Source organism: Ailuropoda melanoleuca, chromosome 1 (genome assembly GCF_002007445.2).
Source record: "Ailuropoda melanoleuca isolate Jingjing chromosome 1, ASM200744v2, whole genome shotgun sequence".
Taxonomy (NCBI): Eukaryota; Metazoa; Chordata; class Mammalia; order Carnivora; family Ursidae; genus Ailuropoda; species Ailuropoda melanoleuca.
Genome location: NC_048218.1, coordinates 206,252,160 through 206,313,692, shown reverse-complemented (window position 1 = coordinate 206,313,692; position 61,533 = coordinate 206,252,160). Strand labels below are relative to the sequence as shown.

Here is a 61,533-nt window from a genome sequence, read left to right as displayed (position 1 = left end):
CTGCTTGTGTTCCTTCTCTCTCTGGCTGTCTCTCTCTGTCAAATAAATAAATAAAATCTTAAAAAAAAAAAAAAAGAAGGTCAAGGTTTAAACCTGGATTCGGAAGGCCAAAGAAGGGTAGGGCAGGGAGATGGGGTGGAGGGCAGCCAGGCGAGCGCAGCGCAGGACTGAAGGTAGATGATCTTGATAAGATCAAGGGGTGAGGCTGAATTGCAGAGGGACCCAGGTCAGGGGGCAGGAAGAGAGGCTCCGGGCAGATGGGTGGCAGTGGCAAATAGGGAACAGCTAATGAGGCCAAAGTCTCAGACGCCTGCTTCTGAGCTGACCCTTGCTGGCTCCAGTTCATTCCCTTTACTGCTTTGCTCTTTTTGCCCCATTCTCCCTACACGACTCCCCATTTGCTGAAGCAAGGGGTGCCAGGCTAGCAATCACCCACTTGCAAAGTTCCGGCCTGTGAGTCTGGAGGGGACGGAAGGAGTGAGGGCAAAGATGCTGAGCCCACCGCATGGCAGAAGGCAGCAGCTGGGCAGGAAGCCCTGGGGCGACCTGAGACCCCACATTCCAGTCTGCGACCAGCACCACGCAAGGCCGGAGGGCTTGTCAGGCTCCTCGGCCACTGAACTTGTGCCCCTGGTGCTTCCTCTCCAGCTTAGAGACTTCTTTTGTTATCATGACTACTGCCCCTGTTATTATTGGCTTTTTGCTAAGGGCGGAAAAAAGATATATTATCATACATTTCCACGTCAGTACGGGCTGGATGAGGCCCAGGCAAGCAGCTCAGACCGACAACCAGACTGCTCAGCAAGATCTTGGGGGTGGGGAGGGGGTGGTGGTGGTGCTGGGCTCAGAGAGAACAGAATGGGAGGGGCTCCATGGGCTCTGGCTCCGCAGGACCGGCGCCCACGCTCTGCATGCCAGGTTCTGTCCCCTGTCCTCCATGGAGAAGAGCTGGGGCCCGCTAGCATGCCCACCCCTCGTGGAGGCCCAGGCACCGCTGTGGCCGGAACTCCATGTGCATTGGCCTTACATCGCGAGACACAGCTTGGTTTCACTTGGGTCTCTCTGTCTCTGGAACCTGCAGTTGTCCCTGAGGGACATTTCTTCCTATGACAAAGTGGCGTTAAGCATATGAAGGGCAATTGGGCACCGTCCTGTACTACAGTCCTATCCTGAGCCTGCTTCGACAGCATGAGTAGCCCTTCCAAGTTGGTTTCTGGAAAGAAGCTTTTGTGTCTATGTCAGGGTGAGCGTGAGCAAACAGACCCACTGTGCCCGTTAGCATGCTCCTGCCTTTGCTTATGCATACTTAAAAATTCTTCAAATATTGGAGTGTATCATTTATTCAAGTATATCTCTTACTATCTCAATGGCATTATAATTCTTCCTAGAAGGCGGGGCCCAAGTCTGAAAAATTAGCTCTTTTGGGTAAGGGTTAGACACTCTGACACCTAAATAGGTACTTTATCTCTGATTTTAAGCCACTGGAATCTGTCCCGGACAAATCCAGATTCCATCCATGGGAGGCCTCCTTTTCAAGCTCCTGGTCTCCATTCTGGACCAGGCAGCTGAAGGCCCCTCCACAGTAGGGTACCAGCAGGGTCGCCTGGTGGGCCTGTGTGGGACAAGGGTCCTCACTCGCGCCAGGTGCCTGGAGCTCCAGTGCGTTCCCCTGGGGAACGGCACTGACTTCCCGGTGCCCGAGCTGAATGGTCTGCCCAATGTGGGCGTTCAGGTCTGTCATCAGGCTGCCTTTGCTTTGGACACAATTCAAGGCTTTACCAGAATTGTAAGGGCTGATAAGCCAGAGTTTTCCGTAAGCCTCCGTGACTTTGGAGAGTTGCGAGCGCTCAGGGTAGAAAAGGCTTCTCTGCCGTGGGGCTCTGATACTTGCCCAAAGAGGCAAGGTCTTGGCTACGTTGTGCCTTTTGGTTATCAGGTCGGCTAATCCCCTTATGGGTTCCCATGCCAAGAATATCTCCCTGAGTTTCTCTAATCACTGGATTTTTCTGTTGCTCAGGAAATGGACCACAATTCGGCTTTTTCCTGGGTTTACCCTCAGGCTGTCACTGACAAGGGCACAAGAAGCTGAGAGGGTCCTCCTGTTCAAGGGGCGTGAGCTCCACCGTGCCCCCCTGTCTCACGAGAGACTGTCCAACCTGCTTTGTCCTTGAGAATCCCTCCCTGTGTCCCTGTTCTTTAGGGTTTTGGTTTCCAAACAAGGCAGCCACAGCCTGGAACCCTGCTCTGGACAGTCATTGACTGGGAAAACAGTGACCAAAGGCCATCACGCAGATCTAAGGCATAGTTCCATGTGCAGATAGGAACGCCCCGACTCCTGCTCTTGGGGATGTGGTCCTCAGTGAGGACAGAGGGGCCCGTAGACAAGTAAGTATCCTGTACATCTCGTGTACATGTACACGGCCAGATGCTGAGACCGAAGTGTGCCCAGGGTACAGAGGAGGGACGCTGGGCTGGGGGTGGGGCAGGGGTTTACCAAACGCTCCTGAGGTGGGAGTCTTTTATGCTGGGCCTTGAAAGAGGACAGTCTTGGCAAGGCCAACGAATGTGGGGCTGATTTCATGTGAGAGGAGCCGATGCTACGGGCCGAAGGAGCAAGGTCAGCAGCTGGTCTGAAAGTACAGGCAGACAAAAAAAGTGGAAACAGTTCGAAGTCCATCAACAGGTGAATGGATAAGCCGATGGTGGTCGATTCATATGACAGGTGATTGCTCGGTAATAAAAAGGAACAGACTGGTATTGACCCCTTCGACGTGGGTAAATCTCAGTGACGTTCGTGTGAAAGAAGCCAGATACAAAAGGACAAAATACTGTACCATTGCATTCCTAGGAGGTTCTAAAAGGGGCAAAACATCTGAACATTGGTTGCCTCTGGCACTGGCTAAGAGGGGAATGAGAGAACTTGGGGGGGGTTGGTGGGACCGCTCCATGTCTCGACAGGGGGTTGGCTTACACAGGTGTATGTGTTTGGAAAAACACATTAAATGGTGCATGTGCTAGGCTGAAAAATGGCTCTCTGAGAAGACCACACCCTAATCCTCAGAATCTGTGAATAAATAACTTTATGGAGCAAAAGGAACAGCACAGGTGTGATTCAATTAAGGACAACAAAATGGGAGGATTTTCCTGGATCATCCAGGTGTAACCACGGAGTCCTCAGAAGAGGGAGGTAGGAGGTCAGGGGACAGGGGACTCCGAGAGCAAGCAGTTGGAGCTATTGGAGGAAGGGGTTCACGAGCCAAGGAATGATCTAGAAGATGAAGATGGGAAGGAAGTAGATTGTCTGCTCACAGCCTATAGAAGGAACGAACTGCTCACACCTCAACTTTGGTCCAGTCTGATTTTGGACTTCTAACCCCCAGGATTCTCTATAGGAGAATACCTTTGTTTTGTTTTAAGACACTAAGTGTGTGAGGATTTGTTCCAGCAACAAGAAAACCAATACACACAGCTCTGATTTGTACATTTCCCTCTATGTTAATTCCATCTCAAGGGGGAAAAACAAAGAACCAAACAAATATGGAACTCTACTTAATAAGATGTGTACATGTCTACAATTTACGTTGAAATGCACAAAAAACAAAATGGAAAAAGGGATGGATAGGTATGTGAGAAGATCTCATAAAATGTTCATTGTAGAGTCTAAGTGGCTGATAGATGAGTTTGTGCTGTAAATTCCCCTCCAACTTTCTGTATGTTTGACAGTTTTCACAGTAAAAGACAGGGGGTGGGACGGGGGGGGAGGCAGAAGCTTGACCCTTGCCGGAAGGTCCCGGAATGGCGAGCAGTTCTGCACAGCTAGGTTGACTGCTTTGCGGAGGGAGTGGTGGACGCAGCTGGAGAGGCAGACGGGGGCCAGATGTGGAGGAGACATGGACTTCATCCTGGAGGCAGCGAGGAGCCGGTGCAGTGCTGTAAACAGGGAGTAGCGGACAGGTAGCCTGTACCTCTCATGGCACAAGTCACACCCCATTTGGATTTTCTGCACAGCTGTTTCCTTGACTTGAAATGCCAGTTAGGAGAAAAGTCAGCACTAGCCGAAGGGCTCCTCCCCTGTGTTTGCCTCAGCATTAGTGGGGGTGGTGAAGCGAGGACAGAGCAGTTTGGAGAGCTCGCAGTCTGTAGAAAGAGGGTAGTTAATTCTAGCCTTATCTTTATGACCTCCCTGTTCTTGGAGGTAAACAACACGAAGAAAGAAAAAGAAAATTAAAGTATGGACTGAGCAACGGAGGTGTTCATTCAGTAAAATGATGAAGAAAAAGCCCAGGGTCAGGCATCAGACTCTCCGGATTCAACCATCGGATTCAACCACCGGTTACGACATTTCCTAGCTGTGTGGCCTTGGGCAGGTCACTTAACTTCTCTGAGGTCAGTTTCCCATTTGTAAAATGGGAATCACACAGTCAGCGCTTCCTAGGGTTGCTGGGAGGATTACTACAAGTGAGGGAAAGGGACTTGCCATGAAGTACTTGGTATGGTGCCTGGCACGTAGCCCGTGCAGGAGAAACGTCCAGCATTGTAGTTATCGTTCACTATCTACTTTCTTTCTTTCTTCTTTCTTTCTTTGCCCTTCCTTCCTTCCTTCCTTCCTTCCTTCCTTCCTTCCTTTCTTTCTTTCTTTCTTTTTCTTTCTTTCTTTTTTATTAGTGAGGTCCATGACCAGAGTGGAGCCCAACGTGGGGCTTGAACTCACAACCCCGAGATCAAGACCTGAGCCGAAGTCAGGAGTCAGATGCTTAACCAACTGAACCACCCAGGTGCCCCTCTCCAATGTCTTTAAAAAGGATTATTAAGTGCCTAACTGTGGTCTAGACTATTCAGAGCTTCAGACCTATATCCCGTTTGCTCACGGGCATTTTCATTTGCTTATCCCATTGGTATCTCAAACTCAACAAACTCCAAGCAGAAGACACTGGCCATCCAGGTTTCTTGCCTCCTTTATCACGGGAATGCCAGCGCCGTCCACCTAGATGGTGCGGCCTGAACTCTGACAGTCCTGGCAGACCAGGACTTCTTTCTCTGGCCGTCCCGGTCCCTGCCCACACCAGCGAGTCCCCTTCCAGAGAGGCTGCTGCTTCTCTCACCTGCACTCCACTCCCCCTGCTGTGGTCATTATGGTTCCCCCCAATTCCTGCAGGAGACCCTTACCGACCGCCTGCTCCCAAACTTGCCTCCTCCAATCTGTTGTTCTCTGCCAGAATGACCTTTCCGCCATGGAGATCGGACCGTTCCCTGTCCTGTCCCAGTCCACCAGGAGGGCTCCCACAGGTTGGCTCCCGTTACATCTGCGGTGACCGCAGTGGTACCTGGGACTCCCATCGCTCCTTGGGATGCGGCTCCCTCCCACGTCTCTGCATGCTGCTTCTGCTTGGAACCATTCCGGGCCAGTCCCCCCATCTTTGCCTCACTGCCTTTGACTCTGTGGTGCCCCCTTAACCATTTCCCTCCCAGGCATGTCCCTGACCGGCACCGACCTCCAATGCAGCCGTCATCATCCCTGATGTTGATTGACTGTAACCTCTGTCTTTCGTCCCTGCGTCCCTGGTGCATGGCTCAGACCTGGCATGGTGTAGATACTGTATTTGTATAGTGAGTGAGGTTGACTCCAGGGTAAAGTTGAAGTAAAAGAAAACGCAGCATGCCAACCAGGGGCCTGTTAGGAAACAGCTGGCGTTCTCACAGGGGGAATGAAGAGGGTTTAAAGAAGGGACTGTTTTCAAAGGTGATCTCATCTACCTGTCAGGGCCACCATGGCACGAGGCATCCCGTGAATGCAGTCCATAAAGGCCAGCCCACCAGGACACGGGGCAGGGTGGAAAGGATGGGAAGCACGTCTGCAGGAGAAAGAACACGCAGCACGCTCAGGAACCCTGGTGTCCTGTCCATAGGTCTAGGGCCCCGAGTCTGTGGAAGGAAAGTGCTCGCATCTATAAGAACATGGGCACGTCCTTTCTTCTTCCAGCTTCACCTTTTTCTTTCTTTTTTTTTTTTTTAAAGATTTTATTTATTTATTTGACAGAGATAGAGACAGCCAGCGAGAGAGGGGACACAAGCAGGGGGAGTGGGAGAGGAAGAAGCAGGCTCATAGCAGAGGAGCCTGATGTGGGGCTCGATCCCAGAACGCCGGGATCACGCCCTGAGCTGAAGGCAGACGCTTAACTGCTGTGCCGCCCAGGCACCCCCAGCTTCACCTTTTTCAACCAGAAAAGCCACAGTGGCAAGTAAAGAAGCCTGGAGCCATTCCAGGTCCTGGCATGGCAGTCACCGGAGCCCTGCGACACAGACACTTGATATCCAGGCTCTCCTGGATATTCCCATGTATTCCTTGGTGGCCTTCCTACGGCGAGCCGGGGTTCTCTTCTGGAACCATAAGAAACCTGGGGCGAGTTTCCGTTGCTCACAGTGGTCACGAGTGAGTCCAGCTTCTACTGCAAACTCAGCGCAAAAGTACCTCGCTTTTATTTTTGTCTTCAGGTCTGGCCCCGCGCTGTGGAAGGAACAATACTCCCAAACCAAGTCTCTAGGACAGAACCTAACTGGTTTCCACATCTTCTATTTTGAGCGCCCACATTTAGCCTCTGTGCCTCAGGCGGACTCCAGCCATGTGTCCTCAGGCAGAGACCACCACGGTGGCGATCAGGGACAAGACTAATCTGAAGTATTTGGAACCCCAAAGTAATTCTGTACCACCTGCCACCCAGTTTTCTTTCCCAGGTAAGGGAGTGACAGGAAAGCTTCATTCTATTTCCATCAGGGAACCAGCATCATCCTAGGAGATAGGCTGAGCTGGGTAATGTTTAAAGAGACCCTTTTCCTGGGACATCCCCTGTAAGGACTGTGGGGCAGATGGAAACGCGCCGGAGCCAGTCCTGACTTCAGGGTTTACGCTCTAGTTGGGGAGGCCAGGCGGCTACAAAGAACGCGCAGGGTAGAAGCGTCGGATGGGGGATTCCTGAGCGAGGGGAGGTCGCTTTTTGAGAAGGGGCTGCAGACGTAGATGGGGGCAAGTCTGTCGAGGTGGGGCTGGCGTGATCGCATATACCCCCGGGCCGTGCAGCAGGGGCTGTCCCTTCTCTCGCCTGACCCCAGGACTCCCAGGACGGGTGGGTGCTCCCGGGGCAGCCCTTGGAGGTTCCATCCAGCGGGGCGCCGCCGGTCAGGCCGGGCGGCGGGGGATGGGACTCGGGAGCGGGGGCTCCCTGCAAGGCCACATCCCTCGGCGCCGGAAGGCGCCGGCCTCGGCTAGGGTAGAGGTTCCCAAGCTCTCGGGGTCGGAATAAAAGCCCAGGAGTGTCGGGGCGTGTCCTCTCCGTCGGCCAGACCACCTCTCCCTGCTCATTGGCTGTTAGAGAGTGAGCAGCAGGTAGGTTGCCCATTGGCTACGAGGATGTGGCCACACCCGCGCTCTAAGTCCCGCCTTCCCACCCCGCTGAGGTTGCGAACAGCGCCACCTCGTGTCGGGGTAGCGCGGCTTCGTGGAGTTTGGAAACCCCCGTGTGCTGGTTTTGAACGCGCTCAGCAAATGTTGCATGCGTGCCCATCGTGGGCAGGGACTATGCCCGGGGCTGATTTCCTCTGCAGGGCAGGGACAGGCTTGTTTTTCCTGGGGGAATAGCACCACGCTTCTAAATTCCTCTCATCTCATCCAAACCACGGGACCCTTTAGGAATTCAGCGATGGAGTGGGAAGTTCATACTCTCAGGGAGTGGGAGTGGGGGGCGGGCGGTTTCTAGCTACTGTGGCATTTCTTCATTTCATTCAGTCCTTACGTCTAGCTTCAGCCTTTTTCACTGCGTTTCCTGCTATTTCTGGTTTCAGACGTTTTGGAGAGTAAGGACATCCCCGATGTTAGTTTTATTTTTTTCTCCGTGAAAGTGCTACTCGGCGTATGAATTCGTCTTTTAGATTGTGGTCCTCGATTTTGGGGAGTGTGTTTCCAGTTTGCTGAGACTTTTTAACAACTAAAGTACCTGATTGAGATGTGTCTGCATCCATGTCTGTCTCAGTAATGGGACACCCTGAGCCCTAGGATCTAAAATGGGGATTTTATAACTTAAAGGAGATGGTCATTGAGCGTTCCCTCTCAGAGTTGGGTTATACCATTTCTGATTTTCAAGTCAGATTAGAATCTATAAATTCCTACCCAGGTCACTATACCACTTCAATAAATTGTGTATTCTTGTTAAGATTTGGTTTAAAAGATTATTTATTTATTTATTTGGCAGAGAGAGAGACAGCCAGTGAGAGAGGGAACACAAGCGGGGGACTGGGAAAGGAAGAAGCAGGCTCCCACTGGAGCAGGGAGCCCGATATGGGGCTCGATCCCAGGACTCTGGGATCAGGCCCTGAGCCGAAAAGGCAGACACTTAATGACTGAGCCACCCAGGCACCCTTCTGTTAAGATTTTTTTAAAGAGTTTTGAATTTGGCAGAATTTTGAGTTCTTTATCTCCCTTTTTAATTGTAAGATATAGCACATATACAAATGAACATTAAACATATAAGTATGGTTGTATGAGTAATTATAAAGCAAACTCACATACCTCTAAATCAAGTAATAGCTCACTGCCCCAGCAGCACCTCCAATCCCCTCCCAACGACCCCTCCCTCTCTCCCTCATTCCACAAGTGACCTGTGTGATGGCACTTGTGAAACCACTTCTTTTCTCTAGACCAGTGTTTCGCCATCTGTGTGGTACACCTAAAGGATATCGATTGGTTTTGCCTGTTTTGAATTTTATATAAACAGAATCTTACTGAAAACATTTTTTTGGTACTTTGCATAAATATTTTGCTCAATTTCATACAGCTGTGGGTTGTTCATTGCTATCTGGTTTGCTGCTTTGGGAATTTGCAGCAATTTATTATCTCCATTCTGCTGAGGCTAGATACTAGGCTTATTTGCAGTTTCGGGATGTTATGAACAATGTTTCTATAAACTTTTTTGTACATATGTGCTGGTGAATGTGTACCTGAGTGTTTACCTTGGAGCAATGGTAGAGCCATACGCCATATATCTCAATTTTACGAACCCACGCATGTTTTTCAAAGTAGTCGGACCAGTTTATTTTCCTGCCAGCAGTATGTATGAGACCGTCCACTGCTTTACATCATCCCCAATACCTGACATTGTAGGACTTTAACATTTTTTGCCAAATATGGGTGATTAGCTTTGTTATCTTATCGTGGCTTTAACTTCGCGTTTCTCCGAATACTGATGGAGTTCAGCATGTTTTGTAAGCTTCTTGGCCATTTGGATTTCCTCTTATGTAGTGTGTCTGCTCAAATCTTTGATCCTTCTTAAAATTGAGTTGTCTGCCTTATGATTTGTAAGAATTCTTTATGTTAGATTGAACCATATGAAATTGCTGGTATTTGACCATTTTGACCTACAAAAAATGGCAGTTTCATATGGTTCAACTTAACGTATTCTCGATATACTTTGTTAACTATATGTATTGAGAAGTATTTTATCCTGTTTTATGGCTTATCTTTTTGTTTTCTTCATTCATTTCTTGAGGGTCAGAAGTTCCTGATTTTAATGTGGTTGGATTTATCAGTCTTTTCCATTACGGCTAATGCTTTTCGTGTCCCATTTAAGAAATCCTTCTTGTCTTTTGAGCTGATGGTGACCAGATTGTGGGGGCTTAGAGCTATGTTCTCAGGGCGTTCTGCCTTGGGGCCTGGGTCACCCTGCTTCCACTGTGGGGCAGACAGATTCCTTTGTCACTGAAGACTTGGCTGGGTGGGAGAGGGAGAGGCCACTCCTGGGGTCCTTCTACCATGGATCCCGATTTTCCAAGAAGAGCCTTCCCAAAGATTGCTTCCTCACCATTCTTGTGAGTGTGGAAGATCTTTCAGTGAGTCGGCAGAACAGCGTGTCACTGGGCCAGGGTGCGGCAGGACCGAGCTAACATCTCTGGTTGCTTGGGCAGGGTGGGCTGTGATGGGGTGGGCCCAGTTTAGGACTGGGATATCTGGGTCCTGAACTGTGTCCCCGGAGCAGATGAGGTGAGGCAGGGAGAGAACTGACTGGAGACAGTGGAGCTGTAGAAGTGCCCCACCCACCCTCCACTTTTGCAGTTTGGGGGCTAGGATGACATGATTCTGACCAATCGGCTCAAGCAGAGCAGGTGACGTCAGAGCATGCCTGATGGAGGAGGGGCAATGTCAGGATTTATTGGCTCTTACTCCTCAGTGTCACCTGGGTTAGGCAAGGCAGGGAACTGTCCAACCTGTTCACGGTTTCATTTCCAACACCCACAGTGCCTGCCACATGGGGCTATTAGTAGATATTTGTTCAAAAATGCGTTAATCGTTTTCAAAGCCTTGTCATGAAGAAGTTATTTTTTTCTCTTCTAGTTTCTCCGGAAGAAAACTTTTAGTAGCCACTAGGTGGCGAGGTTAATCACATCTACGTGGCTTATAAGGGGGAATTCAGTTACGGAATTGGGCATTTGAATTTAAATTGAATATTGCTTTCATTTTGTTTTTGAACTCAATCATTAAGTTTAGAAAACGTACAGTCATAAGAAATGTTTGCAAAGTTAAAATAAAGACGCTGGTGAATTACTTCCTCAAGCTAAAGATGGTATGGATTTCTCTTCCGTCTTGTTTCTAAATCAGTCTTTTTATGGCTTGACTGGGTGTAAATTCTTTCCATTTTTCATTCAGATAAACGAATGTCAACTCAGTTCACCCTTCTGCTCAGAAGTGGTGTTTACTGTCAGAATCCGGCAACCTCCGTTGTTTATTACATCTGGCGGGTCAGAGTCTTGGAGAAAACCTGGCCCCTTTACAAGCCACACCCACAGCTCCCCTGACCCCCCTAACTTCCCTTCCCTCCCTCCTTCCCAGCAGCCTCACGAAGTCTCTAGTCTTTGGTTTTCTCTTCTGCAGGAAATCAGATGTCACGCCATCCCGGCTTTTTGTTAAAAAACAAACAACCCCCCCCAACTCCCTCAAAAACAATTTGTTTATTTGAAAATACAGCTAAGATCACCATCCTGATGTATCTGTTTTGATGGGGAAAACGAAGATATGTATATGGAAATGACTGAAATTTTGAGACAGAGATAGGCAAATAATCCCAAATTTATCTCTGTATCATTATAGTGAAACTGACCTTTTTGTTTGTTCTGTGAACACTTCTTTGAGTTTTAATACATGCATAGATTCACATAAACAACACCATGGTCAGGATAAAGAACAGTACCACTGCCCCCAAAACTCCCTCGTGCTACACCTTGTTCAGTCACACTAAGATGTTTCTGTAACACATTGTGGCTGTACTTAACAATTACAAAAAATATTGTGCCACTTTCTCACGGTTTCTGATGAGAAACCACAGAAATTTGGATCATTCTTCTCTACAGGTAACAGATCATTTTTGTTTGATTGTTTTCAAGTTTGTCTTTTTTTTTTTTGTCTTTAGTTTTTAGCAGTTTCATCCTGATATGTCTGTGCTTGTACTTCTTTGAGTTCGTTCTGTGTAGGGTTTATTGTGCTTCCTGAATTTTGAGGTTTATGGCTTTCACCAAATTTCAGAAGTTTTCAACCATACTTCTTTTTTTTTTTTTAAAGATTTTATTTATTTATTTGACAGAGATAGAGACAGCCAGCGAGAGAGGGAACACAAGCAGGGGGAGTGGGAGAGGAAGAAGCAGGCTCATAGCAGAGGAGCCTGATGTGGCTCGATCCCATAACGCCGGGATCACGCCCTGAGCCGAAGGCAGACGCTTAACCGCTGTGCCACCCAGGCGCCCCTCAACCATACTTCTTCACACAAACAAAAGTCATTCTTCTGGATAGCTTTCACTTGCTTCTCCAGAGAGCCTTTCTGTCTTTCTCTGGCCTTCTCTGTGCCCCCAAAGAGAGTCTTATATTGATCATATCAGTAAGCTCTCATGTGCTAAGATGTTGGGTTTGGTCAACAGGGAACACTAGCAAGAGATCAGAGTGGGGTAGCTTGGGTCCTTATTCCCTAGGATCCCTCCCTGAAAGGTCATCTCAGGCTGCCTGTGTTTCTCTGGGAAGGTGACAGCTCAAATCAAGCACCATCTCCATCAGATTTCTCAGCCTCTGCCTGAAACACAGTGCTCCCTTTCCTCATCTTTGGGGCTGAAGGATAATGACATCCTTTCTGATCCCCGCCACCCCCCCCCCACTGCCCTTGGTTACAAACCCCAGGACGGCACTGTCACCTATAGCTTCCTACACTTTGCTGGCCCCCTTGTACATAGCCCCTTTCCCAAACACCTCTGGACCCTGACAGATAGAGTGGTTTTGGGGGATCATGATCAGCCTTACTCTGTCACTCTCACCATTCCTGAGGACTCCTGATTCCTGAACAGGCAGCTGTCTCCCATTGTTTCTTTGCCCAATTTTGATCCTTTTCTGAATTGGGCATCCTGAAGAAAAAAAAGGTCTATTTGATTATCACTGATAGGTTTTATACCAATTGATAGAATTAATGACTTTTCCACTAGTCATTGTTTTATATTGCTTTGCAATTAACTCAAGCAAAGGAAGTCCTGATGTATACTTTTTATTGCGATTATATCATTCATACAGAAGAGGGTAGAAAATGGATATGTGCGGTTTTCATAATCATAATGTGTCCACCATCTAGGTTAAGAAGAAACTGTGATCATTACTATAGACCTCTATGGAATTCTCTGTAGACACACCTTCCCCCTCCCCCTTCACCCCTGCTGGGAGGAAACTGCTATCCGATTTTCCTGTTATCCATCTCCCTGCTTTTCATTTTAGTTTTGAGATAGGTAGGTATAAATAACACAGTCTTTGATTTTGAAGAACCCAGGAGCAAGCACAAAGCTAGGTGTGTAGGGAATGGTCAAGATGGCCATCCCTGCATGAAGATCAAGACTGGATTGTCCTCCTGCAGGTTTTGGGAACCCTAGCTGGTGGAATTTGGTGCAGGGTCAGGAGCACTGGAAAGGCTGTATTATGGGACAGAAGGAATATGGTCAGTGGGTCACTGTGGCTGAACTCCCACTCACTGGACTCAAACAGAGCAAAGCAGAACCTTTCTGTGAGTTATATATAGATAGATAGGATCATCCTAGGCATACGCAGGTGGTAGGATTATGAGGGGACATGCGCAGGGTCCAGATAATTCAAGTAAAATAAGAGACCCACTGTCTCACTCTTTGGTCGGATGCTGGTTGATCATACCCCAATTTTCCTCCTCTGACTCTTATTTTATTCACATACGCCCAAGTGATGCTTCTTCTTTAAAATAATCCACATTTGTTTGACAAATTTATACTGTGAGGTGACCAATTTTTAGACAGTTTGATTTATATTTATCACTCAATCCTTCCATTAGCCATGGGTTTTAGGTATAATTGCCCCCATTTTTAAAGTGCAAAGACTATTGCTCAAGAGATATTTGTAACTGACCCAAGGTTGAGGGGCTAGTAAGTGGCAGTGCTGAGATTTGCACCTGGTCTTCTGACTTCAGACTCAGAACTTGTCTAGAGCACCATGGCTGCTTCATTCTCCCTGTTACCTCTGGTTTGGCTCTGCCAGCTGGGGAGCTGCCTGGTCTGAATGTCTGCCTTGTCCAACTCCGTATTTAGGTTTCATGGGACAGTGAGATTGTCTGTGCTCTTCTTGGTCTTTTGATCTGTAGCAACTGGAGAATTGGATAAGCAAGTACTAAGGAAGTTTGTTGAGAATCTGATTGGAATTGCATTGAATTTATGCATCCTTTTGGAGCAAGACACCATCTTTACAGAATTGAGTCCTCCCTTCTATGGACAGGGTATACATATTTCTACTTATTTAGGTATTCATAAACATTTCCCAATAATTTTATTAATGTCTTGAATATATAGATTTGATCATAAGTAAGTTACAGTTTCATTGTTATTGTAAATGGCTTCTTTAAGAAGTTATTTTCTCTTTTTTTTAATCAGTAAGGAATTAATTTTTCTCATATATACATATTAAAAAGGTGAGCAATCCAGGGCTGGTTTGGCTCATGCAGTTATGTTGCAGAAGGCACAGTCTCCTTGGGGCCTCCTTTGCACCATCTCCAGCCCATGGATGGTACCCTTCTGGCTACAAGATGGCTTCTGCAGGTGAAAGTACAGGTTCCTGCTTCCAGGAGGGAATGGATGAAACAGGAGAAAGAAAGAGAGAGTGTTTTCTGGATCAACCACAGTGGCTTCTTCATCTGTAAGAATGCTCTCTGCCTTAAATTCTGATTTTATTTTATTTTTTATTTTTTTAAAAGATTTTATTTATTTATTTGACAGAGAAGACAGCCAGCGAGAGAGGGAACACAAGCAGGGGGAGTGGGAGAGGAAGAAGCAGGCTCATAGCGGAGGAGCCTGATGTGGGGCTCGATCCCATAATGCCAGGATCACGCCCTGAGCCGAAGGCAGACGCTTAACTGCTGTGCCACCCAGGCGCCCCAAATTCTGATTTTAATGAGCTGTAGCAACTTGATTGGTATATAACAAAAATATTTGTATTATATATAAAATATGTAATTGTTATATCCTCTTACTGTCAAAATCTTTCTGTACCCTTGTTTTAGATGTGCTTCTTATAAACAGTATATGGATGAATTTTAGAAAAATGCAGTCTATCTTTGCATTTTAAGAGGATTATTTAGTCCATTTGTACTTATTGCAAATACTCATCTAACTTAATTTATACCCATCTTCTATTGTCTGCTTTCTATTTGTTTTGCCTTTTTTTTCCCCCTTAAGTAGTCTCCATTCCCAGTTTGGAGCCCAGTGCAGAGCTTGAACTCATGACCCTGACATCAAGACCTGAGCTGAGATCAAGAGTCAGTTAGCCAACTGAGCCATCCAGGTGCCCCCGTTTTGCTTTTTAAAATGTTTCTTTTCATCTTTTCTCTGTTTTTATTTTGCATTAATTGAATTTTTTCTCATTCTATATTTTTCTCCAAACTGAAATTAAAAGTTTTATGATTTTTTCCTATTCTTTTAGTAATTACTATTAAGGTACAGAAGCACTTAAATTTAGGTGTTAGATGAATGAACACATAAATGAATGAGCTGACAAATGCTAAATATAATTAACATCTTTAGTTCTTTTCCAAACAACACAAGGACCTCATACACCTTTAATCTTTGCTAAGAGGGATGTGATATAATACTGCCATGGACTGCTTTTAATACATTCTCTCATAGTCTGAAATTTTACTCTGATGTGTTTAAAGATTTTATTTATATATTTTATTTGAGAGAGAGAGTGAGCAGGAGGAGGGGCAGAGAGAGAGGGAAAGATTCTCAAGCCGACTCTGGGCTGAGCAAGGAGCTCCACATGGGGCTTGATCTCATGACTCTGAGATCACAACCTTGAGATTGTGACCCTAAGATCATAGCCCTGAGATCATGACCTGAGCTGAAGCAAGAGTCAGACGCTTAACCGACTGAACCACACATGTGTCCCTTACTCTGATGTGTTAAGTTGAGGATTTCTTTTTATTTATCCTGTTTGGTGTTTGTTTTGCTTCTTCTCTCTAAGAATTCTTGTGTTTTATTAATTCAGAAAATCCCTCAGCCGTTATGTCTGATATTCCTTTTCTACTACTCTATTTCTTCCTTTTGGAATTCCATCTATACCTCAGCTCGAAGTGCCTCTTAAATTGTTATTTCCCATCTCTGTTTTCTGTCTGAACTACATTTCAGACAACTCCTTCAGACCTATCTTCCTGTTTAGTATTTCTCTCTGCAGCTGTGTCTAATCTGTTTACTGGGGGTTTTATTTTAATTACTGTAATTTTCATTTCTTGAGGTTCTCTTTGGGATTAAAACATCCATCTGATAATTTTTGCTAAGCTCTTATTTTTGCCAATACTTTAATTGCTTTTAAAAATTTCTTTAAATATGCCGAACATGCTAATTTTATATCATATAAAAAAGAGCAATGACTAAAGGATTTGTGCTCCTGATTTGTTGTTTGTAATTTATGTTGAATTTCAGTTTTGTTTTCTTTCTTTCTTTCTTTCTTTCTTTCTTTCTTTCTTTCTTTCTTTCTTTCTTTCTTTCTTTCTTTCCTTCTTTCCTTTCAGTGTGAAACAGTGTTTTAAGGAATTATTGGAGGTCTGTGGTGTAAGTGAATTTCTCCTGACAGAATTTTGGTTTCTGACAGGTGTCTAGGGTCACTGCCATCTTAAAGACTTTAAATTCTTTTCTCAGGGTCTCAGGTCACCTAAGTAGTAGGAGTCCTATACACAAGTCTATGTTAGAATCAACTTGCATTCATGGCTTTTCATGTCACTTCTTTCACCAAGAGTTTGCTCATTACATCCTTAGGGTGGATTTTTCCCCCCCAATTGTTCCCTGAAATTGCAGATTTATCTACAGGTTTCTTCCCTTTGACTTCCTGATTTAAGTGGTTCTCAGATCTGTTGGCAGGCTTCAGCATGGTTATTAAGTGCAATTTTGGGTTACAGAGTTTGACAGATGCCTCTAGAACAGTGAGCAGGAAAGCATTAACACAGAGGCTGCTCTTTACCAGGCCGTACTTGGAGGCCTGGCTCTTGGCTGCCTTCTCAGAATTTGGCTTTTGGAATGTTCCTATGCTGATACGGTTGCTTTGTGTGCTTACAGGGCTGAATTGCACCAAATCCGCTTGCCTAGACTTACAAACAATGTGATTTCAGGTGGACACCTGCTTTTCTTCTGAGAATCTGTGGTAGTTGTGCAGGTGGAGAAAGTGCCTATGTGACCATCCTCTAGTAAAAACCCTGGGCTCTGAGTCTTCAGTGGGATTCCCTGAGCAGAAACACTGCATATGTGTTTGTAGGAGTGCTGACAATACTGGCTTCTTCCTTGGCCCCCCATCTTGCTCATGCTTTGCTAGATTAGAAATGCTGGCCAAGGTCGGGGTGACGGGAGGCTTGTTTTAGCACCCTCTCAATCTGTTAGCGATAACATGGTCTTTCCCTTTCCTGATGCATGGGAGTGCCGCAAGGTCTAAATAAAGGGTTGCTGTCAATCAGGAGCATGCATGCTGTCTGATGTGCACGTGAACCATTTGATCTCAAGGCAGTGCCCTTCTTCATGTGTGGTCACCCTACAAAATCTGTGGACTAAGGTCTGAACTTTGTGCAGAGTAACCGTGCAGCTGCTGTAGACCCCCCGTCAGTACGTGAGGCTGAATACAACTGTGTCAACTCTACGGAGTGGCCTCTTTGTTTTCCAGTCTCAAAGTGCCTTCTCAGTTTGGGGAAACTTTACCGTCTTTCCTCCACCTTTGAACAGCGTTACTGTGCGGCCTCAGTGGTGGGAGGACGTAGGACACCTGAACCCAGATTCCTCCAGAGTCCACCTGATATGCCTTTGTCCCTTGTGGATACTGCTGTGGCTAAAACTTAGCCATGAGTACAACCCCGTGTGGAGTCCCAGGGATCCTGCCGTGGAGCACTGAGTGCGTGCATGCTTGCGGGACCCCCAAACAGGCGGGTCCAATTTCAACACTCAGCACTCTGAATTCATGCTCCTACTTCTACGGGGGCCTATTCAAGTTAGCCATGAACTTAAACATACATGATTCATGGCGTGTCTGGCAGTCATGGGTACTTTTTCATGGGACAAATTCAGGGTTTCTATGTCATCGTCCGTCTTCAACAAAATGATTTCCAAAGTGACTGCATCTTTGCATTATGTTATCTACCTCTTACTATTTCCAAACAGCCAAAAAAAAAAAAATCCAATTCTCGGTTTGCCCAGGGTTCACTCTCTTAAATCTGAATTGTAAGGAGAGGGGCTCAGAGTCCCTGTTCCCTTCACCCTTTGTGCACAGACATTTGGACCGCCAGTTCCAGAACCAGCGTCTGAGAGAGTTTGCTTTCAAGGGCAGCAATTCCAGACCCAGATGGGAGGTTGGGAGATGGAGAGCATCGTAGGTTTGCATTGGCCCATCCTCCTCTGCCTTGCCCAGCAAAGAGAAATTCCCTGGAATAACTAAGCAAGAAGCTGGGAGAAACAACAAGATAGTTTATTGTCATCACTGCTCAGGAGGGGCCGTGAAGCAGGGTGGGATGGTGAAAGTGAGCCAGAAATGGGCACGAGTGGTGTGATGATTGGTGGAGAGGGCCGTGACTGTGGGAGTGGCAGGGGCGGTGCGGGGCGGAGAGGGAAGGATAACTTTTCCCCAGCCTGGTCTTTCTCCCAGGAGCCAGAGGCAGGGACACCCAGTCCAGAGAGAGTCCAGGCATGAGCACTCAGGAGAAGCAGAGCTAGATTTCAGTCACTTTCAGCAGTTTCTTCTGGTCTGTTTCCTAAGGGAGGCAGATGGGCAAGATAGTGTGGGGAAAGGAGGTGCAAATTCCTTCCTCCAGGGCAGCTTTGTTCTGGAGCCAACCAGATCCAGCACTGGCCTCATGGTACCTGAAACCAAGAGCCCCAGCGTCCCAGCATGGATACGGACTTTCCTGGCTTCCTGAGGTCTTTGTCCTGGGGGCCACTTGGTCAGGGACAGGGGCTCTCTGGGCTGGGCCCCCACTGGGGTAGAAAAACAGGCACGATGCCCCTTGGGACTCACTGTAAGAGTCCTTTTGCCTCCCAAGCCAAGCTTTCTCCATCTCTGCTCCTCTGGACCCCCTGCCGCCCAAACACACAGACACACACTTTAGGGGCTTACCTTCTTACTTTGGGACCTTCTCCAGCAGTACAGACCCAGGGGGATGAGAGATGCCAGAAGCAGCAGAACCCAGACCCCCAACAGCATGACCTGAATGCTTATGAACAGGGCCTGGGGACAGAGGACCAAAGCTGTTGGCACCAGAGTGACCGCACCAGCTGCTCTGTGCTCACCCTCATTTCCAACACAGGGCCTCTCTCCCCCCCTTCATCCTCACATCCGTAGCTTCTGGAAGTGCTAAGGAAGGAGCCCTGCATGAAGGCGGGGGTGTTAACGAGTCTAGCATGTGGAGAGCAGCCAGAAAGCCCTCTCATCAGGCCTCAGTGTCCTCATCCGAACAGTGATGGGCTTGGGCTATGATTCAGCGCCCCCGGCAGTCCCGAGGCTGGAAAGGATCCAGGGAGAACTCGCCTTTAATCCCCCTGCAGCACTTTGCACCCTTACAACGTTGGTTCATTGATGATCATTTCAGTGTTTGTGTTTCCCACGAGTCTGGAACACCCCCCATCACAGGCATTGCTTCTAGTCTGTTCAGTGGCACAGCTGTGGTGACAGTAGTCTAGCTGGGTGCAGAACAGGTGACACGGCCTTGCTCTTTTTTTTTTTTTTTTTTAGGATTTTATTTATTTATTTGACAGAGAGAGAGACAGCCAGCAAGAGAGGGAACACAAGCAGGGGGAGTGGGAGAGGAAGAAGCAGGCTCCCATCGGAGGAGTCCGATGTGGGGCTTGATCCCAGAACGCCGGGATCACGCCCTGAGCTGAAGGCAGACGCTTAATGACTGCGCCACCCAGATGCCCGGACACGGCCTTACCCTTGTCTACCATCCTGGCCCTCCCTCCCCAGCACCTGCTGCGTCCTTTCCTCTGCACACCGCCCCCGCCCAGCCTACCTTCAGCATGCTCAGGTAGGAGAGGCACAGGTCCAGCCTTCTGGCTTCTTCCGGACTTCGAGTGCTAGGGGGCCTGGTGGCCCAGGACCAGGACATCGAGGAGACATGACAGACATAGTCGCTAATATAATCGTTGTACTTATGGAAATTAAGAGCCCCAATGACGATGGCGGCAACGGCCGTGGAGAAAGCTGCCAGGGAGAGCAGGGTCCTCAGCAAGGCCTGGTGAGGAGAGGAGGCAGAGTGAGACCTTGGAGACTCAGCCTCTCCGGGAGCCCGGCCGGGGAGAGATGGGTGGTCTCCGGGAAGGAGGCTTGGCCGGGGTGGCCTCCAGCTTCTGGACCTGGCGTCGCACCCCTGCCTTTCCCCAAACTCACCCAGTAGATGCCACCCCGTTTCTCATAAATGAAGGCGACAGCTCCAGCCAGCACAGCCTGGGGAGAGATGGAAGCAGGACCGGGGCTAGCACAGGAGACGCAAGCCTTCCAGCTGCCTGCCTCTGTTTCCCTCTGTAAGCCCCACGGACAGAGCCAACCATCGGCCGGTCCTTCCTTGGAACACTCCACGTGGACCTGAGGTTTTGAGCTAAGCTTTGTTGTCTGTAGTTAGGCCTGGGTCACACTCCTGAGGCGGCAGGACCCTCTGTTTTAGTGACATCGAAGAGCCCTCCTTCCCTTCTCCAAAACCTTCCTTTTAAAGCAATGGTGCTTTATGCATGTTCCAGATGGGGGCGTGGAAGCCCTAGGCTGTTGGAGAAGCTCTCAGCAGGATGGGTCTGTGGGTGGCCTCTGGTCCAGGCACCTGTCCCAGCAGTGCCCAGCGACCCTGCCACCTGGGCTGATGAAACAGGAAGTCTGGTGCACCCCGGGGGACAGATGGATTCAGATCCCGCTGGTGATGCTGTAACTAATCGTAGTGTTTTGCCTTTGGGTGGATGCGGTTGGTTACTTTTGGCTCTTCTTGCAGTAAATATTCGCAGGGCCCCTCAGGGCTACCACGACCTGCCCCCGAGCCCCTACTGCAGATTGCACACACCCATCCGTGGACATTCCCCACTGTCCTTCCGTGGCACCCACTGGCTTCCCACTGTGTGCAGGACCCGCAGAGGGCTATGGGAAATGACCAGGAGTTGACCTTATCTTGTAGAGTACACGCTCTCTGGTATGTCCTGCCTCCCCATCTCAGGGCAAGTGTCTGGAAATGAGCTGGGTCCTAGGTCTCTGGTTGATGTTTGCTGCTGAACATGGAGGGAGGGGGCCAGGCTGGCGGGAAACCACGACAGCGGCCAGGGGACTTTGATCAGACCACCGCTTCCCTCAGCTGTTTCCTCATCTGTAGAAACAGGGAATCGGCCTCGATAACTTCGGGACTTTTCGACTGCTGGCATTTTACAGCATCGTGGTAATGATGGTGATGGCGGTCGTGATGGTCTATGACCTCTGACAGGAGGCGACTCTGCCCCTTCTTGGCCCGCCCCCCCTCCTGCTGCCCGACTCACCACAGCCCCTGTCCAGATGGCAGCTTCCGAGTCACGCAAGCCGCCGTAGTAGAAAATGTAGAGGAAGCCTCCCAGAACCCCACTCAACGCCCCCAGCACCATCTGCAGCACCTGAAGGAAGCAGAAATCCCTAAGGAGCGGGCTCCCAGGTTCCTGGGCCCAGGAGCCGCTCTCTGCCCCCACGCCTCAGGCAGCTTTGTGGCCCTGCCATTCCAGGTGCCGCCAGCGGGAACCACGAACCACGTGAAAGAGAAAGAGGGAGGGGGGAAGGAGGAGGGTGAGCCAGCCCACGCTGGGTCTGGCTGGGGAGAGGGTGGCTCAGGGCTCCACTGCCGAAGACTTTAAACGGCCATGGCTCCCTGCACCCTTTTAGCCGCAAGCCTACCCTCTTTCAGCTTTTATCGAGAAGGCCAGTAAGTGCGTAAAGAAGTCAGAAATGGAGCAGAGGAGGCCTGGATTTCCAATAAGAAGATAAAACTGGCTGTGCTTCCAGTTCAGAGAGGCTGGCCAGGAGGGTGCACAGCAAAAGGAAGGTCTTCTTTTCCTGACACGGGGGGCCTGGGAGCCCCTCTGGGCCCCTACTCACCCAGGAGGCCACCAGCAGCCGTCTCCTGCCCCAGGTCTGGGAGGTGGAGCCAGGGGTGAGGGACCGGAGCAGGGAGCACCCACGTATCAGGAGCGTGGCCAGAGATGACTCCTGGTGGATGTGCACGTCGATGCGGGTGGGCTGTGGGGTCCCAGGGGCCACCGCACCACTGTCTACTGTCCCCATGCCTGCGGACATCTGTCTGGAAGAGAGGAAGAGAGGGTCAGCAAGGAAGAGTTGGCAGGACGTGTTCAAAGATCCCATTGGCCATTGGGACTGGTGGAGGTCCCTGGTCACAGAGCAACATCCCTGGCCCTTTCTCGAGGGTGTCGTGTCAGGACAGCCTGACTCTGCTGGTGCTGTGGGGACCGCTGACCCTGCTGGAACCTCCCCCTTCACCCAACATCTGTGGTCCCCTCATCCTCCCACGGTGGCAGGGCCTGGACCAAGCAGTGGCCCGCAGTCCTCAGCTCTCCACCCTCTTTCGCCAGCCTGCCATCACAACCCACACCCTGAGCCCTCGGGCTACGGGGCAGAGCCCCAGGCCCCGCTGCCTGCGAGCTCCAGCAGCTGCAGCTACTCCACAGATGGGCCTGGGGACACCCCTCAGCCCCTGAATACCCCCCTCTCCACCAACAGTCCCTCTGCTCCACCTGACCTGTTCAAGCTGCTGTCGCCACCCAACAATGAAGGAACGAGTTGCAGGCGAAGGTGGAGGTCAAGGCAAGACTGACTTGGGATCAAACGGGGACACACTGGGCCTCTGCTCCTGCCACCTTCCCGGAGTCCATTCTCCGCTGGTGGTTGGTCCCTCCCATCCCCCATCCCCAGCAAGCTCTGGGCCAGGCTTTGGAGACCGAAATCCAGTGGGGAGGGGTCCTGGGACAGGGCTGCCTGGCTGTCGCCCAGCCTCACCTGCTCTCCTTAGGGTCCCTGGGGCTGGGTGTGCCAGGATGGGCTAAGCTGGAGTGGGAACAGGGCGGGTGGAGAAGGAGGTTGGTGAAGCACCAGAAGGGCAGGGTGGAGGAGGGGCTTGCTGAGGTAGCCTGGCAGAGGGGCCCCTGTGTGGGGGGTTTCCAGCTGCCAGCCCATCTCTGGGCTCCTGCCTGGAGTGTGGACGTGGAGTGGGTGGCCTGGGAGCCCATGAAGCTGATGAGCCCTGGGAAAGCCCCGGGAAGCTGTCCTCTCCCCCATGACCACTTGGGCAGGTGCTTTCTGAACACAGGTCTGTGGGTGCTGGGAGTGTGGGCTCCATCTGTGTTGTAAGAGTCGGTAGGAGTGTGTGTGTGTGTGTGTGTGTGTGTGTGTGTGTGTGTGTGCGCGCTCTGCCTTTCTCACCATCCTGGTTATCTACTCAAGACCGAATCCCCCTAGAGGGGCCCCTTTGTCCCAGCTGTTTTCTGGGAAGTTGCAAAGCTGAAGGTCAGACCCTCCTCCCTCCACCCCTTCCTTCAGCTCTTCTCTTTCCCAACTACTGATCCTCAGCTGAGGCTTGACCCTCCCAGCGCCGCTCTGCTGAGGCTCCCAGAGGACAGCAGGTGAGCAGGGCCCTCACCCTCACAGGCCAGGTGGCCCCTTCCCAGGAGACTCTCACCATAGGACCTTGCTCTCTTGAGGAGTCTCTCCAAGGCTGGTCCCCAAAGCCCCCATCCTATTTCACAGGATGCTGCTCTCTCCCCATTCCCAGTTCCCATAGGACTTGCTAGGGGTGCAGAGGGATGCCCTAGACAGGGTGTGACTTGGGGAGGGGGAGGGGTATGGGTCTGGCTGCAGCAGCCTCACCAGGCCTCACCCCTCCTTTATTCCTGGTGGGGTGGCTGAAGCTCAGGCAGTTTGGTGGTGAGAGGTCCTTCAGAGTGAAGCCGGAAGTTGGAGGGCCCAGGATGTAGCACAGGTCCTCTCTGCTCCTCTCTCCCCAACTCCAGGAACACTGGGAAGAGCTGGGCTGAGAGAGTAGCCAGGGGAGCAGGGACGAGCCTCACACCCTGGAATCAGGGGGACGTGGGAGGAGAGTCCTTATGGGACCGGCCTGGTCCAGAAGTAGAGCAAGGGGCTGAGCTGAGCTGGGGTTGGAGTGTGCTGGGGGACGTGGTGGTACCCAGGGGCTCAGAGGAAGCTGGAGCCCAAGGCACGTTCAAGCCTGCCCCATGATGCTGGCTCCTGGGACCCAAGGGGGAGATCTGGCCGGAATCCGGGCTGGACTTCCTTGCGTGTGTCTGTGAAGAAGTCTGAACCTACTTGTGCGTCTGCAGAATTGTCCAACACCTGTCCTTTATAACTCCAAGGAGACCAGGTGGGCACAAGAACGACACTGCTCTGCAAAGGACATAGAATACAAGGGAAGACTTTAGGGTCGCCATCTTGCTGATGTTTAGAATCGTTATTAATACTGTTGTGATTTCCATCAGTGATGCCGAAGTAGGATGCCCATGAGAATTACTATGGAGGATTGCTTTTGGGGCTGGGCAAGTTGATTCCAAAGTGCATATGGAGAAGTAACCCAGCAAAAAAGGCGATGAAAGGAAAAAATAACATGAGGGGGATCATGGAAGAGCTCAATTATTAAACTCTGTACTCATCATTAAAATCGTGGCAATGGTGCCTGACTCATCAGACTCACCAATCAGAATATAAAGACTAGAATAGATCTGAATTCCTAGGATAATGTTGTTTTTGCTCAAGAGAACATTTTAAATCAGTAGGAGAAAGATAATTTATTCCTCAAACAGAACATACCCTTCAGAAGTTAACCATCTGGGGAAAGAAACCCCAGAACAACTTGGATGTGTACCTTCCAATTTACAAGATAAATCCCAGATGGATCAACCTTTAAATGTGAAAACTGAAAGCATAACACCACTTAGAAGAAAACAGGGAAGAATCATTTTATAATCTGTATATGGGAAAGTCCTTTTTAAGTATGACAGAAGACCCAGAAATCAGAATAAGGATGGAAACTGGTTAATCAAAATATAAATCACAAATTGTAAAGAAATACTTGGAAATCAGGTCACAGATGATAATTTTTCAAATACCCAAGATCCTGTACAAAACAAACCAGTAAAACAAGAAGGACTTGGGTATGAACAGAGAGCTGACAAAAGAAGGGAAAAAAGGTGTCTTAAACATCTGAAATAATAAGAGAACTGTGGATTGAAACTCTACTGGAATAGTCACAACGAGCAGCTCAGTGGTTGCCTTGGGCCAGGGGTCGAAGGGTTAATTGGGAAGAAAACATTAGGTAACCTTTTGTAACCTAGAAATGTTCTCTATCTTGATCGTAACCTCGCTGAGATACCACTGAAAAGTGGGCATTTTGCTGCATAAAACTGATTAAAATCTAATGGGATGTGATTTTCCTGATATACGTTTGAAAAAGATTAAAAAATTTGCTGACATCTCCTACAGGCCATGGAGAGGGGCAACGGACACTCTTTGACCTTGCTCCTGCTTGTGAATGGCATGGGGTAGCCCCACATAGGGCAATATCTGTTGAAATGACACATGCATATTCCCACTGACCTGCCAGTTCCCCATGGTTTGCAAGAGGAAATTGATGTCTATCAATAGGAGCTGACCAAGGGGCCACTGGGTGGCTCAGCGGGTTAAGAGTCTGCCTTTGGCTCAGGTCATGGTCCCAGGGGGCTGGGATGGAGCCCTGCATTGGGCTCCCTGCTCCACAGGGAGCCTGCTTCTCACTCTTCCTCTGTCACTCCCCCTGCTTATGCTCTCTCATTCTCTCTTCTCTCAAATAAATAAATAAAATCTTAAAAGAAATAGGAGCCTGCTGAAAACAGTCATGATGCATTCAGACAATGGAACACTGTGCAGCCGGACAAATGAGTGAGAAAGCGTTTTATGGACTAATGTATGATGATCTTCAAAACACAGTTTGGTGAACAAATCATTGTGCAGACAGTTTATGTAGTATCCTGCCATTTGTAGGGAAAGGGGGAGGAGAATATTTTTTATATGCCTTTCTGTGCAAAAAATGTCATTGTAGGATACATAAAAAATGATATTAGTTTCTAACTAGAAGGCAACTAGGTGGCTGGGAGAGAAAGATAGGAGGGAGGGTTTTTAAAGTATACCCTTTTGTATCTTTCGAATTTTTTAACCATATGTAAATATTATATATATCTGAACTAATTCTGATTCCTTTCCTTGCCCAATGCAAGACCCAGATAACTGTGTCAGACCATTCTGGGGAGGGGCCCAAGAATATATGTGGTGAAGAGTTGATTTGTATTTGCATCCCAGATTAAGACCACTGTGATCCTGCTACCTGCTCTGGGAAGACCCCTTGGATCTTGACAAGGGACTGTTTTCTCTCCCTTCACTCATGCAACATATTCCTTTTTTATCTTAGCTGGTTTCCAGACCTCACTTTTGTACGTCTTCTTCCCAGCAGACAGGATGACCCGAAACACGGTGACCGTGAATGGAGTCGATGTGGCCTCGACGCTGTCCCAGCCCAGCCACGTCAACATCCACATCCACCAGGAATCAGCATTGGCACAATTGTTAAAAGCTGGGGCTTCCCTGAAGGAGCTCTTTTCTCGCCCTCGGGACACCGGCCCTTCCGAGGCCAGGATGAGCTATGGGCAGCTGGCGTTGGGGGTAAGAGGAGCAGGTGCTGCAGAGGATGTAACTGTCCTTCAACAGGATGAAAAAGTGTGTTGACCCCTCATGAGAACATACTATTCGTATCCCATCTTTTGTGGGAAAAGAAAGGTTTGGCAGGTTCCCCCCCCACATTTAGGTAGAAAAGAATGATGGGCATCTTCTTTGGTACAGTGGGGGTGGTTTCAGCCAGAGGTGGGGGACAGGTGGCTGTTAGCTGAGTTTCATGGAACCCATGTGGGCCAAGGGTCTGCAGATGCAAGGGAAGACTTCAGGGAAGACTACAGAGAGAGAGAGAGAGAGAGAGTCCTTAGGCTATAAGCTAAAAGTGCTCAGTATCCATCAGAAGGGATCACACCACTACACGCATGCCTAGAATGAAAGGTAGAGCAGGTGACATCCTTGGGGACCTACCTGCAGCAGCTGGCGTCTGAGCCAGACCTCACACGGAGGAAGAGTGTGTGTAGACAGAGGTGAAAGATGGAAGGAAAGGAATTCCAGGTCAAGAGAACGGCAGGACCAAGGGTGAAGAAACCAGAAAGCTTTGGGCAAATTTTTTCAGAGGAAAGAGAATGGGACTCAGGGCAGATCAGACTGGAAATGCAGCCCAGGGCCCTACTGCTGAGAGCCTTGACTAACAAGGTGGGAAGATGTCCTGAATCAGCTTCAGTAGTGAGAAGGCTGCGGGGGGTTTCCCAACAGAAACCTGGGCTTTTTATGAACCTGCCTCCCAGCCAGGAGGTGTCCAGGGAATAAGGGTGGAGGGTCTGCACCTGCCTGGGCCCAGCAGAAATGCCAAGGAAAGAGAGGAGTCTCCGTCATCTGTGGATGACGTCTCTATGACTTGTGAGTGAGTGGGCTTGGGGTACAAGGGAGGAGAGGAATCCAAGAACGTGTTGAGGTTTGGCTTATTGGAGACCAGGAGCCTGAGGCCCTTGAAGGCAGGAGAGGTTAGACAGTGAGAATGCAGGTGAGCTGTGGAACTTGGATGTGACAGATCTGAGGTGCTGGCGGGCTGAACAGGTGGTGACGGCCAAGAGGCAGTGATAGTTGGGTTCTCCCGGAAGCAGTTGTGATTCAGAGTTAAATGTGCAAAAGGTTTGTTGGAGTGTCACGCCTATGAATGAGAAAGGAGGGAAAGAGATTAGGCAAGGGTAGCCGCCAGATCATAATGCAGGCCTGACAAGGTCTCTGCCAGCCCTGTGGGGAGCTCAGGAACAAGGACGACCACTTTATCAGAGAACCATGTTGGGTGGAAATGGCCGTCGTACCCACCGCCTTGCTTCGCCAGTGGCTGGGTGGCCATGCCCAAAGAGTGTGCCTGTGGCTTGGAAGGTGAAGGGACTCTGAAGCTGCTGACCACTGAAGGTTGTCAGCTAACACACTCCTTTCTTGAAAGGGGTCCTTTCAGCCCATCCTGGGCAAGATGGTGGGGTTCCTAAGGAGGAATGGGGAGAAAAAGGTGGGAATCATCCAGTGGGATGACAAAGAATGCTACTGAGGAAAAAGTAATGACAAAAAGCCTGACATGTCTGACGGATGGGGGAGAGCCACAACATGCTGCTTCATGGATATGAAGGGGACAGAACCTTGCAGAATCAGAGCTGCGGAGAGGTCAAGACAGGGAAAGGAGAGGAAAGCCAGCTAGGTAGGAGCTGGGTGGTCTCTCCTTGAGCATGTGGGCTCATGGGAAGGGAGTTGGCTTTTCACCCTGTCTTGCAGGTGACCCAGATACTGCTGGGGGCTGCGAGCTGTGCTCTTGGAGTGTTGCTCTACTTTGGGCCCTGGACAGAGCTGCGTGCCTCAGGCTGCGCCTTCTGGGCAGGGTCTGTGGTGAGTAAGGAAGGGGCTGTAAGCTTGGTGGCAGGCAAGTGGTTATGGGCGAGGAGAAAGTTCCTTTGGATCTGGGCAGGGATTTGGTGAAGAAACCAAAGACCTGGATCTGAATGCCCTTCACCATGAGGAAGCAGCCTTAAGGGGTGAGCCAGTCCCTGTCACTCTGTACTTTCCTTCTTAAGGCCAGGCTGGGAAAGCTGAGCAGCTGTGATGGAATCCTGTCCATATGGTTCGTGTCTTTGCCAGTCCCTTGGATGTGCTTCAAATTGGCTGTCCTGGGAATGGGTGGGGTGTCACTTCGGGAGAGTAAACTGGAGACCTTTTCTGGCCTCTTCTCTCTGCAGGCTATTGTAGCAGGAGCTGGGGCCATTGTCCATGAGAAGCACCGGGGCAAACTCTCAGTGAGTCTTGGGGTCCTCTGCCCCCTCCTATTCTGTTTTTCTCTTCTATTTTTCTGTCTTCTTCCCTTTGGTTCCTAATGTCCTGGGATCTTTCCTGGAGGGCTGGGGAGGGTTTCCTGGGCCGGGAAGTGACAAAGAAGAGACAGGTTTGGGGCCAGGACCTCGTGGCTCTCAATAAAGAGGATCTGTTGCCCTGCCCTTCTCCTTTCTAGGGCTGTGCATCAGGTCTGCTCACGCTGGCCGGTGTTGCTGTGTCTGTGGCTGCTGTTGTCCTCTGTGTGAATAGCTTAACCTTGCAAAGTGATGGCTTCTTGTACATTGATTCCGTGTGTGATGCCCCAGAAAATGTCACCATGACCACTGGGTACAAAGAGGCATGGCAAAGGAGTCGCACATCACGGTGGGAGGAAGATAGGTGCAGAACCTACATGCAAATGCTGATGGTGAGAACAGAGTCCAGTGTTCCAGGGACCCACCACAACTGTCTGTTCCCGAGGAGCTGGGGCACTGGCAGGCAGAGATGTAAGCTCTTGGAGTGTGGACCTCATCCTAGGTCTGCGGCTCGGGAGGTTTTAACTTAAGCGGGAGACGTTTCTCAGACCCTCGCGGCATAAGAATTCCTGAATCAAAGGGGATGAGGAGCAAAGAGCAGACATTTAAGAGAGAATATCAAGGAACACCCTTCTATAGTTTCTGGTGTGCCCCCGCCCTAGTTACCTATTGTTGCGTAACAAAACACCCAACACGCTGTGGCTTAAGGCTATCATTTGTGATTATTTCTCACATTCTGGCTGGGTTCAGATAGGCAGTGTTCACTTGGGTTTTCTCAAGCAGTTGCAGTCAGACATCAGTGGGGGGTAAAGCCATCTGAGAGCTTGATCGGGTTGGATCTCCAAGATGGTGCCCACATGGCTGGGAGCTCAGTTGAGGCTGTCAGCCAGAGAACCTACAATGGCTTCTCTACCTGGTTTGGGCTGCTCGTGGCATGCAACTAGGTTCCAAAAAGAAGTATCTGACTGTGACTATTTCAGGAGGTAGGAAATGGAAGCTACTGGCACAGTATCACCTCCACTGTATTTTGTTGTCCATAACAGTTACAGGCTGTTCCAGATTCTAGGGGTGGAGAAATAGACCCAGCTCTTCACAGGGTGTGGTAAGGTCACATCGCAGACAAGCAACTGGGGTGGAAGCTATGGCTGCCCCATGGTGGGAAAATGCAATGTGCTTCAGTGGGAAGTAGTCGGCTGGACAGAGTCTGATACCTGGTCGGGTTGCTAAGGTGGTGGTAAGAGCAGAATCAGAGGAGCAGACTCCTGACTGTGTCTTTTTGCTTCCTTCGTCTCCAGAACGTGTTCCTCGGCATCCGTGCTCTGCTCCTGGCTGTCTGTGTCCTGCAGGTCATCGTATCCTTGGCTTCCCTGATCCTGGGTCTTCGCAGCTTGTGTGGCCGGAGCTCCCAGCCGCTGGTGAGCTGTCGGGGAGGCACAGGGGAAAGAACGGGTCTGTTTGGGGAAGCTCTGGGATCAGGGAGGAACATCGGGGCCAGGAGCATTGCTCAGCTTCTTTCCAGCACTCAGCTCGGTCCTTTGCTGCCTGGGGAGCGCGCACGGGTTAGCTTCTACCCTCTGCCTCTTCAGACCCTCCTTTGTGCCTTCCTGTCCCAGATCTCTGGGTAGCTGCCCCTCCTCTGTACCTTTTCCTTCCCCTCCTTCTTTCTTTTACCTGATTTCAAGTTCTAGGAAGCTAACTAGGCTCCATCTTTTCTCCAACAATTACTGATTTCTCCTGTTTTTTTCAGAATGAGGAAGGGTCAGAGAAAAAGCTACTGGGGGAGAATTCGGTGCCTCCCTCGCCCTCCAAGGAGAAGACCGTGGCTAGCATCATCCTGTGAGCCGCTGCAGAGCCTGCCCCTGCCTGGGCCTCCGCATACCCTCAGCCAGAGAGCCCAGGGCCTCTGGAGAGGAGGGCGGCCCCTCCCCAGGGCCCCTCACTGCCCTGCCCCTCTGCCCTGCCCCTCATGCTCGCCTCTCCTTTGGCCACTGTCCCCGTCTCCTCCTCTTCCCACTGTTCCCACTCCAGCGGCCTCAATTCAAGGAACAGGGGTTGTTGCCTTTTCTCCAATGCCAATAAAACAGAAACAACAAGAAAAATAATTTTGCCCAGAAAAGATGTGGTCTCTCTTGCTTCCGCACATGGTGTGCTGTGAAAATGCCTTTCTCTGTGCTGATATGTATGGATTTAAATGAGGGCCAGTTTGCAACATGGAAACAAGGTCCCAATAAGACTAAATTTAATTATATTCCACTCTATATCCCAAGTGGCAAACTTCTTTTTTATGATTTCCTTCTGTTCAAAGTAAAGTGAAAATAGCTCTCATATACTTAGAATCTTTTTACCTGTTGAGATTGTCTTTAAGCATCTAAGATGTGGCTATAATTTTCTGGGGGATTTATAGAACTATGTGAGGCATGGAAAAGGACTTTTTCTTCCCTCCCTCCCTCCCTCCTCTACACCTCCCTCCCTTCTCTCCTCCCTTCCTCCCTTCCTCCCTTCCTCCCTTCCTCCCTTCCCTTCCTTCCCTTCCCTTCCCTTCCCTTCCCTTCCCTTCCCTTTCTACCTTAATCAGAGTTAGTTCTTTCTCTACACACACACACACACACACACACACATACACACACACACTCTCTCTCTCTCACACACACACACCCCTATTATTATTCACTTTCTTTTTAAATGATATGAGGAATTTAAAAAAACTTTTTCATTTTCTTTATACATCTATAAATACATAGTATGCATATATAGATGTAAGCATTTCTGAAGGGTAAGAAAGCAGGTTACAGTCTAGAATTAACAAGTGATGGTTATTCTGGCTTTTTTTCTGATTCCAACATACTTGGCAGCTTTGCGTTTCCATGTGGCTTTACGAAATCTCTCTGAGGTAGGATTTATGCCTCCCTGGCAGACCACAGGGGAAGAACGAGTCTTCGAATCCAGGCAGACTGCCTCAGAGCCCCCACCTTCACCCACCGCACAGCGCTGCCTCAGTGGGCTGTGCCGAACAGGGGCAGAGCCGCTAAAATAAGTGAGGTGTGGCCCTGCGCGTGGGGTTCAGAATGGAGGGCCTTTGTCTGTCTCCCAGGGCCCTCTCACTGCCTAGTCCTTAGATAGAGGATTGTAAACAAGCTTGCATAAGAAAAGGCCACAGAGATGACCCAGAAATAAGTTCAGAGTATTGGACAGGGGTTGGCAAATTTCACCCTGAGGGTCAAATCCAGTCTGTCAAATATTTCTATAAATAAAGTTTTACTGAAACACAACCACACCCATTTGTTCACACATTGTCTATGCTTCAAGGGCAGATGAATGGCCCACAAAGCCCCAAATCTCTACTACCAGGCCTTTTCCAGAAAAAGTTTGCCAGCCCCTGGTGTAGGGGACCACAACGGAGGGGGAGTTAGTTCTATCGGGTGATTGACGGGAGCCTATATTCTTGCTGCCTCAAGTGAGAATCCGCCCCAGATGCGCTGGCCTGTGGCTTGGGCAACCTCGGAAACCCCGGAGAGCGGGTTAGAGATACTCGCTCTGCCCCAGCCCAGACCCGCTGAATCAAAATTTGCTTTTTTCACGGGGCGCCTGGGTGGCACAGCGGTTGAGCGNGATGCGCAAGGTGGTGCTTCCTGTGCTGAGCACATTTGCGGAAGCGTGGGGACAGATAATCACACCTGGGTGGCTTGCTGGGCGTATCCGATATGGAACGAGGCCCCTCGAATTTCATCATTTTGTTCTAATTTCTTTGTATGAACTCGTTAGATGCTATTAATTTCTGTGCATCAGTGTTTCTAAACCAGTCCATTTATGGCCAGATCACTAGAAGTGTTTTTCATTTTTCATACTGGTAAATAAATGTCAACTCTGTGGTTTTTTGGGGTTTTTTTTGTTTGTTTGTTTCGTTCTTTTTGGACGTTGTTGCATGAAATGGTCTTTTAATGTCGGAGTCTGGCAAGTTCTTCTCCCCCTACCCGTGAAGTTGCTAAGTCCCTGAAGGAAGGTGACACTCCCTCTCTCTAACACCTTTCCCATCACCCCGTGACTAACCCTGGAAGTTTCTGAATCTTTTCCTTTTCTGTAGGAAATCAGATGTCAAACCCTTCTCCCCTTGCTTTTGTTTACTTAGAAAAACCCACAGTTCTTGGTCTATCTGCACGGCTCCATCTTGGTGGTGAAACCGCGTGTATACAGATGGAGACAACTCCAGGACCCTGACACGGGGTCAGGCAAATAACCCCAAGCCAGCTTATATTTACTGAAGGATTTAAAACCAGATACACAGGAAATGGTTTTATTTTCTAATTACTGCTTTAGTTTGTTTCCAAGCCGTGTCCAGGGCTTGAACTCAAGATCAGGACCTGAGCTGAGATCAAGAGCCAGAGGCTCAATTCCCTGAGCCACCCAGACACCCTTCTCATCCCTGCTTTTGTCAACTCCCCATTTCCCCATTGGATACGGGGTCCTTTAGCATCAGGACCAGATTCCAGATTCCATAACCTGGAAATGGCCTCACATTTGGGGTTCAAGACCCAGTGCTGTTCATTTCTAAAGCTGCACTGGACAGAGCTCGGCGCCCCCCTCCGGCGCAGACCGGAACTGCTGGACTGGGAGGGGCTGGAAGGAACTGTGCCCCCTCGGGGCTGGGACAGGGAAGAGGGGCGAAGGGCGGGGCCTCAGTGCCTGAGGCAGGAGGCAGCGGAGAGAGGGGACGGGGGTTGGGACTTCCTTGGCTCAGCTCTCCGTCCAGCGATCCAGAGGACGTAGTGACGTGGGTGACGTCTGTCCTTGCTGTATCTGGGAGGCACCAGGCAATTTCCCTGCCCCTCCCTCTGCTCCCTTACCTACCGGCGCCCGGGGGAGTTGGGTACACTTCCTGGAAAAGCATCTCCAGAGGAGCCAGAGCTATGAAACGACGGGAAGGGGACTGCTTTCCTGCAGCGCGAGCGTTCCTTTACCATTTCTTGCCCTTGCAAAGAGCACAGTCTCTTCAGACACGCTGCAGGGAATGGGGTAGAGGCCGCATTGTCTCAAACCGAGCAAAGAAGGCCCCGGAGCCTCCGACCCAAAGAACTGTGCACAAAAAAAAAAAAAAAAAAAAAAAAAAAAATAATGTAATGAAGGTTTAGGAAAAACGGTCAACTTTTATTTTAAAAATTCCTTTTCAGGTAGGAAGGAGACATCGCAACTGACCGTTTTCACCGCTAGGTGCTGCTATCAACTTCAGTACTTACCCACCGAGTTCACTACCCGCCCAACTCCTCTTGAGTCACCCCCCTTCAGGAGGATTTCTAATTTTTTAGTGGATTCTCTTGACATTAAAAAACAGAACAAAACACTTGTACACTTAACCAAACAATCCTAAAGGTAATTGATATCCTAGCCTCTATCTGAAAATACAAGGCCTTTAGAATGCTCCTGGCTATATGATCTTCCTGTCTTGAATTTCAGGTTCTGTCTTGGTTTAGTTTAGCCTCACAAGTTAGATATCTTATTTTTGCATGTGTACTCAATGTTTGCTTAGATTTGCTTATTTTTTATTACGAACAAAAAAAAAATCTTTTCTTCTTGTAATTCTGGGCTTCTTTCTGATATTGCTTTTTCTTCTTCCTTAAGGTACATCTTTTCTGACTTTCTTTAAAAGTAAAGGTCTCTTGGTGGTAAACCTTCTCACTTTGTCTTGATCAGAATATCTTTATTATACTCAGCGTGAGATAAATGGTTTCACTGGATAGACAATTCTTCCTTCAGCTAAATGTAACAAATTCTGGTGGCTTTTTAGATCTTTCCCTTTCTTTGGTGTTTTGAAAATTTACTTCAGAATGTGTGGGTGTGTATGCATCTATTTTCCCTTGAAAAATTCTTCCTGAGGAATTATTTTAAAGAATTCTGAGTCCTAGAATTCACACTTCTGTTTTTAAAGATTTATATATTTACGAGAGAGAGAGAGCACACCCACGCAGAGGGGGGAGGGCAGAGGGAGAGAGAGAGACAGTCTGAAGCAGACTCCATGCTGAGGGTGGAGCCCGAGGCAGGTCTCGATCCCACGACCCTGAGATCAGGACCCTGAGCCAAAGCCAAGTCACACACTCAAAAGATTGCACCACCCAGGTGCCCCACACTTTTGTTTTTAAAACCTGAGAAACCCTGAGTTACGTCTGTGATCAGTCCCTTTCCTGCCCTCTTCCCTGAAATTCCCTCTGAATTCTTGCTCAGACGTGCGTTGGACCTTCTCACTCCAGCCTCCTGATCTCCTCGTTCCTTTTCTGTTTTTCATTTTCCATCTCTGTTTCTACCTGTTGCATTCCAGATAATGTCTTCATAATTATTTGCTGAGTTTACTCATTACTGCACAAGTTATTATCTGTTTTTAACCCTTCTGTGAAATTTTAGAGTCTTGTTAAACATTTCTAGACGTTATCTTTGCATCTTTTTCAAACCTTCCTATTCTCTTTTGATCCTCTCTTGTTTCTCAGTCATGCCACTGAGAATCTATTTTATTTCTTTAAACTTCACACATGACTTGTTTTATTTTCTGTAGGAAGTAACACAGAAGTTTGAAGTCTTTGTTGTTTTCTGCTACCTACTCATGATATTTAATTTATTTATTTTTACTTAATTTTTTAAACCATTTTAACCGTGTTTAAGTGTAAAGTTCATTCACATTAAGCACATTCACGTGGTTTACAATCACCACCTGTCTCTAGAACGTTTTATCTTCCCCGGCCAAACTGCGTCCCCATTAAACACTAACTCCCCGTTCCCCCCTCCCTGTCGCCCCTGGTAACCACCCTTCTGCCTTCTGTCTCTGTGAATTTTATGCTCCAGGTGCCTTATATAAGTGGAATCACACAATATTTATTCTTTTGTGACTGGCTTAGTTCAAGGTTCACCTATGTTGTGGCATGTGTCAGAGTTCCCTTCCTGTCTGAGCCTGGGCGATAACGCTGCTGTAAGCACATAGCACATTTAGCTTGGCCAGTATCCTGTGGATGGACGATGTGGTCTGTAAACGTAAATTTGGCAGTCAGCAGTGAATTGTAATCGTAAACAAACCCTCCCCTTTGTATATGTGGGAGTGATATTAGGGGAGTTGGGAGGACTTCTAAATATTTGTTGGATGAATCAATAAATGGCATGAATTATTTTTTCCAGCTGTGCACAGAATGTGTTTGAGCCATTTATACTCCGTTTGCATTGTGATTAATGGCTTCCAGGGTGGGGTCAGAAGCACATTCCCACTGGGAGATACAGCAGAACCATCTGGAAACCTTCTCAAGTTACCTATCTTTTCTTGGTTGAAATGTATTGAGGTGGGGAAAGTACTTTTTGAGAACCAATGTGCTAATGTTAGTATGGAATCTCATAAGGAGGTGGCCTTGGCATTCATTGCCCCCCTTTCCAGGAACAGCCCCGAATTTCCATTTGGGAAATCTCTTTTCCTCATTGTCTGGCTATGTGTTCATGGTGGGGCTTTATCCCCAGTTCCAGGGATAAAGTATGTGACCCAAACTTAGATCAAGCAGCAGGTCATTTCCCCCAGACCATGGTGATTGTTTCAGGCGTGGGCACACCCAAGCTGGTCACATCAGAGTAAGTTTTTGGGCTACCAGAAAAGGCTCTTGCTTCTTATGTTGAACTTGAACCCGGACGGTTGTAGAGTTGGAGCTATAGCAGCCATATGGCCACCAGGAGAGGTCTTCCTGGAGCCGCCAAAGACCACCCTTGGAGCTCGAGAATGAAGACAAGCTGTGGAATCAGAGCGGAGGTGGGAAAACCCGCTCCAGGGGAAACTGTTTGAGCCTGAATTGCAACAGTGCCTGAAGCCAGGCTGACTCCTGACCATTTTAGCATGTGACCAAATAACTCATCTTTTGCTTAAGCCACTTGCAGTTGAAACGGTTCTAATTAATGGGTGGAGAGACCAAGATACTGACCTGGCATTTGAGTTGGTACCCAGGAATCTCCAGGTCTCAGATCCTGGGGTGCCGCTCTCAAAGAGTCCTGAGCAGGGAGTGAACCCAGGTACTTGCTCGATTGTTATTCCTTGGTGGGAGAGAGCATCATCTAACACTGGGGAGAAAATCACATTTGCACCAACATGACTGTGACATTATACTGACACAATTTCCCTAAACTACCACTCCCTCATGAGCAAATTTGGGTTACAAAAACTTATGTGTAGGGGCACCTGGGTGGCTCAGTCAGTTAAGTGCCTGACTCTTGATTTTGGCTCAGGTCTTGATCTCAGGGTCATGAGATTGTGCCCTGCATGGAGCTCCACATTCAGCGGGGAGTCTGCTTGAGATTCTCTCTCCCTCTGCCTTTCCCCCATTCTCTCTCTTTCTCTCTCTAAAAAATAAATAAAATAAATCTTTTTGAAACAACGTATGTGTAGCCTAACAGATTGTATATCTTCTTTGCAATGTATGCAAATATATACAGGCATACATATATAAATGTATGGATACTTATTCATATATGCATAGGATGGCTTTGGAAGGAAACACAGAACTAGCAACATTGACTGTCTCAAGGGTGGGGTGGGGGTGGAATTGAGCATGTAGGAGATGAGGTAGGAGGGAGATTTTACCCATTTCTATGTTCAGAATATTCCTAATCAAAAAGTAATTTGAATTAAATCATTAAAAAACTTCTTAAAAATTGAAGGAAGACTTCCCCTAGATCCTTTCTGTCCTCTCTGAGCCATCTGGTTTTATCACTAACCTATCTGCTTGTGTCATTTTGCTTCTTTAAAGCGAGCCAACAACGCGACACCCTACGATCCATGGGATGACCCCACGTGCACAGAGAACCTAGGCAGCGGTCAGGCCCAAGGCAGAAGAGCGCAAAAACTCACAAACCGTGAAAAGCCCTTCTCTAAAATGATCGAGCAGTCTCCTTGGGAGAGCTGAGATTTCAAGTGGTCCCCCTTCTCGGCTATTTTGGGGTTGGGAGTCCTTGGCTGGCCTGCCCGGGAGGGGAGGAGCCCCTGGAGAGTCAGCACCGGGGCCGAAGTGCCCTTGCAGGCTGCCCCTCCTTCATGTGCCAGGACGAGCTGAAAGCCAAGGATGAGCAGGTGCACGGGGAAAAGAGGGTAAATGAGCCGAGAGAAAAACAGGCCCTAAGAGAAGCAGAAGGGAAATTAAGAACATCCAAATAGCACATTTAGCACCCCCCTTTTTTCCCCCCAGTATTTTATTTATTTATTTGAGAGAGAGACAAAACATCGGCAGTGGGAAGGGACAGAAGGAAAGGGAGAAGCAGACTTCCCACCGAACCGGGAGTCCTGCTTGGGGCTCGATCCCAGGACGGCAAGATCATGACCTGAGCCAAGGCAGATGCTAAACCCATGGAGCCGCCCAGGCGCTCCTGCTTAGCATCCTTTTAATGGCTGCATAACATACCCCCAATGTCCCTGCCCATGAGTTTTGATTTCACTTCCTGTATTTTTGTCCCTGGAAACACCCTGCTCTCCTGGACCGCACTGACCAGAGTTTCTATTGCTCTTAGAGGAAGTCTTTGGATAGGATTGCTTATTGGAGGGTATAACTATTTAAAAAGGCAATAAATGTCATCAGAGAGCTTTCCAGAAAGACTGCAATAATGTACATTTCACCGGCGGTACATTCTCCTTAACTTCACCGCTAATTTTTGTCTGTTGTAGATGTTATAACTCTTGCCAATTTCTGCAAGTTGTTATTTTAACTTTCACCTCCTTTCCTGTTTATGAAGTTGAGTATTTTTTCATATATGTCCTGGCTGTTTATTGCACACCTTCCAACAGTCCACATTATCGTGCATTCCTGGACTTCTGTGAGCTCTTTTTATAACAGATTTTAAATTTTCATCTTTTCTCAAATGTGTGGGGTTTCTTTTTTCTCTTTCAACTTCATTTATGGTGTCTTTGTCATAATAAAATGTTTAAAGCTATTTTTTCTTTGATAACTTCTGTCTTCATGTTTTGGTTAAGAAAGTATACCCAACTCCTGTATTGTACATACAGTTTCCTATATTTTGTTCTAATATTTTTGTTTAATTCTTTACAGATGAGAATTTAATTCTTCTTAGATTTGTATATAGTGTGAGGTAGGAGCTCAGCTTTATTGTCCTCTAGTTAGAAAACCATTCAGGTCAGCAACACTGATTAAATATACTGCTATTTGCCTGGTCTTTGTCATATAATAAATTCCATTAACTGGGATTCACTATGTACTATGTATTATTGTACTAATTGTCTGTTCTTAAGTCAATATAAGACTGATTTGATTATGCTCAGGCATTTTTCATCCCATGGGAACCTTAAGAAATGTTATCTGGGACACCTGGGTGGCTCAGTTGGTTAGGCAACCAACACTTGATTTGGGCTCAGGTCATGATCCTGGGATCACGATCCTGGTACTGGGATCGAGCCCCGCATCCCTCTGGCTTCAGGCTCAGTGGGGTTTCTGCTTCAGCATTCTCTCCCTCCCTCTCCTTCTGCCCCTCCCCTTGAGCTTGTGTGCACTCTCTCCCTCAAATAAAGAAATAAATCTTAACAAAAAGAAGAAAGTGTTATCTAATTCTGCACATGAGAAATTGGGATTTCAATTGGAATTAAATTAAATAGCTATCAATTTTGGAAGAATGTATACTTTTATGGATGGTATTTTCATGAGAACATAGCATATTTTTCTATTAGTTCAGATCTTGTTTCATGCTTCTCAGTGTGGTCGAATTTTTTATAGTTAAGTATATCATATAGATGAGTGTATGTATAATGTAAAGAAGATCAATCAAGTAAATATCCAGTTGAAGAAATAAAGCATTGGCTTTGAGACTCTCCACTCTATCCCCATCCCTCCCTTCTTGACCACATCACTCTTCCTCCCTCTCACCATGGTGTGATCACTCGCCTATCCTTTATGACAATCATTCCTTGCTTTTCTTTATAGTTTTACTGTAAAAGTTATGTCTGTTGCCCTAAAGAATGTATATCTTTAGTTTTGTCCATTATTCACCTTGACAAAAATGCAATCAGACTCCGTGTTCTCCTGGGAATTTCTCCTTTTGTTCAACATTACGTATGTGAGATTTGTCCGTGTTGATGCTGGTACTTGTACTTTCTCCATTTTTACTGCTGCGTATTTTTCCACTGTGTGAGTATTCTGCAATTTGTTTATCTAGTCTACTGTTGATGGACATTTGTGTTGTTTCTAGGTTCTAGCGGTAATGAGCTTTTATATAAAAATATCACCATGCGTTTATATGAGAGTTTATCTAAGGCAATGTTCTTGCTTTTGTATTCACTAAAAGAGTTTTAAAAATCTAAGTGCTCTCTTGAGCATTTTAAACTGGACTTCTAAAATTTTTTCATGAATGCTTGCAAAGAATGCAATTTCTAGCACAGTGTAGATATTAAAAAATAATATAAAAAGAGAAATTGAATACCAACCAGAAGCTATTTTAAAAATACATGAACAAGCTCTTTCCTAATAGTCTGTTCCTTTTTCTCCTTCACTGTCCATTTACTTCCCCCACAGAATTGTATTTTATTATAATGGATGATTATGCTGGGAAATTCTTATCACCCTAGTCGCATACATTTCTGCTATAAGAATGCATGTGAAAATGAAAAAAATTATGTGACCATAAAGCTTTAAGTTTGAACAATCTCTTCTGTATTTGGTTATTACTAAGGTGTTATTAGTACACGATTGATCAAAGCAACACAAATGTATCATTTCAAGAAGGAAATAGTAACTTTTTTATTTTGGAAATGCATCTCTCGAGATGATTGAGACTTTTTTCGTTTATTCCATATATACATGCATGACTATTATTCTTTGCTAGAATGAGACAATGTTCAGATTAATTCTATTCCCATATTTTGTTTAAATTGGTGCAGGCACTGAGAAACCTCATTGACATAAATTAATAAATAGGAATGGAAACAATTTTGTTATGGCGATACCACTCAATTCTCAGTACTCCTTCCAAGATAAATGTCAAAACAAGAGCGATCTGTCATTAATTTTTAATTGTCTGTTAATGGATACATCTGCCTTCTTTTTTGTTGAAAACAAAACAGTATAAACTGCTTGCTTTGCCAAAGGGTTTATTAGCCAGTCATTGGAGACATTAGATTTTGCAAGCTCTGGGAAGTATACCAAAAAGTCTTTACCAGACCTATCAAATGACTGTCCTATATCTCTTGCTCTTTCACTGACAGGCTGGAAGTTATCCTGTTTAACCCAGTAGATCTAAAATGTTTGGGAAAATGGAAATATTGTGACCTTGACAAACCTTTGTCAATATATTTTGAGTGGAAAATTCTATATACAGAGAAGCTGAAAAAATAGTGTACTGAACTTGATGTATCCGTCATTAGGTGTCCCGCATTATCATATGTGGCAATCTTTGTTTCATCTAAACCCCATCTCTTTCTCTCCTGATTACTCAAAAGCCAATCCTAGATATCATTATTTCATTTGTGAACATGTCAGCACATAATTCTAAAGCGGTAGGACTCTCCCTTTTATTCATATGACATTTAGGAGATGAATATTTACTATGACATATCTAGGCAGTGTTCAGTCTTCCCTCAGTGTCATGCACTTTTTTTTTTACATTTTATTTGATTATAGATCCATATAAGGTCCATACACTGCAACTCACAAGTAGTGTGCACACTTCCTTCTGGAGGCATATGCTGTCCAGTTGTGTCTTTTTTAGTGATACCTAGTAATCACTGATGATCATTGCCTAGATCCATTCCTTTATGAGGGGTTGCAAAACGGTAATACTTTTTTATTCCTCTGTGTTCATTAGCTGGGATATTTCTATAAGAAGGCTTTGGCCATTGGGAACTCTTTCAGGTTGTCTCTTATGTCCTTTTGGTATGCCCCCCGTATAGTCCTATATCTCTCAAGGATATTAAACCCATACTTTAAAACATTCCAGAAGAAGAAAACTCCAGGGACACCTGGGTGGCTCAGTCTATTCCAACTATGAGTCCATCCCCCCAAATCCTGGCAGCCCACTGATCTTTTACTGTCGTCATAGTTTTGCCTTTTCCAGAATGTCATAGAGTTGGAATCGCACAGTAGGTAGCCTTTTCAGATGGGCTTATTTCACTTAGAAATCTGCATTTAAGTTTCCTCCATGACTTTTCATAGGTTGAGAGCTCATTTCTTTTTAACGCTCAATAATATTCCATTATTTCATGTACCACTATTTATATACCCATTCACTTACTGAAAGATATCTTGGTTGTTTCCACGTTTTGGCAATTACATATAAAGCTGCTATAAATATTTGTGTGCAGACTTTCATGTGGACATAAGTAATATATTTTTAAATAAAGGGAGTAGGGGGGCTTTCTAAGGATGACAGAAGCCATAAAGAAAACATTTGTTGAAATTTCCAGACTTAGCTAAAAATGTACCATAACTAACTTAAGACAAGCAGCAGGGGGTGGTATTTGCAAGACATCTGACAACATTTGACAGTCCTATCTTACTTAGTATACTGTGACTTAACCCAGACAAGATTCCCAAACCCTTTGATTATTATATTTTGTTTTATTTTATTACCTGCATGCCTGTGGTAGGAGAGGGGAGTATCAGTGATCTCCTTAGGATTTGTCTAAGAAATTTTGTAAGTATTTAGATCTGTTAGGAATTACTAGACTTCAGTGTACATCTCACGAATAGAGAAACACAGTATTAAGAAAGACAAAAGTAATTCTACAGACTTTTAGAGATGAAACACAGGACAGAGCTCCAAGTTTCAAACCCCGAATAGCTCACTGACTCCTTTGTAGGACCAAAGTTTGCTGTTTTTCTCTGTAGCTGTAGGAGAAAAGGAGCAATTTCCCCCCATCTTTATTGCTGACATTTCTTTCTCCAGTGGTTGAAACACCTGTGTTTTGAAGTGTTGTCCCTGCAATTCCATGAGTTAATGCTGAGAGAAAAGAGGAGACCGAATGGCTATAAATGCTGAGTGAAAAAAAGAAAGGAGCGGGAAAGGATCGTTAGCAGATGTAACAGAGAGCAAGTGATATTTTGCTTTCTTGAATCATAAATAAAGAGGGCGCCTGGGTGGTTCAGTCAGTTAAGCGTCTGCCTTCAGGGCTCAGGTCATGATCTCAGGGTCCTGGGATGGGGCCCAGAGGCAGGCTTTCTGCTCAGCGGGGAGTCTGCTTTTCCCTCTGCCTCTCCTCCTCCTCCCTCCTCCCCCTTCCTCCCTCGCCCCTGCTTGTGCTCTCTCTCAAATAAATAAATAAAATCTTTTTCCAAAAATCATAATTAAAGGCCTTTCTTGAATCAACAAGAAAAATACATATAATTTAACAGAGAAAAAGTCAACCGTGTCTGTGAAGTGGCAGGTTAGAGGAGAAGGAAACTGTCCCTATGGAAGACCATCCCATCTCAGTCTACAGAGCAGCTGGGGAAATGCCCGAAGACAGAATCAAAAATTCTGTTTTTTTCATTGATTAATTTGTGTTTTCTGTAATGCACAGAAAGTAGCTGATCAAGGTCCAGTCCTCTCTCTGTAATGGGGACACAGGAGTATCAGCCTGGGTAGCTTATAGCCCGTAAAACTGCGCATTCACCTCGACCACGAAAAACTCATAAGGCTTGTGTGGATTTGATGCCTTCAAGCAACGTCCCTTCCTTGTATACCAACCACTTACAAAATATATGCTGAGACAGTTCAATGAGTTGACTTCGGGCATAAAAATAAAATTCATGAAAAAGCAGTTTTGAGCTGATAAATGTCTATCTAAAATAATTATTTTTTGGAGGAGCTGATCTTTAGCCCTCTTTTTTTTTTTCCTGGCGAAAATGAGATATGAGAGGCGTTTCTAGCTGTCGTCTGTGTATTAGACACATGCCTTTCAGCCCTCCACAGCAAGAGGGCAGGCATCCCCCTCACTCAGTGTAACGGGCATCATTACTTGAAAAGTGAAAATTACAGTATTAATATGGAAGAGCATTTTCTAAGTCAAGCCCGGCTTTCATTGCAAAATGTGAATTGTGTTATCTGCGTTATAATTGCCCTCCTCTCTAAACTAAGCAAAGAAGTAAGAATTATCTGTACCTCACTTTCCTGCTTGTAGCTGTTCTTCATCGGAACTCAAACAGCAAGCCACTGACCGAAGGAACTCCGCCCCACTCACCCTGAGGATGTCTCCAGAGAGGCGTTTCAATCCCCCGGGGACGCAGGGGCTCCTCAGTGGGCAGAGAAGCATTAATCAGGGCAGCGAGAGGGGCCCAGAGCTCCCTACCCACTTTGGTGCCTATTGCTTTGCCTAAACCACACTGTGGGTGGGGGGGAGGGTGTCTCCACGGTTTCTGTGGAAGTGCAAGTCCATCTGGGGAAGACATTTACTAAACTTTGTTTCCCCCTCAGGTCAAAGCATGAATAATCCAAGGGCAGGGTATATGGCAGAGAAGTAAGAGGGAGAGCAGAGCCAGACCATCTCAGCAAGACACCTGCCTCGAGCTCAGCCTTTGCTGCCATCTGGAATTCCGTATCAGAAACTATCTTTACGCCAGAGAGGCTCATGGTGGGGATGGGGAGATGCATGTCCAATTAGAAATCTTTATTTCTTCCAGAACCACCAGATTTGGGTCCAGCGAAGGCAGGCGACAGCTTGGTTTGGGATACCCCAGACATTCATTGGCTTCTCTGGGTCTGCATTCTCCTGACTATCTTGGGTAGAGAACTTGTTTTGCACAAAACCATGGCAAAGACGTGGTGGGGAGAAAAGAAATGGAGCTCTTACCAAAAGCAGAACAAGACAAAAATCCCTTTTCCTCTGGCGTCTCGCAGCGCTTCTGGATGACCTCAAAAATGGTTCTTTGAGGAAACACACCCGTTGTTCTTTTCCTGTCCCCAGGGACACGGTCTAACACTTCCCCTCCCCTCATAGAATTTGTGGCTACTTTTTTCATCTCTCACTGCTTGTGTGTGTGTGTGTCCGTGTGCGTGTGTGTGTGTGTGTGCACACAAACAGATCAGAAGCCAATGAGAGAGGCTGCATAGGAGAGGAAGGAAGATGGGTCGGAGATGGCCTGTAGAACTCGCAAGATATTCCAGGATCCACCAGGCAACAGGGCTTGTTCTCTCTCTCTGCCCCCATCTCCCTCTATCTCTGTCTTTCTCTCTCTCTGTCCCTCTCATCCCAGGTCTACCAGTAACATCTGTGACATTTGATCATTCTAAGCCGCATCTTTATTCTTAATTAGGGTCAACAATTATATACCCTAAAGCCCCCAGTAAGTGCAAGCTGAAAATATTACTGATACTACATTTTTCAGAACCTAAACTTTTGAACAGAATGAGCTCAGAGTGGTGAGAAGCCCTTTGGTGATATTAACAAGGTTATTTCCCGTGTTTGTGCAAAAGCGTGTTCACCTATGCACACAGCCACTGCTGTACCCATACATCTCTGGGGGCACGTGTGCGGTGCCCTCCACACTGCGGGGCAAGGGAAGATGGCTTGAATCTCCTCCCTGCTCCTATCCCGGAATGCGCAGGATGCCCTTTGAAGAACAGGCTGAAAACTTGCCTTTTGATTTTAATCTTTATTTCCATCACTTGTTTTTGTTGAGTTCACCACTCAACTTGGTGGAGACAGTTTCCACTTTATTTATTTTTTTATTTTTTTCAAGATTTTTACTTATTTATTTGACAGAGAGAGAGAGAGAGCCAGCGAGAGAGGGAGCACAAGCAGGGGGAGTGGGAGAGGAAGAAGCAGGCTCCCAGCGGAGGAGCCTGATGTGGGGCTCGATCCCAGGACTCCAGGATCACACCCTGAGCTGAAGGCAGATGCTTAACGACTGAGCCACCCAGGCGCCCCAGACAGTTTCCACTTTAAATCGAGGAGAAAGATTTCAGGGGGTAGAGTTCAAAGCGATCTGCTCAGATAAAACATTTGCTTTTTTTATGATAAATAAATACATGCTATTGTTTAAAAAATTACTTAAACCCCGTCGTTAGCCAGAACGTAGTTATAAGCAGCAGGGCTTCCTTCCTAGGAAATGACCTGCCTCTCCCCTTTTACTGACCGTTTCCTACCCATGCACCTGTCCCAGCTCCCCAAGGAACGCTGTGTCCAGCTCCAGCGCCCTCCAGTGGGGGAAGGAGGGAGGACATTGCTGTTACTTGTAAACTGGAGTGGGATAACTGGGCGAGCTTCAGACCTCTTCGCAGACCTCTTCCACGTTTCCCTCCTGGCACGCTCTCTCTGCGCGGCTCACTGGAGTGTGGCAGGACACGGGGCTTCCCAAGGGACGTGCAGGGAGCCCCCTTCCACTCTCCTTCGCTTGGAGGTGCTTTCCTGGTCAGCGGCAGTAGCTCTTCTAGAAACCGGCCCGACAGTCCTCCAAGAAGATGAGGTGCTTCGTCACGTGTATTGATGAATTAATGGGAGGACGCTGGCGGGAGACGAGGGAGGCAGCCTGCTGACCAGCCCTGAGTTGGGTTTTGAGCAGGGGAAGCGCGATGACGGTGATGTCTGGAGGAGACCGAGGGGCCACCAGGGAACAGTGACTGGGGGTGGGGGGAAGGAGGTGGCGGCCGCCCGTGTGGCCCCAGGTGGGGCCGTGGGACTGGAGGGGCAGCACTGCGGCTGGGGAGGAGAAATTTCCTCAAAGAACAATCGAGGAAGACGAGAAAGCCTGAGCTGGCCCGGAGGAGGAGGGTCTCGTCTCTTTCCCTTCCTCTCAGGCGGGCTTCCAAGAGCGCCTCAGTGCTAGGTCCTCTTTCTCGGAGGACGTGTCCTGCGTCCTGCTGGCCGCCGCCCACCGCCCACGGGGCAGGGGACACCGTGGGCCCGGCCGCCGCAGCCTCGCGAGCGCAGCCGTCTCTCCCTGGTCCCTCCATCCCCTCCATCTCGAGGTCCTGAGCCAGGAAGGATTCGGATGTTTGCCGCGTGGTGGATCCCGTGGATCCTGCCGTGCAGTTGCCCCAGAGGTAAAAGGAGTGGATGATGTCACCTGACCCCAAGATCTCTCTCTCTCTCTCTCTCTCTGTGAGTCCAGGCCTGCACACCTGCGCCTGGCTCCCTCTCTGGAGACGACCACTGAAGACGATCCAAGGGCAGTATGTGGGAAAACAGAGAATCTTGGTTTCAAAATCATCAGCATCACAAATAAGCCGATCTCTCAAAAGCATCAGCTTCCTCATGTGCCACCAGCTATGCAATCACATCTTCCAAAAAAGAAAAAAAATCTCCTTGAAAAGAACCAGCCAAAATGACAATTATGTTCAGGTTTTCTCTTTCCACTACTTTCAGTAGAAGGAATTGGCTGAACTGATGTATCAGTGTTCTCCAGAAAAACAGAATCAATAGGATATATGTATGAATATATTTAAGGAATTGGCTTATGGGATTATGGGGGCTGATACGTCCAAAACTTGCAGGGCACGCTGGCAGTCTGGAAACTGAGGCAGGAGCTGATATTAAAGTCTTGAAGCAGGATTCTTTCTTCTCTGGGAAACCTTGCTTTTTGCGCTAAGGCCTTCAACTGATTGCACAAGGCCCACCCACATTGGCAGGCCATCTTTACTTAAGCATCCAAAGAAGGGTCTCATAGCAACACCTAAATTAGTGTTTGATTAAGTCACTGGGCACTGTGGCTTAGCCAAGCTGACACCCAAGACTAACGATCACACTTGATTTGAAAGGCCCCTCCACGGATGGCAGGATAACAGAAAATGTTGAGGGCTGGTTTCCATCCAACAGGCCCACACTTACTTTGACATAAAAGTAGGGACTGAGTTGAAGACTCAGTACTGTGGTTCCTCAGCCAAGATAACTCTTATTTGAATTGTACAGAAAGTGAAACAAACTTTACAAACCAGGTTAGACTAGTTTCCATGGGACCTGGCCAAAGAATAGAGATCCCAGGGGGCTGATAAGTTGCTACCTTTTTTCTCTTTTGGTTCTAAAATACCATTAGGATAACTTACAAGGCATTACCAGGAAACTGTCTGATAGAAGCTGGGTTTTGACATTCAAATTAAAAGGATTCCCAAGTTATTTATTTATTAAATTATTATTATTTTTTTCTGCCAAGGTGATCCCTGAGGCTAGTTTTGCATGTGGAGGGGCTAGACCATACCCTACATGGCATGATCCCAAGAGCACTAGGAAAATCCTTTTATTTCAAAAAGGCATCTTTTTTTCAATTCAACTCTCCTGAACTTAAAAATTACACAATTAGAGATTCATTCTTTAGTATCAATTCCTGAAAACTGTTATAAGAAGAATACTCTGAAACTTTGCACACAGCATGCTCTTGGCTTTGGAAAGGGCCCTGTAGGTTTTTCCCAGTAGTGAAGCTTGAGAAGTCATTCTTGGGTGAAACCTGAGTGGTCTTTCTGAGCACAGGACATAGGGGGTAAGAAGAAAGAGAAGGATCAAGAAAAAGGTGCATGGGGGACAATGGAAGAAGGTGAGGGCAGGTAAACCCAGACAAACCAGGACGAGTCGTTCATATCAGTTGTGGGAGATTGCCGTTGAGTCCAGCTGGTCGGTGGGGTGGAATGTGTATCAGTAAATGGAGAGAAGACCTGAGTCACTAAGTTCAGGCCAACTGTTATCTCACCAAACACCCCTGCTTCCGTGCTCTCAGATCAAATAGTCTACCCCAGGGGCATCTGGACTTTACCTGTCAGCACTGGGACCCTAGAGGCAGACAAGGGAGCCTGGGTGCCCAGTTGGGAATGACCAGCTTCCTTGTTTGGTGTTCTGGTGGACGAGACATTTTCAGTGCTCCTGTTAGTTAACTACAGATTGTGGGAGATCACGTGCACCTGCTTGCACGTCTGCACTGCTCAGTCCAGGCCGAGAATGGCTGCTGGTCAGCAGACCTGCGTTTGGGTCTTGGCTTATCCAGTAAGTTGGGTGTGACCTTCAGTATTTGCTTCTTCTTGCCTTAATTCCCTCATCTATGAAATGGGGTGCTTTGTGTCATCCAGCTTCAGTATGAACAATCCCTGCATGTTTTCCCTTCTGGAACAAAATGGAAGGGCTTCAGAAGGGTGGGGAGGATGCTTTCACCACGGGTAGGGTCTAGGGCAGCTCTTCACGCTCCGGGGCCATGAACTCAGCACTGGCGTGGCAAATTTACCAGTGAACTCAGCACTTGGGATGGCAGTGAAAGGTACAAGGCCAGAGTCACCCCAAGCTAAAGAAAATGTATATTCCCTGGAAATATAATGTATTGGGCTGTTTGCTGTCTCCTTAGGGTGAGTTTTTCTAGACAAGCCCTGTCATCTTATAAAACAGACACTAGGCAGGGATGGGAGGAGGAGAAAGTATGGGACAAACAGCTCCGTGGTTGTCGAAAGCTCTAAGCATTGAAGAGCCTACAGGGTGGGAACCAATACAGATAACGTTTCCAGAAAGAGTAGCAAAAATCATGTCTGAAAAGGAAAGGTCCCAAGGACTCTGGTCAGCTGGGGTAGTTTATTTCACAGCCCAGTGTGAATTCCCTTTATATTCTCAATACAGGTGTAAGGTGTTCACTCTGAGCCCCGTCCTGCGATGGGATCAGAGGGTCTGACAGCCTGATTCAGGGATGCTGTTTCTTCTAGGTCTTTCCCTTTTTCTCTTTTGCTCTTCTCCTCCTCAAAAGGCATTTATTACTCTTGTAGTCCATGCTGCTAACACATGATACTGTGCACTGGCTTGTACAAGACGAGTACTGATTTCTCACTGTTCTGGAGGCTGGAGGTCCAAGATCAAGGTGCTTGTAGATTTGGTATCTGGTGAGAGCCCACTTTCTCCCCTGAGCTGGCTGTGTCCTCACATCATGAAGAGAGGGCTCAGGTCTTTCTTCATCTTCTTGTAAGGACACTGATTCCATCATAGGGGCTCTACCCTCATGACGTCATCTACACCAAGTTACCTGCCCAAAGCCCCAGCTCCAGGTGCCATCACACTGGGGATTAGGGTTTCAGGATATGAATTTCGGGGGGTATGCATTTAGTCCACAGTAATTGCACGCTAACTTTTCGTGTGCTCTGACGGGTGGAGAAGAGAGGTTAACTCCACGATTTTCCTCACTGAGGATCGTCCTGGTGGGCAAGACGGGCACTGGGAAGAGTGCCACAGGGAACAGCATCCTCTGCCAGCCAGTGTTTGAGTCCAGGCTGGGGAGCCAGCCCGTGACCAAGACATGCCAGGTGGAGACAGGGACCTGGAATGGAAGGAACCTCCTGGTGGTCGACACGCCCCCCATCTTCAAGGCGGAGGCTCAGACCCAAGGGTCGTGCAAGGACATTGGGGACTGCTAACTGCTCTCTGCTCCAGGGCCCCGTGTGCTGCTGCTGGTGACCCAGCTGGGGCGCTTCCTTCTTCTGTTCAACCCTCTCTCCCTCTGAAGGCCCAGGGCAGTGAAGGTAGCCCCCTGAACAGGGCCGCCCAGGACAGAAACCTGGTTCCCTCCCTGATGCACGAATCCCCTGCTTTTGAAAGTTGGTGTTACGCCACTTTTATAAAAGTATTGCACGAGCACCTGTTTTGGCTTAGTGAAAGAAATCCGAAGGGGATGTTCATTCCTACAACAAGTGGCAAAAAGTGAAAACAGCATTCCGTGCTGGTTTTGCAGTGAGTCCATTGGAGCGGCAGCATGCTCCCCGGGCGGCCAGCGAGGCGCTGTGAGCGCCTTCCCTGGGGAGCCCCACGCCGTACCTCAGCATCCAGGCGCCACAGCTCTGGGCTTGATCGCCCCTGAGTTTGTGCATCCATTAGCAAGATGTGTGTTAAGGTATCAGAAAAGCCAAAAAAAGTTCATTCTGGGTGGTCCGGGAATGCTCAAAACTTTTCCATATAAATTAATGGTAATTGTTCCTTTGCTTTATGCCCTGTTGGCTTCCGAAAGGTTTCCTGGGAATGCCCTACCTTTGGAAAGCGGGAAGAGTCTGTGTTGTGTCCAGGACTGCCTTGTATTAATTTTACCCCTCCTCAGCGTTGCCCACGGGCGTCCTCTCCTCTCCATCCATTCCTTTCGCTACAGCTCGGGTCTTGATGGCTGAGACGGAAATCTCTTCTAAATGTTGTCCCTACCCCCAGGCTTACATGTATATAATCCCACCACCACCTTGCTGCCACACAAATCTTGTTAAAAGCCTCCAGTGACTTCCTTTCTCTTGGAGACGGCAGTGGAACCCCGAGGGAGCTCTCCAGGCCCCCCCGCCCAGCCCTGTCTCTCCCTGCACCTCCCAATGCTGATTCACCCTCTCCTCCTGGACAGTGGCTTTCCCCAGCCCACAGCGACCATGGGGGAGAGGCCAGCATGTTCCCAGACGGCACACGCGCCACCCCATCTAGCCAGCCTGTGTGCTCTTCTTCTGGCAGACTCCTTATCTCTAAACAAATTACTCTTATTCCCATTTCCATGTGCCTTTCATCCCTTCACCATGCGGTCCCTTGTGTGGCGTGGGAGCCTTGTATCATTTATCTTTTATCCTAGATTCCTCGTGCCCAGCTTAGAACCCGGCACTCAGCACTCACGTAGCAAATGCGTGCGGAGCTGGCTGCATGAGCTCAAGGAAGGAGAGATCAGGTAAGGTTGGACAAATCGGGAATACTGCCTTCAGAAGTTGGTCCTTGGTTGGAAAAATCAGAGTTCCTTAGCCTGTCCAGGGCTTGAGGACTTAAACCTAACGCTCCTTGAACACGTCTGGCGTCAGTTACGTGGTACGGCTGTAAATGGCAACATGGTACCTTTGTCACCAAGAGAGGTTTGGAGATTGATACTTGGGCGTCACATCGAGTTCCTAAGACTCGTCCCAGAATTAGGCATTTACCCATCCAGCCACAGGCTGCCTGGGAGTGTTGAGGTTGTGGGATATCGGTGAGGTTCAGTGCGGTGGAATCCGGAGCCGCCGACCAAGAAAGAGCTCTTGAGACTCTTTGGTGCAAAATGGTGGTTTATGACAGGACCCGTGGGCAGAAAGAGCTGCTGCCCTGGCTTGTGAGGGGTGGCTGATTATATACTATGGGGTTGGGGAAGGCAAGGAAAAAGGGAGGTTTCAAGAAAGTACTTTCATATGTTAAGTAAGACTCACTGGATACCGGCTACTGGAGGCCTTGCCCTTGTCAAGTGAAGGTTGTTTTTCCCTCTAGCAAGGCGTTAACATGAAGGTAGTTGGGAACTTCCTGGAGGAACATTACATTCTGCCCGCTTCAAGTATCTGTCTATGGGCTGCAGGTTACAAAGACATTCAATTGTATTTACTTTTCCTTCCGGAAGCTAGGTTATTGATATAAATGATTTGTTCCTGTAGACTGCTAAGACATTTGTAAACTGAGGGAGACTCAAGTCCTGCAGGACTGTGGTCTCTATAGGTTTACTATTTCTTTGTCCTTTAGGGCAGCCAGCAGTGCCTGAGGAACAACACATACACCCCAGGGGGGAGAGGGGTTGCGGGGTGTCAGTTTCTGCCTTGTCCTCAGCTTGCCTTCTGTTCCCTCATCAGATGACTGCAGGTCTCCCTTACAAGGTACAAGGAGTAGAGAAGGAAGGGGTGGGGCAGCTACCAAAAGGAAGAAGGCAGGGGAGGGGCCACCAAGGACCCCCTCATCTGATTTCCTGTTTGCGCTGAATTTATGACCTCTGCTCAAATTACACCCCAAGGTTGGCCCTCTTCTCTTTTGTACCACTGAAATGCCGGGCACGACCCTTTCCCCGAATTCCCACGGAGAGCACACATGATTGAACTGGATGGTACTGGGTTTGAGGTTAAGATGTTGCATTACTTAAGAGACAGCTCAAAAACAACAGGAAATACGCCCCCAGAGGGACCCAGTGTGGTCTGCCCTGTGTTTTATACAGCCTGTGAGGTGCGAAAGCCCTTCACAGTTTAAAATCGTTGAAGACATCAAAGGAAGAATAATGTTTCATGGCCACATCCGAAAGTTACATGAAATCCAAAGGCCACTGTCTGTCAAACTTTATGGGAACGCAGCCTGTGGCAGCTTTGGCACTGTCAGGGCAGAGCTGAGTAGACTGGAGACCTTTTTTTTGTTAAGATTTTTCATTTATTCACTTAAGAGAGAGAGCGTGTGATATGGAGAGCATGAGCAGGGGGGAGGGTCAGAGGGAGAGGGAGAAGCAGACTCCCCTGAGTCTGAGCAGGGAGCCTGACCCAGGGCTCAATTCCAGGACCCCTGAGAGCAGGACCTGAGCTGAAGGCAGACACAACCGACGGAGCCACCCAGGCGCCCCAACTATAGACCATTTTTAATGGTCTAAAATATTCGCTATTCGGTGCTGCCACTCCTGCTCTAAGAAATTATAGTTCCTTTATTTCCCAACCCCTGAGAATTTCCCAGTGACTGCCTTCCCTAAGGCTGAGCCCCCATCCTGCTGCGCTGATCCCTTTCCCTCCTTTCCCACCATGCACACGCCCCCTCCTGCACCTGTTCCCAGCCCTCTTCTCGCCTCAGGAACTACCCTCCCAAGCCCATCCTCATCATTCTGTCTTGCAGGGGTGGAGGTGGGGGTGGGCATCACCTCTCATGACTAACTCTGATGAAATCAGGTATGTTTCTGAATAAAATAAGGAATTCTGCCACTGGCTTTTCGCAGAACACCTGTCTCCCCTCAATAGCCTGACCGGACAAAGTAGGGCCCAGAGGTGGGACATCCCCACGGCTTCACCACCCAACACCTGCTTCCCTTCATGTCTGAAATATTTCCGGGCAGTTTCTCGTGTACCATCACAATTTTTAACAAAACAAAACAAGAAAAAACATTTTTTCCTTTGATTTTATTGACCTAAAAGCACTTGAAGAAAATGGACAGTATGTCTGATGTGACAAAAAACAAGAGAACGTGAAATTATGTAAAAAGCAAAGAATCTGACACACAGAGATGGCGACTGTGAACACATGAACCCGCTGATGGCAGAAGTCACTGAAAACACTCAGTGTCCATGAGTAATACACAAGTTAATTAAAGTGGCAAGAAAAATCAAAATGCATATAATGAGGACAGCAGTTATCCCAATGTGGGAAAGCATCCACCTTCTGACTTTGAGGAGCGCCCCGCACGCCCAGTTACTCCTGGTGTCTCTCAGGTCCCGCCTTTGGTTTTCCAGCTGCGCGCGCACCTTGGCCAGGTAGCGCCGGTGCTCTTCCCCGTGGGCGCGGCCCCCCCCTTGCTGCAGCCTCTGGGCTTCAAAGAAGAGGTCATTGCTGTGGAAGGAGCCCTCGTTCTCCCTCTCCAGCCTCCCCACCACAGCCATCAGCTGGGCCAGCTGCTCCCTCTGCTCCTCCCCGGTGGCCCTGTTGTTGAAGCCACAGTACCGCCTCCCGCACTCCTGCATCAGGCTCTGCAGGCTCTGGTTGTCCGTGAGTGTGATGTAATCGTCCAAGGACTCACCGTTCAAGTCCTCCTTGTGGGTGAAGAGGACCACCACGTGTTTCATGGCTCCTGCCCCGAAGACCTCCTTCACCCTCCTCACGGCCACCGTGTCCTGGGCAGTGAAGCGCCCCAGCTGGGGTCACCAGCAGCAGCACATGGGGCCCCGGGGCAGAGAGCAGGTAGCAGTCCCCGATGTCCGTGCACGTCCCTTGGGTCTGAGCCTCTGCCTCGAAGATGGAGGGCGTGTCGACCACCAGGAGTTTCCTTCCATTCCAGGTCCCTGTCTCCGCCTGGCACGTCTTGGTNTCCCTTGGCTGTGGGTCAGAGTATGAGCTGCTAACGCAGGCTTTCTATGATACATGATTATCCTAAAGTTGTGTACAAACTTTTGTATGTATCTCAATAGCATTGGTTTTGGGGAGGGAGGTCCACGAGCTTTCACGAGATACCATGAAGGTCCATGACCCGAGAATCCTAAGAATCACTAGCTCAGCAAGAAACAAAGAACTGTTTGTTTGTTTTTTTATAGGCAGAGAGGAAGATAAGTGGTTTGCAACATCGTCCTCACTGAGGATCGTCCTGGTGGGCAAGACGGGCACTGGGAAGAGTGCCACAGGGAACAGCATCCTCTGCCAGCCAGTGTTTGAGTCCAGGCTGGGGAGCCAGCCCGTGACCAAGACGTGCCAGGCGGAGACAGGGACCTGGAATGGAAGGAAACTCCTGGTGGTCGACACGCCCTCCATCTTCGAGGCAGAGGCTCAGACCCAAGGGATGTGCAGGGACATCGGGGACTGCTACCTGCTCTCTGCCCCGGGGCCCCATGTGCTGCTGCTGGTGACCCAGCTGGGGCGCTTCACTGCCCAGGACACGGTGGCTGTGAGGAGGGTGAAGGAGGTCTTCGGGGCAGGAGCCATGAAACACGTGGTGGTCCTCTTCACCCACAAGGAGGATTTGAACGGCGAGTCCTTGGACGATTACATCACACACACGGACAACCAGAGCCTGCAGAGCCTGATGCAGGAGTGCGGGAGGCGGTACTGTGGCTTCAACAACAGGGCCACCGGGGAGGAGCAGAGGGAGCAGCTGGCCCAGCTGATGGCTGTGGTGGGGAGGCTGGAGAGGGAGAACGAGGGCTCCTTCCACAGCAATGACCTCTTCTTTGAAGCCCAGAGGCTGCAGCAAGGGGGGGGCCACACCCACGGGGAAGAGCACCGGCGCTACCTGGCCAAGGTGCGCGCGCAGCTGGAAAACCAAAGGCGGGACCTGAGAGACACCAGGAGTAAGTGGGCCTGTGGGGCGCTCCCCGGAGTCACAAGATGGATGCTTTCCCACAATGGAATAACTGCTATCCTCATTATATGCATTTTGATTTTTCTTGCCGCTTTAATTTACTTGTGTATTACTCATGGACACTGAGTGTTTTCAGTGACTTCTGCCATCAGCGGGTTCATGTGTTCACAGTCACCATCTCTGTGTCAGATTCTTTGCTTTTTACATAATTTCACGTTCTCTTGTTTTTTGTCACATCAGACATGCTGTCCATTTTCTTCAAGTGCTTTTAGGTCAATAAAATCAAAGGAAAAATTGTTTTTCTTGTTTTGTTTTGTTAAAAATTGTGATGGTACACGAGAAATGTCCAGAAATGTTTGGGACCTGCAAGGAAGCAGGTGTTGGGTGGTGAAGCCATGGGGATGTCCCACCTCTGGGCCCTACTTTGTCCCGTCAGTCTACTGAGGGGAGACAGGTATTCTTTGAAAAGCCGGTGGCAGAATTCCTTATTTTATTCAGAAACATACCTGATTCCATCAGAGTTAGTCATGAAAGGTGATGCCCACCCCCACCTCCACCCCTGCGAGACAGAATGATGAGAATGGTGTTGGGAGGGTAGTTCCTGAGGCGAGAAGAGGGCTGGGAACAGGTGCAGGAGGGGGCGTGCACTTGGCGGGGAAGGAGAGAAAGGGGTCAGTGCAGCAGGATGGGGGCTAAGCCTTAGGAAAAGCAGGCACTGGGAAATTCTCAGAGGTCAGGAAATAAAGGAAGAGAATAATATTCACTCCTTCTCATACAAACAGAAGTAATTTGGAGAGTTGGAGGAAAGCCTGACATCCACTTTTTCCAGATACTGGAGTAGAGTTTCTTTGCCTCAAACCAGAATATGGGTTTCATGTCCCCTCTCTTCAGTTTCCAGTCTCCCTGGAGCCATGCATCACCTGCTTGGGGATTCCTGTGTCTACACTCTCACATGACCAGAGAAGGCCTATTCCTGGCTGACTCAGGTGAGTCTTTCTCTTCAGGTTTACCCTTTTCGGTCTCATGTGGTGTGGCCTGAGTAGAGGTACACTCTGGACCCGATGGTCCTCTATTCAGGGAGAAGGTTTGGAAAGCTCCATTTTGACCTTGATCCCTGCTACATTCAGTACCACAGCTTACTAGGGGGCTCTGTGTTTTGGGTGAAAAGGTACTAGTTTGCCCAAATGACTCCATTCTCTGTGTGTATATGCTTTTATTCAAAAGTACAGAAGGAAGAAGGGGTTCCGTGTCATTCTGAATGGAAACAGTGACATCTGGAACAGCAGTTCAAAAATTCTTTTTTTTTTTTAAAGATTTTTTTATTTATTTATTCAACAGAGATAGAGACAGCCATCGAGAGAGGGAACACAAGCAGGGGGAATGGGAGAGGAAGAAGCAGGCTCATAGCAGAAGAGCCTGATGTGGGGCTCGATCCCATAACGCCGGGATCACGCCCTGAGCCGAAGGCAGACGCTTAACCGCTGTGCCACCCAGGCACCCCAGCAGTTCAAAAATTCTTAACATGCTTATTCTTTTGTCTTTCTAAGCACATGAACATGGCCAAAATCTGTCAGAGGCATAATTTTGGGTTTTAAAAACCTGATAGAGGAGGAATCACACCTGAATGTAGTTTGATATGCATTTCTTTCCATAAGCGTGCGATTAAGCATCTTTTCCTATGTTTGGTATCAGTTTGTTTTTCTGCCATCTTCTTTTCTTTGGTCCCTTTTTCTGCTGTCTTTTCTTTTCTCTGGTCTCTTACCTTTCAATTTCCTAGGAACAGTACGTATTGGACAGATTAGTCATTTGTCTATTATATGGTTTACAAATATTATTTTCTAGTTTGTTATTCAAATTTTACTTTGTTTTTGTTGTTTTGAATGATTTTATTTGTAAGTAATCTCTGCACCCAATGTGGGCTCAAACTCACAAGCCCGAGATCAAGAGTCTCATTCTCCACCAACTGAGCCGGCTAGGCAACTCTTTACTTTGATTTTTAAAATGTAGATGTGTATCGCTGTAATGTAGGCATAGGAATCCATAAATTTGTGTGCTCTGGCTTTTGAATCATAGCTACAACTTCCACATGCATCGATTATGGTGGAATACTTTTCTGTTGCCTTCTAGACCTTTTTTGATTTCCTTTTTGCTAACGTTTAAATCTCTTATTCCATTTGTAGTTTATCCTGGTGTTTATCAAGCATTTATCCTGCCTTTCTAGCATAGACTGTACTTCAGGTTACTAAGTAAGTGCAGAGGGAGAGAATACCCTAATACAGATATTCTAGCTGCACGATGGGAAGGAGATAGAAGACGAGAATATCACCTTTTTGCAATACTTCTTTAAGTAATGGATTTACCCAGTGATCATAAATGACTGCTAACATAAAAAGAGGTAAAACAAAACACTAAGTCCCCCCGATGGAAAGACAGGGTACCGTTTATGAGTAACATTGCCAAAAAAATTGAACTTGATTCTGGTCTGATCAAACCAACCACAGCTAAGTTCCAGCTTACAGAAATCTCTGAGACAGGAGAAAATACTAAATGACATTGTGAGGTTGCAAACAGCAAAATTCAGGATGTGGGAAAGTCAACAGTACAGATGTCTAGTGTCTTCGACAAATACTTTGCAAAAGAAGACATGTGGGCGGGGTCTTCTGTTTCAGGGCAAGATGGAATAACCAAGGTTAATATTTACCACCCATCCTGTGATATTGTGATTTATAAGAAATAGGTATTTGATCAAATGACCAAAATATATTTTTCATATGTATTTGGTCTTTGTCCATGGTTCATGGCTCACAGCTCCTAAATCCCTTGAAATTTTCTGTGATACTGATGATACAGGTGTCTTTGTTATGTTAATGAAGGTGCCTTTCAGACCCATCAAGGTGGGGCACTGGTTTTCCCAAAGACAATGGGACAATGGGAATAGAGGATTGGAACTTTCAATCCCACCCTGACCTCCCAAGACCAGAGAGGCAAGGGGGGGCCATTGAATCAGCCAATGGCCAATGACTTAGTCAATCATGACTATGCATCAAAGCCTCCATAGAAACCCCAAAGGTCTGGGTTTAAATAAAAAGACACAGATAAGTTGAAGTCGAAGAATTGGAAAAGATAAAGCTTACATAATATGTGTAAAGCCTGCAGTGGCTATATTGCTATCGGAAGAGCAACACCATCTCTCCACCAGGGATAAGAAAGGACCTTTCCCAGGGATGAAGAGGTTAATTCATCAACAAGACACAATAATACCGCATGTGCATGTGTTACAGGATTTTCTCTTCGGTGCACTTGGTTCTTGGTCATGCCGCTATGAAGAATGAAGACGGAGACCAGGCAGAGTGGTGGGCAGCAGAGCAAGGTTTATTGAGTTTAGCAATAATACAAAGCTCCCAAAGAGGGAGGGGACCCAAGAGCTTTGCCACCGGAATTTCTAAGTCTAGGGGTTTTTTATGGGCTTGTTGGCTTGTTGTTTTAATCTGATTTATCCTCCCTGTGCCTGCCATCCAGTCGGGTTTTTGTCATCTATCTATAGCTTGGGAAAGGGTGGAGGGCTCCTTCCAGGGTACCTGTAAAGTCCTCTTAAGGAGGTTTCCTTATAGGGCAGGACGGGGGTGGGGGGATTGTCCCTGCATGACTTTCCTCCGACTCTCCTTCATCACACGCATCCATAAGTAACCGAGCTTCAGAAAAACAAGAAACTTGAAAATTGAAGAAGTAAAACTGACAGAAGTGAATGGAGAAACAGACAAATCCATGGTTATAGTTGGACATTTCAACATTCCTTTCTCAATAGTGTGTATTACTTCCTTTCCTCCTGAAGACTGAGCAGAGACAAGGGAAGAGAAATCGTGTTTCATAATTCAGATTTCCTCCCATCAAACTCTGACTTGAGATTTCACTTCCACATTTCCCACAATCTCATCACTGAGTGGGTGGGGTGGGGTCCAGTGAGGTGCGTGGAGGGACAGACAGAAGGTGAATTGTAGGACTCAGATTGTGGTTCCAGGTCTGGTATGCAGGGTGCCTGGTATACGCTATCTAAGCTTTCTGGGCCTCAGGTTCCTGTTTTGTCAAAAGAAAAAAAAAAAGAGAGTCCTTTTCTCCTGTGTGAGTGGAGTTGGAGTCCCTGAAATCCCCGTGAGTGGACAGAGAAGGTTGTACCAGTGCCCCAGGGATGTGAGCCGTGGTGTGCCCAGCATTCTGGAAGGCCTATTCTCACACAGCCTGGAAAGTATCTGCCCTGACCAGGCAGCTGCTCTCAGAATTTCTACCAAGGGGCTAAATTACATAGTTGAGCTGATCAGGCACAGAGGGTTGGCTAAGCCGGAAGGTGGGCAGAGGCTGGCCAAGGGTGAGTAGACGCTGGGTTTGTCCATTCTTGAGCAAAGTCATCTGTGCTCAAGGTGGAAAAGGAGTTGAGCGTTGGGGCCAGGGACACACATGCAGTAGGGAAAGTATTCTCCCCTCTTCTCTTCAATGGCAAAGGAGGTTGGCTTTAGCAATGGGTAGAAAAAAAGAGGAAATGGGTCTTTACCACTTACTTTTCCATCCTTCAGTGACAGAGTCTTGAGTGCTTTCCAAGCCCAGAAAAGTCCCTTTTCAGCTTTAGACTTAGACACGGGAGGGCCATCAATAAGGCCTTTGCTCAGATGCCAATGATGGTTTGGGGAGTCATGAAGCTGCTAGGGCAGAGAAGACATTTCTGGTAACTTTCTTTTACTGATTNGAGCCAGGCAAGGGGCTTAATCTCACTGCCTCGAGATCATGATCTGAGCCAAAATCAAGAGTCAGACACTTAACCAACTGAGCCATCCATTGTCTCTGGAAACTTTCTTATCTTAACATCTGCCTAAAAATCTGCCCTCTCGGGGACAGATGTCTCCCCATCATCTGACGGCTCAGAAAAGGGCTCAGGAGAACCACCTGGGCTGCATCTCAGCTAATGGAACCTGAGGTTCCCTGGCTTTCTGTGTCAGCCACATTGCTCCATTTGGGTTTCACTTAACCACGTCAAAACACCAGATTGTTTTAAATCTAAATACAGAGCCACTCCTTCCTCCTGCAATTTTATCTTTGAATAATCTTTAAAAAAAAAACATGCACTCAAGTTTTTGCAATACAATCCTCTATGTTCATTGAAGGCAGGCTGGGGTGCTAACGTTGTATGTGGAGTTCCAAGAGGCTCGTGAATTTGTTGGAATGATCTCTTTTATGCCCTGTGGAATCAAGGAGGATATGCAGACCTAGGAGACCCCCATCTTTTTTAATCTTAGCTCTGTGGCCATCTGGTGACCTTGGGCAGGACATGTGATGCTCAGTTTCCCAATATGCAAATAGACATTTCAACACCTATCTTGAGCCCATCACAGGGGATTGAGCGGGACAGTTAGAATCATGGGCAGGAAAGAAGTTTGAAGTTTGCAGATGGCCGCACAGAGAATGCTTCCAATGACGAAGCCCATCGTCAACACCCTCCCCTCTCGCATCGTCCTTACCACATGACTGGATTGATTCCAGCGTGTTTCTGAATGACATTTCAAGTAGAGGATGTCAGAGAACATGAGCAGTTGTAGCAAAAGCCCGAGTGTAATTTACCAGAGGCTAGGACAGCTCGTGGCAAATGGTGAGAAAAATGCTCTTCTCGGGGCTAAAGGAAAGGAGGGAACTGGGGAAAGGAGGGAGAAGGAAAGCGAGAAAAGAAACTAAGGAAGGAAGTGGTCTTAATATATTCTGCTAACCTGGAAGTGGATGGTTTCCCCCCAGGAGGGCCAAAAAACTCCACCGCATGAAGGGAAGAAGGTGCCAAAGTTATTTCTTTAGAACAGAAGCAACCTGAGTAACAAACTATGAAAAACACTTTTGATTCAATGGGAATGATTAAAACACAAGTTTAAGCCGATAAGATGTCCTCACACCCGTAGAGTGACAAAAAATTAAGTGTAAGGTCACCAAGCACTTGTGCGGGTTTGGGAATTCTCCTATGTGGCGGTGCCAGTGGGAGTTCGCCGAACCGTCCTGGGCTTGGACGTGGCAATACCGAGTCAGCTGGCAGCTGTCTGTCCCAGGTAACTTGTTGCACGTGTGCCCCACAAAGATGGGATGGTTTTGCAACATTGTTTGTAGAAGCAAGCATGTAGTTTGAAACAGCTCAAATATTTGCTAGTAAATAATTGACGGGCACATTGAGGGGCTCAGTCCATTGTACGTCCAGGTCTTAATTTCCGCTCAGGCTATAATCTCAGGGTCGTGGGTTTGAGCCCCGGGTTGGGCTCCAGGCTCCCTGTGGAGTCAGCTTAAGATTCTCACTCTC

General features: G+C 47.8%; 4 protein-coding genes and 1 long non-coding RNA gene across 12 annotated transcripts; 2 read left to right on the top strand and 3 right to left on the bottom strand.

Annotated features, from left to right (window-relative positions):
• Positions 1–18,001: 18,001 nt before the first annotated feature.
• On the bottom strand, positions 18,002–22,655 carry TMEM176A (transmembrane protein 176A). 4 transcript variants are annotated; one of them, XM_002915513.4, is made up of 7 exons: positions 22,559–22,655; positions 21,644–21,845; positions 21,058–21,168; positions 19,937–19,993; positions 19,560–19,781; positions 18,668–18,778; positions 18,002–18,305 (listed from the first exon to the last, which is right to left on the bottom strand). In XM_002915513.4, the coding sequence occupies exons 2-7, from the start codon at positions 21,839–21,841 to the stop codon at positions 18,264–18,266; spliced, it is 741 nt and encodes a 246-aa protein (XP_002915559.1). In that variant the 5' UTR covers positions 21,842–21,845; positions 22,559–22,655; the 3' UTR covers positions 18,002–18,263. The 4 variants fall into 4 exon arrangements, with proteins under 4 accessions (XP_002915559.1, XP_011218397.1, XP_019651133.1 ...); XM_011220095.3 differs by having other exon boundaries at positions 21,644–21,841; positions 22,559–22,633; XM_019795574.2 differs by lacking the exon at positions 22,559–22,655 and adding an exon at positions 22,302–22,544 and having other exon boundaries at positions 21,644–21,841.
• A 407-nt stretch (positions 22,656–23,062) lies between these two features.
• TMEM176B (transmembrane protein 176B) lies at positions 23,063–30,684 on the top strand. 3 transcript variants are annotated; one of them, XM_019795575.2, is made up of 7 exons: positions 23,063–23,181; positions 26,055–26,263; positions 27,989–28,099; positions 28,447–28,503; positions 28,716–28,946; positions 29,850–29,969; positions 30,302–30,684. In XM_019795575.2, the coding sequence occupies exons 2-7, from the start codon at positions 26,060–26,062 to the stop codon at positions 30,392–30,394; spliced, it is 816 nt and encodes a 271-aa protein (XP_019651134.1). In that variant the 5' UTR covers positions 23,063–23,181; positions 26,055–26,059; the 3' UTR covers positions 30,395–30,684. The 3 variants fall into 3 exon arrangements, with proteins under 3 accessions (XP_019651134.1, XP_034495347.1, XP_002915544.1); XM_002915498.4 differs by having other exon boundaries at positions 23,071–23,181; positions 26,052–26,263; XM_034639456.1 differs by lacking the exon at positions 30,302–30,684 and having other exon boundaries at positions 23,070–23,181; positions 26,052–26,263; positions 28,716–29,025.
• Positions 28,975–44,451, bottom strand: LOC117795290. 3 transcript variants are annotated; one of them, XR_004619243.1, is made up of 5 exons: positions 44,324–44,451; positions 36,489–36,624; positions 33,400–33,624; positions 29,766–29,974; positions 28,975–29,123 (listed from the first exon to the last, which is right to left on the bottom strand). It is a non-coding gene; the product is annotated as an uncharacterized LOC117795290 (long non-coding RNA). The 3 variants fall into 3 exon arrangements; XR_004619241.1 differs by lacking the exon at positions 44,324–44,451 and adding an exon at positions 43,636–43,893; XR_004619242.1 differs by lacking the exons at positions 36,489–36,624; positions 44,324–44,451 and adding an exon at positions 43,636–43,855.
• Positions 44,452–53,308: 8,857 nt separating this feature from the next.
• LOC100484926 (GTPase IMAP family member 5) lies at positions 53,309–54,373 on the bottom strand. The gene is given in 3 exon segments (XM_034649171.1): positions 53,309–54,057; positions 54,059–54,235; positions 54,308–54,373. Coding segments are annotated over 3 exon segments (819 nt in total). The 3' UTR covers positions 53,309–53,481.
• On the top strand, positions 54,228–55,510 carry GIMAP5 (GTPase, IMAP family member 5). Its single transcript, XM_034639424.1, has one exon. It carries the CDS (start codon positions 54,372–54,374, stop codon positions 55,335–55,337), a length of 966 nt encoding a protein of 321 aa, XP_034495315.1. The 5' UTR covers positions 54,228–54,371; the 3' UTR covers positions 55,338–55,510.
• The last annotated feature ends 6,023 nt before the right edge of the window (positions 55,511–61,533 follow it).

Coding starts and splice junctions, on each gene's coding strand:
- GIMAP5 (XM_034639424.1), top strand. CDS start 54,372: ATGAAGGTCCATGACCCGAGAATCCTAAGAATCACTAGCTCAGCAAGA.
- TMEM176B (XM_019795575.2), top strand. CDS start 26,060: ATGACCCGAAACACGGTGACCGTGAATGGAGTCGATGTGGCCTCGACG. Junction 28,947..29,849: donor CCTACATGCAAATGCTGATG/GTGAGAACAGAG, acceptor CTTCGTCTCCAG/AACGTGTTCCTCGGCATCCG. Junction 29,970..30,301: donor GCCGGAGCTCCCAGCCGCTG/GTGAGCTGTCGG, acceptor TGTTTTTTTCAG/AATGAGGAAGGGTCAGAGAA.
- TMEM176A (XM_019795571.2), bottom strand. CDS start 22,468: ATGGGGGATGGGAGGGACCAACCACCAGCGGAGAATGGACTCCGGGAA. Junction 21,846..22,301: donor GGCGACAGCAGCTTGAACAG/GTCAGGTGGAGC, acceptor CCTCTCTTCCAG/ACAGATGTCCGCAGGCATGG. Junction 19,994..21,057: donor CCATCTGGACAGGGGCTGTG/GTGAGTCGGGCA, acceptor ATCTCTCCCCAG/GCTGTGCTGGCTGGAGCTGT.